This window comes from Helianthus annuus, chromosome 11 (genome assembly GCF_002127325.2).
Source record: "Helianthus annuus cultivar XRQ/B chromosome 11, HanXRQr2.0-SUNRISE, whole genome shotgun sequence".
Classification (NCBI taxonomy): Eukaryota; Viridiplantae; Streptophyta; class Magnoliopsida; order Asterales; family Asteraceae; genus Helianthus; species Helianthus annuus.
In genome coordinates this window covers 66,091,111-66,163,199 of record NC_035443.2, presented here as the reverse complement: position 1 = coordinate 66,163,199, position 72,089 = coordinate 66,091,111, and the positions used below count along the sequence as shown (strand labels likewise).

Genomic DNA, 72,089 nt, shown 5'->3' with positions numbered 1-72,089 from the left:
CGTATGCACACAATGGGCGTACGTAGCATGAAATGTATTGTAGAGTACAACGGTTCAAAATGTAGTGTAATGTGTTCATATGCTGGATGAGCATATGCAACAGTAATGTAATGTGAAACAATGTACTACGTATGCACACAATGGGCGTACGTAGCATGAAATGTATTGTAGAGTACAACGGTTCAAAATGTAGTGTAATATGTTCATATGCTGGATGAGCATATGCAACAGTAATGTAATGTGAAACAATGTACTAAGTACGCACACAATGGGCATACATAGCATAAACACAATCAAATCATGTACTATATATGTACTATCGAACATAGTAGTATATGATGTGAAAACCGGAAAGCATAAAAGTAGCAAGTAGGCACATGTGTTTCACCCCAAAACAGTTTGGAAAACAGTAAAAGAGGGGTTCAATGTACTCACATTGACTCCTCGAAAATATGTAAAAGATGGGGTTCAATTTACTCACCTGAGATTGCTTTGAGTTCCTTGTATAATAACCAGATAATGCTAAAGATCACGGAATATCAACGGCACCTAATAGGTAGCTTATGTTAATATACCGGACCAAATCGGAAGGATCGGATAGTACGCGGGTTTGAAAACCAAACGAGTATGGAGACTCGTGTAATATGGTTTAACAAAGCCTACATACTAAAATGAAACTTAACCTAAGTGCTTACGGTCCATCACGACCCGTTGAGGTAGCTTATGCCACCCTAACGCGTCATTCGCGTAGAACGCGTATGGAACGCCTAACATTGCGACCATAAGGTATAACCTCGGAAGGTTATAGCTATGGTCACCTAATATGTTTGGTCGGATCCTAAAGATCGACCAAATGGGTCGGGTTCGAAAGTATAAGCGATGGTTTAGATCGCTTACCTTACGACCCTATATAAGCACTATACTAAACGTGACGAGCTAAGCATGTTAGAACATGCTTAACTAAGTTTAGAAAACAGGTTGGGCATCAAAACAAACGGCTTTGATGCTCACGAGTAGTTTGGTTACAAAATACACAAGAATGCGCATTTTGGCCGAAACTACGGCTCGTCACTGAGCCTAGATAACGGGGTAATCAGTAGGTATGGTCACTACGGACCATAACCATCGTGATCACGCTCACGTTATGAAGTTCCATGAACTTCGCATCGACCATAAGCTGGTCAATGCATAAAGTCAACAAAACGTTGACTTTCGGACTCGAAAAGCGAATAAAAGAGCGAAAGAAGACTTACGGAGGGTCCCCGAGTGCTAATCTAGATCAAATAGCTCAGGTATGAAACAATGGTTCCAACTTAGAGCTTTAGATCTGATTCTTGTGGGTTTTTACACAAAAGGGGGGGGGTATTTATAGGAAAAGTGGAACCGTTAGGATCGTTTATCGAATATCGTGCCGCGATCTCGAGCGTACACTTGTCAAATTCTTGTGGTAAGTCAGAAATTGCCCCTTGGCTCTTGATTGGGTGAAAGGGCATTGCCTCTTGATCGAACGAAAGGCCAACTGCATTAAATAGATACATTGAATCTGTCTGACAGTCTCACGCGCCCCGCGTAAGGATTTGGTAAATCCTTACGCGCCCCGCCTAAGGTTCCCAGATCAGAATTTACAATTTTGGTCCCTGCACTTCAGAAAGACGTATTTTGGCCCATTTTTGGCACGTTTAAGCCCTGTTAACCTCATTTCAAGGATCTAAGATGAAGTTAAAGTGTAGGGGACATGAAATATGTTCAAAAATATTCCGGATGTCGGTTCGTTTGGCCGTACGATTGCGATGTTCGCTTAATTACGACGGAATGCGCATAAGCGCGAAAGACGATCCAAATGACGCGACGAATGGATTTTTCTCATGCCCAACACTAAGGCATAATATTATAATGCTTACATAAATTTTTGGATGTCCGGATGTATTCAGAACGTAAGTTATGCGCGAAAGTGCAAACTTGTGCACTTTTTGACACTTTTAGTCCCTGAATGATCCAAAAGTTTGTTTTAGCATACCAAACATCTCAAAGCCTATTTCTAAGCTATGTAAAGGATATTTAGGGTATGTTTAACTTATGGACATGTTTCGGAATGTTCGTTACAGTTCAAATTGGCATATTTTCGCAGTTTGTCAAGTTTAGTCCCTGTATGCGAATTAACTTGTTTTTGCTATACCAAAGCCTTCAAAACTTATTTCTAAGTTATGTAAAGGTTATTTAAGGTATGTTGAGTATATGTTGATGTTCCGGAGTATTTGTCGCATTAAACTAAGTACGTTTACGCACCAGTTTGCGTATAATGCTCTAGAAAGCAATGTAGAGTTTGAAATTGAACAATAATTGATATGTGCAAAACATACACATATTTATACAAGATCCCAAGTATGAACTACAATATTTCATCGGCTTGGTATTTGTTTGATGGTCGCGGTGACACAGGTGTCACATAACCCCCCCCCCCAACACATTGGTCCGATTTTCATAAGGGGGTGGGTTATTGTCCGAGTTTTGTGACTTGTTTCTCATGTGCTATCCGACTTTCAAACAGGGGAACCCCCCCCCCCCACACTTGTCTGAGTTTTAAGAAGGGCAAGGCCCTGTCTGTTTTTGTGTGTGTTAATATGAGGCCCTGAGATGTATGTTATATAGTGTTCAAGCTGTAAAGATGTGTATGTCACTTGTTTAAGCCGCAAACTCTATTAAACCTGTTAAGTTATTAACGATGATAACATGTTACGTTAGATTAAACTGTGTAATCAAAGACGCGACGCGTGAATTATGTGAATACGATTAACTGTTTACGTGATGTATGATTCTGTATATGATCGTATGATATTGAATGCAACTGTATGACCTTGCATGCATGAATCGGTCTATGTTATATCATCCTGTACACAATAAGCACACAAAACACAGTTGCTTGAATGTCAATGATTTGTAAACCCTGATTGGATGCAAACACTTACATCGTATCATGTGCAACATATCCTAGGTCGTGTTTAACGGACTTAGACAATTTGATAAACCCTAGAGCATAGCATACCGAGCAAACCAAGGTGAGTTCACACAGCCAAGGCATGGGGTTCCCAGGGTGGGAATGGGATTGATTTATTTATTTGTACTTCTCTAGATAATGGAACGTAGTGATATGATCCTCGGGTGAGGAAGGTGATTGGTTAAGATACTGCTAGACTAGTGATGCTTATAGAACTGATCTTCGCACACACGCCGGGATTGGCTGCGATAATATGACTGATCTTCGCACACATGCCAGGGTTGGCTGCGATAATATGACTAATCTTTGCACACATGCCTAGGAAGGCTGCGAACTATACACTAAAACTTCGCACAGGTGCCGGGTGGCCGCGATACGAACATACCTAGTCTAGAATACTTGAGAATTTTCCCTAATCTTCGCATACATGCCTAGAGGGCTGTGATACGAACTAATACGATACATGACTTAATGAACGAACACAAGGCTTACTATACCATTACAATTACTGAACTATAAACTGTGAACTCGCTCAACTAGTTGTTGATCCTCTGTTACATGCCTTGCAGGTCGTTAGATACATGGAGCTTGCACAGGGAGGATGCAGGTCGTTGTGGAGCATGGATCGTGGATGCCATGTTAAAACATTTAAACATTTGAACTTATGTTATACATTGGGTTTTCATACTTATGCTTCCGCTAAACTTTGAAACTATAATTATGTTTTGAACACCTATCGTATTGAATGATTGGTTTGCATTTATTTGACTTGATATTAATTATATGTTCAATATGATTGGTGGCTTGATACTGGTCAGTCACGCTCCCAAGCGGTGATCTTCCGCGTGTGGATTTTGGGGGTGTGACACGTAGGCAATAACCTTCTCGCGTTACATCAACAAGCAACCGAGCCCTTGAATAGATGCGTCGCAGTAGACGACAAGGTCATCGGTAACGAAAGAATAGGATCACTACAGAGGTTCTCCTTCAACTTTTGGAAAGCAGACTCTTGAGAATCATTCCATTTGTAAGGAATACCCTTCTGGGTAAGAGTCGTGAGGGGTTGTGCGATCATCGAAAATCCCTTGATGAATCTACGATAGTATCCTGCCAATCCCAAGAATTGGCGAATTTCGGTTGGAGTCTTCAGTGTAGGCCAATTCTTGATGGAGTCAATCTTAGCTGGGTCGACATGAATCCCATCCTGATTGACCACGTGCCTAAGGAAATGGACTTCTCGAAGCCAGAAGTCATATTTCGAGAACTTGGCGTACAGTTATTCATTGCGAAGAAGTTCGAGAATGAGACGCAGGTGTTGCTCATGTTCCTCTTGGCTCTTCGAGTAGATCAGGATGTCATCAATGAAAACGATCATGAACTTGTCGAGGTAGGGTTTGCACACTCGATTCATGAGATCCATGAAGACCGCAGGTGCGTTGGTCATCCCAAAAGGCATGATAAGGAATTCGTATTGACCATAACAAGTCTCGAACGTGGTTTTGGAGATGTCCTCGCTGCGGACTCTCAACTGATGGTAACGTGATCGCATGTCAATCTTGGAATAGTAACTCGATCCTTGCAGTTGGTCAAACAGATCGTCGACACGTGGGAGTGGGTAATGGTTCTTGATGGTAACCTTGTTCAGCTCACGATAGTCGATACATATACAGAAAGGGCCATCCTTCTTCTTGACAAAGAGTACCGGTGCTCCCCAAGTTTAACGAGCTAGGTCGGATAAAACTTTATCCAACAGTTCTTGCAGTTGCGTAGAGAGTTCCTTCAGTTCAGCTAGGGCTAGTCGATAAGGTGCACGAGCTATAGCTGCCGCTCTAGGAGTTAGCTCGATTTGGAATTCAACCTGAAGATAATTCCTCAGGGAATACCTCGGGATAGTCCCGTATGACCAGAAAATCCTCAATCATCTTTTCCCTTTCCTGAGTGTCGGTAACGAGGGCTAGAATAGCGGTATTGCCTTTTCGCAAACACTTCTGGGCCTTTAAGTTTGACAAGCTATCTTTCTAGACTTTTATGGTTTAGATCTGTTCGTTCTAATATGTTTAAATGAAGTTTTAAGTTTGACATGCTATTTTAGATTATCTAAAAGAAGACAAAAAACTCGTTTTTGGTGTACTCGAGTTGTTGTTTGATGCTGTGTGAAGAACAAGACTGGAACGGGAAGCAGCTTCTCGAAGATTTGATGAAGATTTGCAGATCCCACATGTATCAAGGGGGAGTCTGTAAATGCACCCAAGGATGATAAATGCTGAATGCTACTACTCAAAGATCTGTTGAAGATTTGCAGATGCTACATATATCAAGGGGGAGTCTGTAAATGCACTTCTGGATGATAAATGCTGGATCCGACAACTTGCTGTTACTTCAGGGACTTGTTTGTTATTGTTGAAAGTTATTATATAACTACAATTTCGGACAACTATGTGTGCATGGTGTCCGAATTTGTGGTTTAAAGTGTGTGGGCACTTATTATTTGGCTTGTCCGAGCTTATAAGTTCATCATGGTTTGTCCGAATTTGTAGTTTAGGAGTGTCAGTAGTTAAGTACTGACAAGTGTTTCTAGTTTGTTCTATCTGTATTAAACAGTTATCATGGTTTTTATTTCTTCTTCCCCTCCCATATTTTTAGAAAACCCCACCACCGCGATCTACCTAGGTTGCTATTGGATTTTATTTTCAATCACCACCACTCTTCTACTTTATTATTAAAAATAGGATACGGGAGACCACTTAGAAGGTCCAATTAGCTACAAAAAAAATGTATGTTAAGTACTACAATGAAAATGGAAATTTAGCCCGCACGAGGGTCAATGGCCCTCTTGTGGTTTTGCCATGTAATAATCCTTAGGTACCTTGTAGCGAAAGAATCAAAATCCCATATAAATTCATACCCTTGGTGGTGGTGGTTATTTCTGGAACATCTCTGATATATAAATAAGATAATCATTAAAATATTATTTAAGGGAGAATAAAGCATGGTGATTGATTGTGTATGCTGTTGAGGAATTGATAATGTTCGAGGCTTCATATGGTGAATCCTCCTATCTTAGTAGGTGTTGCAAAATCATCGGATTGGGTCTCATACTTGGTTATTTTAAAAATAGACATTAATCATTTGCTAGGGTGGCAAAGATTCCAAAGTTGTAGATCCCATTGAAAGGGTTGCCATGTTATTATGACCAAGTACGTTGAACTATGAATGAGTCTGCTTGGCATGGCATCGGTTTGGCCTATTCAGCTTGCCATGGCAGTGGATTAGAGAAAATATCAAAGTCTCTTGGGTGTCCAGCGGACCACCCATGAACAAATTTTATTTGCAAAAACCACTGGAAAGGATTTACAAATCAAGAAGTACACAATCTTTGGAAAACGATCAGCCCCTTAGAAACATGAATACGATGTGTTATATATACCAAAATACATTTACTATCTTTCTAGATTTTTCAATGCTACACATATTCAATGAATACAAGTAAGAAAACACCTGCAATTGCAATATAGATATGTTCTAATTTTTGGTTCAAAAGGTTTTGTTCTACTATATTCCAATCAAACTATTAGTGTTACTTTGTTTTTGATATTCATGGGTTTTTTTTTTTTTTTTTTTTTTTTTTTTTTTTTTTTGACATGCTGACTCTGTAAACCCAAATTGAAATAGTCAAATTTCAGTTATTGTTTTATTTTATTATTATTGAAACATTAAAAAAAATCCTATATTCATTTAAGTTCTCTATGAAAAAAAGATATTAAAATTCCATGGTTTGAACCAAAATTTAAGATTAGGGTTTTCCCCCTACGTTCTCACCTATATATAAGTTAACATCATTTGGAAAATCATTTCACGGCCGTTCTTCCATCATCTCAGATCTTACCGCTCCAATTCAGTATGCAGTTTTCTGACCTGATCGGAGGTCCAATAACTGACCAGATCGAGTGTCCATGTAAGAAGTTTTCATCTTTGCTCATTAATTCTATCTGATCTGAAGATTTTCGGACTTTTGTGATGTTTAACAATTCAATGTGTATTGTGTTTTGAGAATTTTGTGTTTTGATAGCTGCTGACAGCATACATTGATCTGTATCAGGTATGGGAATGGATCATAGCATGTTGACAGTTCATAGGAGCGCATCTATCTTTCTATCAGGTATGGTAAAATCAAGAAATCCATATTTTTGTTAAATGTTTATAAGATTCATATATTAATGCTCCCTTTTCATGGTATATCTGGATATCAAAACTACTTTGATATCTAGATATCTTTATCCTGGATGATGTTTAAGATTTAAGGAAAATAATGAATTATTTAGGCATGATTTATTGGAAAGTCACTGGTATTTTTACCAACGGGTAATTCTCGTCGTTCACTGTGTTTGTGTTTATTAAATGCTCACAGCAACTTGATAGAGGGCCGTCCCTCACAGTTGAAGTGTTATACCTGCTGGTGGTTCAGAACTGTTAAATGAACGCATATGGAATGCCTATTCTAGACCGCAGGTATATGTTCCCCTTGAAGGCGAGAATAGTAAGTCTTTTTAATGGAACAGGTGTGTACTGTCTTTTTAATGCAAGTATGCATTGAGTCTCCATATGTGGTACTTTTTAAAATGGGATACTTGCAGATAGCATAAAACCCATCTCTCAAAATTAATTCCAAGTCATCTTGTATTGTTTTATTATGCTGTTGTTGTGTTCCAATTTAAGGTGTTGTTGAAAACCAGATTGAGGCCCGCCCGTCGAAATAGTAGTGTCACTGGCTGGTGGAACTGTAGGATTGAACCAGAAATTGATTAAATTCTTCCCCTTTTACCATAATTATTTATTTTTTATTTTGATGTCATCCGTTTCTTACATCTGGTTTTGCCAGTACAACTAGTGGACCAACATGGAGACCGGTTCAGGTCCTCAAACGTTGGTTACAATCTTTAAGTGAGATTGACGAATAGTTCCTGATTTATATTGGCAGGTGAAACACATACAAATATAGCTCTCTTAACGCATCAACACCACGGTGTCTTTCAGCTATTAACGTCACCACATGACACATGACTTACCATCCGCCGCTTTTAACGCACGTTTTCTCAATAAACCAAATTTAAACATACTATTTTTCTAAAAACAATAAGATTCACTCACCAACCTTTGTTGACCCAAAAAACTATTTTTACACATGATACATGTGAACAGATTTAAAGAGAAGATTGGACATAGGATGGGCCTTAGTTAACAAGAAACGGATTAGCTTAGTTTATATGTTATAAACAACGTTTCATATGTTTTAGTGTTTGTTTGGATTAATTTATTATGAGACACATTCAGTTTAGATTAATGATAATTTAAAACACGGAATAGCAAGTCATAAGCTTTGGATGAACCCAATCATGCCCCGATCACCTATTCCGCTGCGGGTTGGGGTGTGACAGAACATTGATAACACTAAAATCAGCAACATTGTTTTTATGTGAACCGCAAAAGATTTGTAAATGTTTTTATTTACTTTGAAAGTTGTTATGGATAATTAACTTATCATATGATCCACCGCGTATTTCAGTCATGCTTTTTGGATGATGGTCGAGATTGAATACCATAAAAGCCAGCTTTTTCGGCGGCCTTTAAGATAGTTGGCGGATTGTAAGGGAAAGAATGAATTATTTAGGCATGATGTACCGGGGGCTTTCCCCGCCACCGGTTTTGTAAGTAGCCCATTGGGTAATGCTTTAGACTTGTATATATATTGCATACTTCTTACCATTCTGGTCATTAGCCGTGTTTGTGTTTGTTGAATACTAACAGCAACTTGATAGAGGGTGGTGGTTCAGTTTTCAATTTGTTTTCCTAATGGCAAATACTGCTCAATCTGGTAAAAGTATTGCTAGATCATTATTCACTGCACAGCTTGAGCCCAAGAAGAACAATCAGACAAGCCAAACGAAGGATCTATGAATGTATATATTTCATGAGCTTATAGTCTTTGGTAAAATGTGATTTGAATTTGGACGAAAAACACTCAGGCCCAATTGATAAAGCCCAAATCACACTTGGTCTTTCGTGAGATTGTAGAAGTGAGGTTTCACGAAGAATCTTGTTTAGTTGGAAAAGATGGGTTTTTTGTTGACTGGGTAGGTGTAAAGGTTTCCTGAAAAGGCAGAATCTTGTTTCTGATTTTAAGAATGTTTGTAGGTGAGTGACCAGAAATAGTATACAACAAACTTCGAGATTTCAAATTTTTTAAAAACTTTGAACCTTATCTTCTCAAAAATAAAACTCCGGTCACTTTTCCGGCCAAAAATTCACCGGAAAAATTACCCAGACAAAATTTTGCAAGAAAATTTTAAGAAAAACCCTATGCTAACATGTCTCCATGTATTTAAACAAGGTTTTTGCAAAAAAAATTCGCAACCAACAATTTTTCTAAAGCTTTTAACCCACTTTTTTGCCAACAACTTGAATATTTTTGCTTTAAAACACAATAAACTTTCAGAAAAAAAAAAACCTTCAAGAAAGTTGTTTGAAAACACGACACTCAGCTCGGTTTTAACAAGGAAGAGAGCCAAAGCTCTGATATCACTTGTATGTCCACTCGGAGGATCAAGTTTCCCACTTCCTTGTTGTCGGAAACACACTTACGAGTGCGAAATACTCGTAAGAATGCTGTCACACCCTCAAAATCCACATTCGGAGTACTACCGCGAAGCGTGTGACTGACAGCCATCAATCATACTAAAAATTAAGATAATAATAGTAAAGTTCACCAACCATAAAGATCAGTGACCACCATAGTTAAAGTGCAAATTTTTAAGTTCAAAACAACAGTTTAAGTGAGTAAAGACAGCTTAGTAGAATATTTCAAACAAACATTCATGTTTCAATATTATTTAAAGAACCCAACACACGGGTCTAGACGTCTACTACTGTAGGTCCCTCGCGGAGGATGAGGTTAAACCTTAACCTTGTTATATTAACACACTACCAAGTGCGGAATCCAAGCTAGAGTGCAACCGAGTTGAGACAAGTATAAACACAAGACACACAAGGTTCACCGACTAACACCACTTGTATTAATGCGAATGAAGGTTCGGTTACAAGCACAATGTTTACAAATCAGTTTTGTAAACTCTCTCTATGTGTGTGTGTGTTCTTGACAGAATACTCTCTCTATCTCTCGAGTCTATCTTTCTGTCTGTGTCTAAACTGAAATGAACACACTGCATGGGTTTATATACCCAACACAGATTGCATGCTTCGAAGGATAAGATAGTCAGGTCGAAGGATCATCTATCGACCAGAATCATACCGAAGGATCCATACATACCTCGAAGGATGATGTATCCTTCGAGGTCCATCTGTATCCATCGAAGGTTGTCTTTCGAGGTGATCGAAGATATAAACCATCCTTCGATCACATCCTTCGAAGCAAACAAACTTACATACTTATTGTTGACTGTTTGGCCAAGTCAAACCAGGAGGATGGTTGACTTGGTCAAACTTACAAGTTTAACAACTGACATCGTTTAATATCGACACGATACAGAATACAGACAAAGTACAGACACAAGTGCACCAACAAACTCCCCCTTGGCTGTAGCTTTGTCTCGATCTTGATCATCTTTGATCTTCGTGTCTTCAGGACTCTGATGTCCTTTCAAGTCTTCAATGTCGGAGGATCTTCAAAGTCTTCACGTCTTGAAAGCAGAAAGTGTATCAACAAACTACCCATATCATGTAGGAAGTGTGTTGACAAACTCCCCCTTAACATAAGCTCCCCCTTGAGTTATGCTCGTGAATGAATTGATCTTCAAAGCTTAAGATCCTAGTGGTGTTGATGATGGTCCGCGGCAACTCGATCATCTTCATCTTTTGAGTGCCTTCACGTCGTATCTTCATTCCGAAGCTTGTCATCGACCATGTTCTCCTAGCCTTTAGAATCTGCACATGCAAGAAATCTAAACGCGTAATGAGAACAACTGCTTGGAATAGTTAGTATAAACAAATGACACACGAATGACCATGTCACAATCAAACACCGTCCGACAGTTTGAAAGTTTAATAAATTTCTCAATTTCAGATATAACTTTCAAAACTTGCAAATTTCGACCGTTTATGAAGATTTAGTCAATTCGGTTTTCGTTCAGGTTTCAGGTAACGAAGACTCGAGCTCCAACATCTTACGATCGAAAATAAAGTAGAAATAAAATCTTTTTGGCTTTTATAAAGTTTATATTAAAACTCACCTAAAATCTTTTTGGTATTTTTGAATAAATTAAAAGACAACAATTTTAATATCCTTTGAGTGTTATCAAACGACATCACCGCTAATGTCGTGCTGATATGCACCAAACGACGAAACTGTTTAAAAAATAACAATAAAAGATAAGCAGTAAATAAATATATACAGACATTCTTTTTGCGAGTTTCGAGGGTAAGAGAATCATATCAGTGTACGGTCATGCCAAAACACTCTTATTGTTCAATTAGTTAACATTAAGATAAGCATCCTATAACAATTATCGGTATTGTTGTCCACTTAAGCTCAACTTATCAGATGTAATCATGGCGAGGGGATACGTTAAGGTATGATTTATACTTACCGACCGGTGTTCATCCACATCACGACACATTCCCGTATCAAGGTATGCACGAGAGTTCATCTTACCGGTGAGTATACCGATTATCATCTGTTTGACCGTATAAAAAGTGAGATACTCACTTATTTTGATTTGAAAAACAAGCCCTATGTGATATAATCACTTATTGATGAGGAACTTGATTTTCATATGCATGAGGGCACAGGAGCAAGTCCGTGAACAGGTCAGTACTTTCGTACAGCAGAGAGACGAACTTGACTCCCGGATAAATGTGAATTTTATCACTTATTTGTTTGGACATGTGATTGTTTATCACTTATTGAGGTCGAATGCAGTATGAGATATGTACACGTATGTATAGTATCATGGAAGATCTAGACTTGCGTCCCCGTTATTTTTCGGTAAAAGATATAACCATGATACCCAGATGATAAGCAGCATAAAGACCGAATATCTCAGAACCTCGGCAATCTATCAAACGAAATTTCGGTACTAAGACCATATGCCAATGAATGGTTCCCACCTGGTCTTCAGTCGATATAAGTTTATATCACCCTGCACACTTTAAAATGATTGTAAGCCTACCGATACATCTTATATAGAGCTGCTTATCGTTTTTCATTTAAGGTTTAAAGAGGTTTGGATAGACCACTGATGTACTATCATTTTCTCTTTTGCTCGCCAGGAAACTCATTTTTGTTTTTCTATTGTTTTTGTGTTTTTGAAATTTTTCGATGTTTTTGGATTTTCCGATTTTTGGATTTACTCCCCCTAAAATCAATAAACTAAGACAAATTTAAAACACAAAGGTATTTACAAAAATGATTTTCGGATGTTGGTTTACTCTTGCTTGACCTTATTGCCGTTTACCAATAATAAAAAGTCAAATCTTGATTTGTCAAATGCTTTGGTAAAAAGGTCGGCACGTTGGTCATCGGTGTGGACCTTAACAACATCGATTAGCCTTTTCTCAAAGCAATCACGTATGAAGTGATATTTGATTTCGATGTGTTTGGTCTTTGAATGCTGCACAGGATTTCTAGTGATCTGTAATGCAGCAGAATTATCAACGTAAATAGGAGTAGTTAGGAATTCAAAACCGTAGTCGCGTAATTGTTGTTGGATCCAAAGAACTTGGGAGCAACAACTTGAGGCAGCAATGTATTCAGCTTCGCATGTTGATGTAGCGACGCACGTCTGCTTCTTGCACTGCCATGTGACTAGGCGATTTCCTAAAAACTGACATCCAGCCGTTGTGGATTTGCCGTCGATTTTGCATCCGCCATGATCAGAATCACTGAATGCGATCAAGTCAAAGTTATTATCCCTAGGGTACCATAGACCGGTGTCAGGGTAACCCTTCAAATAACGAAAAATCCTTTTTACAGCTGCAAGATGTGAGGCCTTCGGGTTGACTTGATATCTGGCAAGCAGGCACGTTGGGTACATTATGTCTGGCCTTGATGCTGTGAGATACATAAGAGATCCGATCATTGCGCGATAGTATGAGGGGCTAACAGCTTCACCCTTCAAGTCTGGAGTAATTCCGTGATTTTGTGGCAGTGGGGTACCAATGGGCGTTGCATCAGACATCTGGAACCGGCTCAAGATGTCACCAACATATTTAGTCTGATGGATGAATATCCCAGACTCGGTTTGTTGTACTTGTAGGCCCAAGAAGAAGGTCATTTCCCCCATAGCACTCATCTCGAATTTATCCTGTACCAGAAGAAGATCTCCATCTTGTTCTTTGATGAAAAGAGTACAGTCGATAAGACCTCTTCGAAAACCGTTCTCCAGCAGATAGGTAGATAAGGTTGCATACCAAGCTCGCGGTGCTTGATGTAGACCATAGAGAGCTTTGTTGAGCAACCAAACCCGATCGGGATGGATAGGATCTTCAAAACCTGGAGGCTGTTCGACATATACCTCTTCTTTAACCACACCATGTAAGAATGCACTTTTGACATCCATCTGGTAAACCTTGAATCCTTTGAATGAGGCATAAGCCAGAAAGATCCGAATTGCTTCCAGACGTGCAACAGGTGCATAGACTTCGTTGTAGTCGATCCCTTCTATCTGTCGAAAACCTTGAACGACTAGACGTGCTTTGTTCCGAATAACCACTCCACGGTCGTCTTTCTTGCATTTGAAGACCCATCGAGTGCCAATTTTCTTGTAGTTCTCAGGTTTTTCAACAAGCTTCCAAACACCAAGCTTTTGAAATTGCTGCAATTCTTCCTGCATGGCTTCAACCCAAGCACTGTCTTTCAATGCTTCTTTCCACGATTTTGGTTCTTCTTGTGACACGTAACACGCGAAGGACCAGTCATTCTGAAGACCAGATTCTCTTATAGCTGAATACAAACCAGCATTCCGGTTGTTTCTCAGCTGATTACGCGTCTGCACACCGCGATGGACATCTCCTATAATATTCTGCTGGGGGTGGGTATCATGAATCCTCATTTCAGGATTTTCTGGCACACGTGCATTGATACCCAAATTATTAAGATTAAGATCAACAACCAACTCCACACCAAGAATGTGTGTAGAAGTGGATGCATTCCCTTCAGCAGTGTCTACATTCTGCAAATGAGGTGTATCAACAGAGGCACCTTGAACAGGAGCAACTGGAGCCGAAGATCCTTCAGCTGCATCATGATATTCATCATCTTCAGAAGATTCATTATAATCAGCAGCATCTTCATAAACCTCATTTTGAACCATATTGTTGACAGACGAAGAAGCTTGAGGGTCAACAACAATAGGTCTAACCAAAGGCGAGACAGCAGCGTTGTCACTTTCCAACAACATCCTAGCCGCTGCTGACTCTTCGTCAAAGGTTGGCAGATTGAAGGAGTCAAATAGCCCATCATAATCGAACATCCACGGATCACCCGGAGCCCTAACAGGACTCGTGTACCTTTGAACCCTCACTTCACTCCATAGCTCAATCTTTTTGGTAGCCAGATTCCAAACACGAAAATTCGGAGTAGCATATCCAAGGAAGAAACCCTCGATAGCTTTTGCTCCAAACTTTCCATCCGGCTCAATCATAGTACATGGAGCACAAAACGGTTCTAGGTAAGAAAGATCCGGTTTCCTTTTCTGAAGGAGTTCGAAGCAAGTTTTGCCATGTCTCTTTACTGTAAGAACTCTGTTTAACGTGTAGCATGCAGCCGATACAGCCTCCCCCCAGAATTGAATAGGGAGTTCCGACTCTACTAACATTGTTCTTGCAGTTTCTATAATCGTCCGATTCTTCCTCTCCGCGACACCATTTTGTTGTGGAGTATAACGAGAACTGTACTCATGAAGAATGCCTTTAGAAGTACATAACTCATCCATAACTTGATTCTTGAATCCGGTTCCATTGTCGCTTCGGATCCTCTTCACTTTCAACGAATAGAGATTCTCCAACATTGTAAGAAGATCCTTGAGGATGCCAGGAGTTTGACTCTTGTGTGCCATGAAGGATACCCAAGAAAATCTAGAATAATCATCAGTAACAACTAGACAATAAGCATCTCCAAATGTTGTCTTGTGCTTCATAGGTCCAAAAAGATCCATATGAAGACGTTCGAGAGGCATGCTGACAGTGTTGATTTTCTTCAAAGGGTGAGACTTCTTTGTTTGCTTCCCTTTTTGGCACGAGACACAGATATCTTGTAAATGAAAACTTCTCACAGGCACACCATTCTTCTGTGCCAAGATATAGACTCCTTTTCCGTGGCTTTTGAGACAAAGCAAGTGACTTGTGCAGATGTTGTAATCGCTTGGCTCATGTCGAGAATATAAAGATCATTAACTCTCGGAGCCAATAAGAGAATCCATTCTTGTGGAATTTTGAATCCAGGTTTCAGCACATAGCAGCCGGCATCATCAAAATGCACGGAGAATTGTTTATCGCGGATTTGCGACACACTGAGAAGATTATGATCAATTTGCTTAACATAATTGATCTTATCGAAGCACACAAAACCATTTGAGATACTTCCCTCTCCAGTGATGAATCCGCCTTTGTCACCCGCAAATGCAACATACCCTCCTCTAATGTTTCTCACGTCGTATAGGAGCCGTAAGTCGCCAGTCATGTGGATGCTCCACTATCAACAATCCAGTGACTATTAATAGTTCCTCCTAGAACACCCTGCACATGTCATTTAAAAACATCAGTTGAGAATGGGGACCCAAACCTTAGTGGTCTTGGGTCGTCCCTGAGCATCACGAAACGTGATATCAATCTCTTGATGGTTTTCAAGAACAACTGCTCCCCCTGAATTTTCACCCGCCTTAGGTAACCAAGTTCGTTTTTGCCTACCAGTTTTTGAAGATTCTGGTTTTACAGGTTGTGACACACTTGGTTCCCTTTGAACTGTTTTAACTTCAGATTTCAAAGCTTTTTCAACAGTTTTCATGTTCTTACGTTGTTGTTTAGTTTCTTGTTCTTTTACAGTTCGTTTATCATGTTTAGGTGAAACTGACCGACGTTGAGGATGAACTGTTTCAGGTGGAGCTTTCTCAACAAATTTATTCTTTGGAGCATTTGGGCAGTTTTTGATGATGTGCCCAATTTCTCCACATTTAAAACATGTTCTCCTTTCAACAAACTTAGGAGAACTTGATTGACCACAAGATGTCGAACTCGTGGAACCTGAGGTACTAGCCTTTTCATCACACCCATTTGTATGTTGAGTGTAATTGTTATCACTGTTACGTTTTAAGATTGTGACTTGTTTCACAAAATCAGTGTTAGATTTGTTCTCAAAAGTTTCAATCTTATCAGTACCCTTGGATGACACGAACTTGACATCTTTTGCTTTCTTTTGAAATGGAGCTCCTTTTGTTTCAGACTTCATCTGAGAGACTTTATGCTTTTGAGCTCGTTTGACTGGTTGTTTACCATTAGAAGCACTAGGTTGTTGAGTGGTTGAAGATTTTTGATTACCAAACTGTTTTCTAATCTCAGCCTTAGGAATTGGATCACATTGTGTTACAACAATTCCCGGAAGTGTTTTTCCCAAAAAATTGTTTGTGTTGTCTTCAAAGACTTTATCAATCAAAGAGTGATTTACATTTTTAATTGGAAAAACGTGATCTGAGTAGATTTTATTATCTCCAACCAATGTATACAACACATTACTGCTTTTAACAGTAGACACACATGTCTTATCAACTTTGATAGAATCAATCACTTGTTTCTTAACAGATGAGACATCAGGAGTATCAGGATCACATAGAATGTGATTCTCTCGTGAAATAACTACTCCTTTCATCTTGTTAAGTGATTTATTCTGATCACTTACATCCACTTCTGATTCATCATCCGATGTCTCATAGTCCTCGATAATTGGAGGACTTTGCTTCATGGATGATGAAGTTTCTTGTTCCTTAGAGGATGTGTTTGAAGAATTGTCCGGTTTGAACCCTAGGCCAGCAGCAAATTCCTCAACTTTAAGAGGCACACTGGGTTCATACCGAGGCATTTCCTCCTCATCAGGCATCTTGGTATAATTGTTCATCAAAGGAGGCGGACATTTCTTATACCCTATGCCTTTCTGATTTCCCTTCGGTTGTTGAACATCGATGATGTGGTCAAGCACAAATTGGGAGTTAGAATAACTCTCCAATTTTTGTTTGATCGCATCATGCTCGCATTGGGCAATGGCTAATTGCTTCTTAGTTTCTTCCACAATGTTAATGTATTCATTTATACTTACTTGCTTGTGGTAAACTACTTTGTTCACTTCGGACACATTTTTCTTTAATGTTTCAATTACTGATTTAAAATCATTTTTGTTCCGAGTTAAAGCCATATTTGCCTCTTTGCATTTGGAAAGTTCAATAACCAAATTTTGATTATGACTATGAAGCTTTTCTAGTTCAAGCTTCATTTCAGCACATGATTCACAAACACTAGGAGCCGGAGGTTCGGAATTTACCTGACTCAAAGAGGCTGACACATTTGTCATAAAAGCAGTTTGAAAAGAAAAAGATCCGTCTTCAGAAAAGAACTTTTCCATTTCCCTGGATGTAGTAGCAGCCTTCTTGATCAGAATTGATTTCTGATATATGAGATCATCAGCTTCATTCAATAAATCCTCACCACCAGAACCTGCTTCCTCCTTCACATCAGACTCTGATTGATTATCCCCAGAAACAGAGCCTTCTTCATGAGAACTTCCAGAATAACCAGAACTGTCATCACTTTCAGAGACCTCTTCTTTATGAACATGCTCGATGAACTTTGCATAACAAGTTGTTCCACTTCCCTGATCACCTTCACCAAACTGCACAGACCAGTCACATCCCTCATCAGCTTGAACAGCCAAAGCCCGATTGGGATTTGAAGTTCCAGGCTGGCCCTGATTGTTATTAACTGCCACAATCCTCCTTTCACGGTTTTCTTGCTGGGCATTCACATTTGTAGTACTCGTCTGGTTTCTGAAAGGGTTGTGATTGCCTTGTTTTGTTGGTCGAGTGCACTCACGTTTGAAGTGCCCTTTATTACCACAATTGAAGCATGTAACGGCGTTGATATCAAACCCATACTTCGTATCTTTCTTTCCTTCTAACGAAGTTCTTCCAGTTCGAGCCATGAAATCTTTTGCCCTTCTAACTGCACTAGCAAAAGCCCATTTGATATCCATCAACTCCATTTCTTCCTTGTCGATCTGTTGATAATCTTCATTGGTCATGTTGATGTTTCCAAGCTGACCTGCTACCAAACCACAGTAAGCACTGACCATTGTATTGATAATTTCCATATACTCCTTAGCAACTTCAATGCTGAGGTGTGAAAGGTTTGAATTATCGACTCGGATTGTGTTAGGGTTTTGAGGTTGAGGATTGTTTGTATAGTGAGCCTGCTGTTGTTGTTGTGGTGGTTGGACTTGTGGCCGTGTTGGGACGGGAATGTAAGACCTTGGATCAAAAGCCGGAGCAGCAGTTGATTGAGGAAACGGAAGAGAACTTGTGTTGGACACAAATGCAGTTTGCAGTTTAGGTTGCTGAGCTGCAGCGGATCTTGCCAAAACATCGAAGCCTGGAAGGTACATTTCTGTATTCTGAGGAGCGGTAGCTCGCTTTGCCTTCCTGATTTCTTCATCATTTTTATGTTCCAGCTCTGAATGAACTCATAGATGTTAACCGTGTCTAGATTTCCAGTATGCTTCAACAACTCAATAAAAGAACTCCACTTTGGAGGTAAGGCGTCAGCAAACCTATTCACCATGTCTTGTTGAGTAGAGACAACCCCATAAGCACACATTTCACTAATCAGATGATAGAAACGTGTTGTCATATCATTTAGAGTTTCATTTTCCAAAAATTGAAACGATTCAAACTCTTTCTTCAACAAATCATGACGAGACTTTCGAGTAGCTGCATTGCCTTCTCCTCTAGCAACTAAGGCATCCCACAACGTTTTCGTGGTCTTGCAGTAGGAGAACTGATGATAGATATCTTTGTTGAGTGCTTGTGTAAGTGTAGCAAAGGCCTTTTTCTCCAATTCATAAGCCTTCTTGTCATTTTCGAGCATGTTAGCATAACCTTCTGAAGTGGACGCTGCAACCTCAAGATTAGCATTGAATGCATTGATGAAACATGTCCAAAGATCGGTGCTTTGTCCTTGAACATACGTGTGAAAGCGGTTTTTCCATGATGGAAAGTCGTTCATATGGTTCAATTTTGGTGGACGGTTGTTGCTGCCCGTTTCGCTTTCACTAATCAAAAGATTTTGAATGCTTTGACTTTGATTGGATACCAAAGCCCATTGACTTGGACTGATTGATGGCGGTGGAAACATACTTTTCGCCCAAGCTGCAGCAGAGGTTAGCTCTTGACTAGATTGTGAGTCAATACTCCAGTCCCAAGGACTTGTACAACTCATTTTGATGAAATACAAATAGAAGACCTACACAAACACAAACTATTAAAGTTCAAACATACATGAATTGAAAGATACTGACTTGTTCGAGATATCAAGACTTGTTCGAAGGATCAACAGTGTTCGAAAGATCACTGTTGAGTTTCGAACAAAGACTTCGAAAGATTCACAATTTGACAGATCCTTATCTTTCGAGCAATTGTTTCGAAAGATTCACAATTTGAAAGATCCTTATCTTTCGAATAACTATCCTTCGAATAGATTCCCTGGATCGAAGGATAAGTCTCTGACTTTGAAGGATGAGTCGAAAGATGATTATCTATCGAGCCTTCCTTGATCGAAAGATGATCGTTCGATATCGAAAGATATCCTTCGATCGCTTCTGACACAACTGACAAAAAGGTGACAGATTGGTGAGAAAGGTGATTGGTTGGTGAACCAACTTTCGGCAGAAAGGATGTTCTGACCTCAACTTTTCACCAACTTTGATTTTCAAACAAAATATGCCCAAAATGGCAAACCTTATCCAAAAAGTCCGGTCACCGGAACACACCGGAATTTGGCCGGAAATCACCAAATTTCGTAAAAACAAGTTGTAAGTTACCCAACCCGCTTTTTAACACACCCGGTTGGTTTAGAACACGTTTTTATGCCAAGAAATCCAAGAAAATCACTAAAAACGGGAGCTAAACCAAGTGTCCAAACACACCAAGACTTGAACAAACCCGGTTTTTAACAAGGTAAAGAGCCACGGCTCTGATACCACTTGTAGGTCCCTCGCGGAGGATGAGGTTAAACCTTAACCTTGTTATATTAACACACTAGCAAGTGCGGAATCCAAGCTAGAGTGCAACCGAGTTGAGACAAGTATAAACACAAGACACACAAGGTTCACCGATTAACACCACTTGTATTAATGCGAATGAAGGTTCGGTTACAAGCACAATGTTTACAAATCAGTTTTGTAAACTCTCTCTATGTGTGTGTGTGTTCTTGACAGAATACTCTCTCTATCTCTCGAGTCTATCTTTCTGTCTGTGTCTAAACTGAAATGAACACACTGCATGGGTTTATATACCCAACACAGATTGCATGCTTCGAAGGATAAGATAGTCAGGTCGAAGGATCATCTATCGACCAGAATCATACCGAAGGATCCATACATACCTCGAAGGATGATGTATCCTTCGAGGTCCATCTGTATCCATCGAAGGTTGTCTTTCGAGGTGATCGAAGGATATAAACCATCCTTCGATCACATCCTTCGAAGCAAACAAACTTACATACTTATTGTTGACTGTTTGGCCAAGTCAAACCAGGAGGATGGTTGACTTGGTCAAACTTACAAGTTTAACAACTGACATCGTTTAATATCTAATATCGACACGATACAGAATAGAGACAAAGTACAGACACAAGTGCACCAACAACTACAAATCTCTAAGCTGCAAGCTCTTGAGTCAATGAGTACCTGCAAAGCATGCAGTAGAGTGTCAACACAAAGTTGGCGAGTTCACGAGTTTGTCCAATTTTAATTCCAAAAACTTGTTTCATTAGTTAATTTACTCATTTATATCATGCGATGGGGAGCTACCCCATATGTAAGCTACTAAACTATTATACCGAATCCTTACGACCGTACGTTTCCGTAGAGTGCCCCGTTTGTCAATGTCTATCATAATTGACGGTTGCCAAAGTCTATTAGTTCACACCCGTCCTCCTCCAGAGGCACGGTGTGAGGCTGGTGAGACCTAAATAGTGCTATCAACTAATAACCCGTTTGCCAGGCCCCGACGACTAATCGGTATCATGAGTAGGGACTTGAGTGGGAGAGTTTTGTTTAGTCTCGCGTTGCATCTAATATAAATAGGAATTAATTGTATGTCCCATACAAGGGGAGAAAAGTAAGTTTGTACACCACACAAGAAGGTAGCGTTGTTTGTATCCTGCATAAGGAGATAGCATTGTTTGTTCCGTTTCCCAACCACCGTGAACGCATGCTTTTAGTAAAAGTTTTGATCTCACCTCGGTTTGCTCGGCAGACAGTTTACTTAGTCAAGTGAGCTAGTCAACCACGTTTTAATAGGGTTACCAGTATAGGTCAGGTTTGGGTAAAAATAAGTCACGTATATCCTACACGTATCTAATACATACCATACATGTCATACTAACGTTATTGGGCCTATCCTATCATAGAAACAGTTTACACAGTAGCACACAGTCCAGTTTAAACAGTAGTAGGAATACACAGCCCAAACATGTCATTACTTAATGCAGCCTAATAACTCAGTCAAGCAGCCCAGTCGAGACCAGGTGGTCTCGACTCGAGAGCATGTGGTCTCGACTCGAGAACATGTGGTCTCGAGTCGCAAACGGAAGTCTGGAGTAGTGCATATTGGAGTCGCAACCTTGGAGGTCTCGAGTCCAGTCTGGAGTCGAGATCAGTAGATTTCGAGTCGCAACCATGCGGTCTCGACTCCTTGAGGTGTGTTGGTTAATCTCGAGTTGTCAACCTGATGGTCTCGAGTCGCAACCAGGATGGACTCGACTCACACACCTGATGATGGAATCCTTCTAGAACACTTGCCAGCTTTTTGTACTATCCAATCAAATTGCATAAACATGTTCCCTATCGTACACTATCAGAACGGATCAAAACAACACTTTTCAAATGTTCAACACACATTCATACAATTCATCTTTCGGGCTTTCCAGATTCATAAAACTAATTTATTTAAAACACCCTCTTTCTAGCATTTCACATCTATTTGGTGAACAATTTATGACTCATTATCAGCCCCTAATGGCTATTCTACTAGCATGCATTCAAAACAAGAATCATGTAAACATACAATCTAGATAGACATCCCTGCAAACCATCACCAAAACAACATTTGTCTTACATTTTTCTAGCATGAATCAGTCGGTCAAAACACACTAAGCTATCCATATCATTCAATACTCAAAGCATTCATTCAGTTTACATTTTTATTATTCAAGAAGCACATTGTTCAACATATAAAGTCATTTTTAACTAAGCAAGTTTAGCACAAACAATCATAAAACCATAGGGACACTAACCGAATCTTAAGTGATACCAAAGCTTAGCTTGAATGATCGATGATCAAGCTCCCAAATCCACCCCCTTCTAGCTGCCGCTAGCTGCCGCTAGCTGCCGCTAGCTGCCGCTAGCTGCCGCTGGTTGATCTGAGAGAGGAGGAGGTGATATTGTTAGGGTTTTCTAGAGAGAGAGAGAGAGGGGGGGGATGAGAGGAGATAGAGAATGGATAGGGGAATGTTTGGGATTTGTGTGATGCGGCTGATATCATGGGTTTTATAACCCCCATTCGCCGCATGCCCTATGTCTCGAGTGGGCTTGTTGGTTGGGCCATGTCGCATAATTAGGTGCAGCCCATTTTTTTCGGGTCAAGGGATCCCGAGTCGAGACCGAGCGGTCTCGAGTCGAGACCTTGCAGTCTTGGTTCACACATAAATGCACACATAGTATATCTATACTACTTTAATAAACATATGTGAAGGACAAGATGGTAATTGAACAAGGTGTTGAAAAAACACTTAATGCACAATGTACAAGATTTAAAGCACAAGAAAACACAAACTTTTTACCCTTCAACTAATTCATCATCAACCGTCCATTTCTTTCAATTTTTCACACGGATCACAATCTGGACGGCTGATATTCACTTCACACGGATCGCCCTTTCCATTCCCTCCTCTCTCACATCTCACATAACTTTATCAGACTTTATCCTCTCTTTCTCTCTCTTTCTCTCTCTTTCTCTCAGATCTAGATTAGAAGTGTTTGAACCAACGGTGGAGGAGACTAGGGTTTCGTGGTCCATGATGAAAGATGTCTGGAGTGCTGATGCTTTGAGATGAAATAAGATGATGAACAACCGGAGATGAAGAACAAACATCAATGAAATTGAAAACACACAGGGTTGAACACCGATTTGAAGAAACCCTAACTGAAGGTTTCGTTCGGTCATCTCTGTTGTGGTTTCTTTCGGCTTTCTTCCACATCAACGATTAGCAAACACAAAGGTAATCAAACCCTAAAATGTCTAAATGTTACTAGAAAAATGGTTTATCATTGTGTTCCACAGCCTTGTCAAGATGCTTGAGTAGTCAAACATATAAGCTATATTCCTCGGTGGTTTCTGAGCCATAATTTAGGTTTTAATTTGAAGTCTATTAATTACGGATTTGAAGTTTAGTGATTCCTAATTTGGGTTTTAATCTTTAGTCTTTCATATTAGTCTATTTGCTTGTTTTTCTCAAATTCATCATGAATGAAACGGAAACCCTAAGTGATTGTAACAGTGGACGTTTGTTGTTTTAATTTGATGGGTTGGCGTTAAATTTACTGTATTGTACAATGAATAGCCCCTCAATATGCTAAAGGAAATACAATTGACAAATATGGAAGAAATAAAGGCTATTGTAGATTTGATTGAAGAGGCGGTGGACGCTGAGGTATGATCAAGAAATTATTTTTTATGGGGGCTGTTATCCAGTGATTAGATTTAAGACACTAATTGCTTTTGCTTATCTTTTTTGTATATTTGTGACCAGATGGAACTTCATTAAGTACATAGAAGGGAAACATGGCCAACCCAATGGAAGGAAATCCTGCAACTCTGTTGGACTTTTGTAGCTAAGCAAATGGACCTACATTTGAATTTGAGGTCTTGAAACAAAAGCATGCTTCAGTATCATACAAAAGCTTAGTTTATCTTTATTTAGTACAACACACTATCATATGTTATTAGTATAGTGATGCTAATTTTGCAACTAATATATCTTATTTGGCGAACCTTACATTTGAAATTGCACCATTGTTCAACAGGTCAACTGAATGAAGTTTTAATAAACATAACCAAAGATTTGTATTTAAATGCTTGCGACAATCCTAATATCATTTCCCTATATGGACATGCCAGGTGGTTTGGGTAACATGTCAGGTGGTTTGGCCTATAAACAATATTTTGTTCATTTTAAAATTGTATAAATGATTACAGTTCAAAATTATTTATGAAAACTAGATCATTACAAATTTAAAATAATAACATGAACTTTTGTCTTATAACAATTTAGAAGGTTTTATGCGTTTGGGCATGTGTCGGGTAGCTTTTGCATGCTTTGACCGGTTAAATTTTAAACTAAGTTTTTAGTCTAGCCCATTTTATCTATCAGATTTAGAACATAATTCAGTACCCATTTATTTTAGTGGCTTGAAATTGCTAAACTCTGTTGACTGGACATTATCTTCAACGATGCATGTGATAGCACCATCCAAATGGAAAATATACAGATGTCACAACGGTATGAACTGGAACTGCCATCTCAATTCAGAAATATATGGCTGGTAATATATTTGTTTTCGTTTTTGTAGGATTTCGCTTATTAAAGGAGCAAAAGATAATAATTCAAGTGATAGGGTAAGTTTCCCTACTGTTTACAAATGTTAAAAATGACTCGAAAACGTATTTTTTTTGAAAAGTTTCTATTATTGTTTTTCACCAGCAGGCTAGCAGGCTGGTCAACCAGCTATAATGGCTGTTGGTGCGGTTAAGGGAACTTAGAGGGCGTATTTAACATTTCTAATTGTCTAGGCTACAAAAGCTATTGTCAATTATTACTCTATTTTTAAGCAACAATTCTTTCATTCATTCAAGACTTTTTTAAATCATTTTCTTGAAGTTGACAAGTCTATAAGTTTATATCAAACACAAGCTGAAGAGTTAAATAATCTTTCTGAAGCATTAAGAATCTCGAGACTACCATATTACATATGACTATTCACCAGGTAATAGTGTTTAAATCAATGGGCGGGTTGGGTAATGGGTCAAAAAGTTGTTTTACTAACCGATGAAACTTGAAAGGGGCTGGTCAGGTTGGCTCTTTTGGCTCTTTTTCTCTGTTAAAAGGGTGTTTTTACGTCAATGGCCAAAACGGCTTATAAGTCGGTTCAAAGACGAGTTCTAAAGATTTTTGACGCTTTAAAACATGCTTGAAGATTTACTGTGTGTTTTTTTTTTAAATTTATGTGGGACAGTTTGTTGCAGCTTGAAACTTATAGAAAAGTAAAAGATTTAACTTTACAAGCGGACCATTCGGCCCTTTGATGTCGCTTCAAATTCCTGCTCATAGGCATAATATTTATCTCACTGTATTAACTTGTGTCTTCAATCAACTGTATATCTTCTTTATAATAGTTAATAATATAAAAATCTGAACAGAGCTATGTAATGGCAAACGTTGGTATTAGGGAGTATAATCATCATATTATGAGATATAGATTACCAAACCAGTTCCCATTTCAGCGTTCTTAAACTTATGAAAGTCCTTGACGTCGACTATTTAAAGTATATAAAGGCGACAGTCTGGTGCATCTGGGCGAGTCCTAATAATGGGGTGTTCGATCGGAAGAGGAGCTCGCTAGATAGTGGTGGAGGTAAAAGTGTTTAGCTTCTTATAGGTAAAACATCGGGAAAGTGTTATACTTCATGATTTGGTACCTTATTAAACTCACATCAAACTGCAGCCGCAGCGAGCGCAACCGTAGCGAGTATAATCCTTTACTGATGGTTTGGGAATGAGAGAACGAGAATAGGAATGCTAGAACGTGTTTGTTTGGGTGGATGACGGCGTCATTATGATCTTTTTTTTGGCTTTTTGCACTGGTTGTGGATGTGTGAGAGTGTAACTCTTCATGGTTCAATTGTTATTAATGTTTGAAGTTCATATGTTCACATGAATGTTTCATATATTATCAAAATATTTTTTCTTTTACTATCAAAGTTACATACTTGTATTGAAATAAATGTTATTTACATAGTTGATTTCGCCGCATCGCGCTCTTTTTAAATTAGCAGGTCAAGGTAGAGGTGGAAATATCATTTCAACCCACTAAAATTAAAACAAGATTGGATCAAGGTATATGGATGTTTACACATTCTTCTTGTGTAAAAACCAATACATTTAGCATTTAATATCATTATTGTTAATAAGGTTGTAGATAAACCTACTTTTGATATTTTTGAGAAATATTTATGGTTTAAATACGTTTCCGTATAGAAATTTTGGGTATAATACGTTTTCGACCCCCGCCCCCCAATCGAAAACGTCAAGCTTCGCCACTACCGAAGGCCTCATTGTAACTGATGATACGATTCATCCTTTAAAACCGTTGATTTACCCACATCTTTAAAACCCCTCATAACATAACTAGAATCACACAATTTTCTTTATTTTCTGAAGAAGCGATAACTGGCCGTCGTATAATAACCACCAAACGCCATCACGAAACCACCAATCGCCGCACACCGCTGATTCTCAGCCGCTGAAGAAGGCCGCAACCGACCCTCACGTTCTGCTACACTGCCACCATCGTCGTCGCACGCCACATCAGAACCTACATCCCCGTACATAGCCCTAAACTCACTAATCTAAGTGATATGTTTCCCGCCGCATCGCGCGGGTAAACGACTAGTATATATATATATATATATATATATATATATATATATATATATACTATATTAATAAGCATATCCAAAGGACTTCTTAAAGTCATTGAAATTTCCTTAAAACACCCCTAAAGCATAATGTACAAATCTTTTAAGCATTAGAAAACATCACTTTCCACTTATACCCTTCTACTAAAAAAAAAAAAAAAAAAAGGGATACACATTAGACCGATTAGGGTTTCAGAAACGATTTCAAAACATTTCAAAACGCCCGCTTCCCTGCTCCTCTCTCTCTCTCTCTCTGGCGATTCAGGAACGATTTCACCGGATCTGCTCCTCTCTCACCAGATCTATGAAGTTTCAACAGATCGATGAAGATTCTGACCTCCTGGTTCTGTTTTCCGGCTTTTATTGGCATTTTGCAACATTCGTCAAGGGTAAGTGACACCGTTCTTTTGATTCTGAACACTATAATAATATATGTTTAGGTAGAAAAAATGAGATCTGGGTTTTATGTAAGGAGCAGGATGTGGATGTGGATGCTGGTGATTGTGACATTGTTCAAGTCATTGAAAACAGTGGAGATATTTTAAAGCTTTTGCGCCTCACACATGTAGGTGGAGGCTACAAATCAGTTTTTAAAGGTGGTGATAGGGTTGTGGAGATTCCAATTGATGAGTCACACAGGTTCATTTATCAGCTCCCAGCTGTTCGTTTAACAGATGAACAAGATGGTCGATTGAGAGGGTTTTGGTGAGTCACACAGGTTCATTTTAAAGCTTTTGCCCCTCACACATGTAGGAAAGAGAAGTAAAACGATTCATAGAAGATCCACATTTGTTTGTACATTCACAGAAGGTAAAGAAATTATATTTAGTATGTAATAAAGCATTTTTTGTATGTTGCTGTATTTTTTATTATTATTCTGGTTTGTGACTTGTTTTGATACCAGGTGTGGGTTCTCAATCAAGTGATCTCAAGGTAACACTTTTTTTACTGATTAATGTTAAAAGTTTGATTTTTTTTCTTAATATGAAAGAATTTATGGCTTATATGAATCTATAAATTGGGTGTTACAACTGAAAGCATTTTGAGTAAAAATCCGGTGTTCATAGTGTATACATATGTATTACTGTTCATCAATCTTACAAATTCTTTTTTTGAACACTTTCAGGTAAAAGAGATATTCAGTTACACTCGGGACGAGTTAACTACCGAAGACATGTTAATACTCGACTGTTACGCTGAAGTTTACGTGTGGGTAAGCCATAATTCAGTTGTCAAGTCAAAGCAACAGGCCCTTTCTATTGGCTTGGTATAATTTCTTTAACATCTTCATTTTTTTTTTTATATTTGTTTTTTCTTTATAAATCTTTTTTACGTATATTTATAACAGGCGCTCCTTGAAAAAGATGTTTTGGGAGAATGTTTATCCGTAGATACTCCTATATACGTTGTTACAGAAGGGCATGAACCTCCGTTTTTCACTCGCTTTTTTGGTTGGGATGCTTCAAAGGCAAATGTAAGTGAAGTTTGTTATGTTCTCCTACTCAATTTTGTATTATTTTTTACGTTCTTGTAAATTGCAGTAAATCTTTTAAAGGTTGATACGCATTTGGACTTTTTTTGGTAGATGCTAGGCAACTCATTCGAGCGAAAGCTGGCTATGTTAAAAGGGCAGACACACAAACTTGAAGTAAGCAACTCTTCAACATTATTAAAAAGTTAATTATTCTATTTATGCTAAAAGGTTCCATTTTAGGCACCTTCAAGAAATTCACCGAGTGTAACGCCAAACGGGATGACAAGACCGTCGCCAACTCCAAACGGGTTGAGAAGACCGTGTCCTATTCCTAACGATTTGTAGATCTGCATATGTTTGATTATTATAAGTTGCATATGTTTGTTTACCGTATGCTATTACGAGCCCTAACTTTTCTTTTTTTTGTTTCTCTGATGGAAACCAGAAATGAGAAAGCGTTTCGCAACAACTAACCCGAGAAACGCCCTCGCATCGTCTGGACGCCGCAGTTGCAAAAGCGGTTTGTGGATGTCGTTGCACATCTCGGTGTGAAAAACACGGTTCCCAAAACAATAATGCAGTTAATGAATGTCGAAGGATTGACTCGCTAGAACGTCGCGAGTCATCTTCAAAAGTACCGGCTTTATTTAAAGCGGATGCAGGGGTTGTCGAACGAAGGACCTTCGTCTTCAGATCACTTGTTCGCCTTGACCCCTGTTCCGCAAAGCTTGCACGAGTCCAGTGGCGGGGTGAACGAAAACAGTCATGATCTGGTTCCATTCCCAATGCCTCACCCACCCAAATGATGCCTTATCATCCGGGTGGGGGTTTTTATAATAATGGGTTTGAAACACATTCTCATTCTCATCCTTATAATATGATGATGCAGCAAAGAGACTCGTCTGGGAATAAATTTGTGCAGTATCAGCACCATATGAACGATAAATAGACGCGAATTCAATGTTTATCCACGCGAAAACAGAGGTAAACTACTTGTCTATACTGTTATAATGATACTATAATTGTTTCTGTTTAAACCATGATGTTAAATTTCTTATTTTAAATTTCTGAAAAGACAAGCGCACTACAACAGATGACACTTTTTACTAGGGTTGAACCATCCCACAAAAAGATGTTGGTTGAAGCACTACAACACCAAAATGAAGTGGTTGCGATGACTGGAGATGTGGTGAATAATGCACTTGCATTAAAGAAATTTCATGTTGTGTTGGCAGGTAACAAGTGTTAGTCGTCATTGAAAAGATTAACTGTATGATAATCTCACCAGTGGATGGATCAGTACACATTTGGAAAGCCTGAGCATTAAAAACCTGCAATTGCAAAGCTTGAGATGTATTAGCTTTTGGAAAGCTTGAGATGTATTCCACTATTCCTTTTTCTTAAACCTATACAGTCAAGACAAGTAAGGAACTCTTGTTTTATTGTTTATACCCTTTTCTTAAACCTATATCAAGTGATCATCTTTTATTAATTAAAGTTTAATCTTAAATATACAAAAATGGTTCTTTTAAATCTACATCCGTGACTGAAATTCCATGGTTTATAGCTATGTGGTTTGATGATTCATGTACTGCGCCAAATAGAACAGAGTTGCTTGCTGATACATATAAAATGTGCATTTTATGTTTTTCGTATTTAGTAAGTTATTCGCACCAAGAATACATACAAATGACACATTTAAGCTTGGTTTAAACTACAACATATTTCATATCATCTGCTGTTATAATTTAGAACCCTGTATTTGTTTATTTGGAGCAAAAATTTTACGTATTTTTATTTTGTCTAAGTTGTAACATGATTTCAGATATTGAAGACAGTTTCAAGTTTGGCTTTATTGCTGATGATAAAAGAAAAATAACTGCTACAACTTGTGTACCCATACTGGCAATTAGAATTTACGTCGTGGTCACATACGAAAGGTTAAAAGGATAGGTAAAATGGTAAGAATGGTCGACTTTGATTAGTGAAACTGAGCCATTTCAACTCACTAGACCTTGAAGTTGAACCCAACTATATTATTAATCTTGTTTTTTGAGGTAAATATCGAAATAACAAATACTTAAAGTTTTCTATTCTTTTTTATTTTTGAAGTAAATATCGAAATAACAAATATTTAAACTTTTCTATTTTTTTATATTTTCTAGATTAAATATGTTGGAGAGGAACAAGAGAGGAAGCTTGGAGAGGCTGGTTTGAATCTAATGGGCAAAATAACTATTTTTGGCATACAATGGAGGATTCTGATGTTCTTATGATTTGGCTTCGTGTGAGCAATGGTGGTTGCTTCAGAATCATCAAAAGGCAGCAAGCCTGCATCAAGTGGATGCATGCTTCTCTTCAAGTGAAGTAAAGACTTGCAGCCGTTACTGAATACTGCAAGTCCTTTTCTTGTGATCTCAGGCAACGGCTGGCATCTTAGTAGTGGTTTTATGTGCTTCAATACTATTTGGTCAGTGATGCCAGTGATTGGCATTCGCAGCACTTTTAGGAAATTTTCAATGAAAAAGACATTCAACAAGAGAGTTTCGAAATATTAATTGAACATGGTTTTTATAATCCTGATTAATACACTATAGATGTTCTGTATAAAATTATAAAAAGAGGTGTCGGACAAGTCATTCTAACCTGGCCTGACCCGTTATAAGTCGCTCTAACCTGGCCCGACCCGTTTTAACTTTTCAAGGTATAATTAAACCTCAGATTACTTTCATCTTTTGTTTTTAATAAACACAGAAGACCTGCCCTTTTGTGAGTTTTAGAAAGTCAAACCTGGTAATTCTCGTAAACTTGATACGCATAGAGTAGTTTTGTAATCTTAATTATTTCTATCCTAATATAGTGGTTCGTAATTACCGTATATATGTATGATAGATGAGTTGTTTAGTTTCAATTTTGATTAAAAAGCAACTGCTCTTAAAAGTCAAAATTTGACCCATTTTTCATGAGGTTGCTATTGATGATTGAATTTGTTTAACTGTGATTGCAATTTGTATGATCAAACACTTAAAAAATCAAATACCCTTTCCTATTTTTTTATCTCTAACTAACAAGTGTTGCGTTTTCAGTTGCATTGCGAATTTGGTTTTGGTTATGGCTAAAAACCGAACCGCCTCGTACATAGCCCTAAACTCACTAACCTAAATGATATGTTTCCCGCCGCATCGCGCGGGTGAACGACTAGTATATATATATATATATATATATATATATATATATATATATATATATATATATATATAGGGAGCCGCTAGAATGAAAACCACCTCGAGTTGTAAGAACCGCGAGATCTACACCACACGGAGCGCCGTTTGCCATGATTTTTTTTACAAGTATATGTGTATATTATAAACACAGCCGTAAAAAATCACGGCGAACGGCGCTCCGTGGGGTGTAGTTTTTTACACCACAAGTTTGGTGAAAAAAAAAAAGAAAAAAGAAAAAAAAAATTAGAAAACACCAAACTTGTGGTGTAAAAAACTACACCCCACGGAGCGCGGTTCGCCATGATTTTTTACGGCTGGGTTTATAATACACACATCTACTTGTAAAAAAATCATGGCGAACGGCGCTCCGTGGGGTGTAGTTCTCGCGGTTCTTACAACTCGGGGTGGTTCTCATTCTAGCAGCCCCCTATATATATATATATATATATATATATATATATATATATATATATATATATATATATAGGGAGAAGATCATGCGAGAACCACCTCTTATTGTGAGAACCGCGAGAACCAATGTGAACACACCAAAAATGCCTAAAAATAGCTAAAAATCACCTAAAAAATTTTTTTTTGATTTTTTTTAAAAAAAAAAATTTTTTTTTTTGCTTCGAAAAGTAGCGATTTTAACCTAAAAAATATTAAAAAAATCAAAAAAAAATTTTTAGATTTTTTTTTGATTTTTTTAGATTTTTTTAGGTTTTTTGGGGGTTTAGTTTTTAGCATTTTAGCTTGGGTGGGGGGGGGGGGTTAGGTTTTTGGGGGGTGGGGGAGGGGGGTTTAGGTTTTTTGGGGGGGGGGGGGTGGGGGTTAGGTTTTTTTTAGTTTTTTTTAGGTTTTTTTTAGCTTGGGGGGGGGGGGTTAGGTTTTTTTTAGGTTTTTTTAGGTTTTTTTTAGGTTTTTTTAGCTTGGGGGGGGGGGGTTAGGTTTTGGGGGGGGGGGGGTTAGGTTTTTTTTGGGTGGGGGGGGGGGTGGGGGGTTTAGGTTTTTGGGGGGGGGGGGGGGCTTTGGGGGTTAGGTTTTTTTTAGGTTTTTTAGCTATTTTAGGTTGTGTTCACATTGGTTCTCAAGGTTCTCACAATAAGGGTGGTTCTCGCATGAGCTCCTCCCTATATATATATATATATATATATATATATATATATATATATATATATATATATATATATATAGTGACATGCTACACATAACACATCGAGGAATCACATAGTGCACAGAAGTAAATAACTGGTTTTTTATTTAATATCATATATATATATATATATATATATATATATATATATATGTATAGGGGAATGTTCAAATGAAAACCACTAGATAACGCAAAAACTATAAAACTAACTAAAAAAGCCAAAAAAAACATAACAATTTTTTTTTTTTTTTGCATACCAATTTTCGCCACTTTTAGTATATAAAAAAATTGAAAAAAAAAATTTATATAAAAAATTGAAAAAAAATTGGTGTGTTTTTTAGGCTTTTTTTAGTTAGTTTTCGAGTTTTCGCGATAAAAGTGGTTTTCATTTGAACCATTCCCTATGTGTGTGTGTGTGTGTATATATATATATATATATATATATATTAAGGCAATACACAGAGAGGTTTCTCGGGAAAACCCGAAGTGTCACATTATCCCCAAGTGTTAAGAACTTTCGTCCCGAAAGTTAAAGCGTAGCCTCTGACAAGCTAGTGTGTACAAGAATGTTTCTGCGGGGTGTCACATCATTCCCCCGTTAGTTTGTAATTCGGTCTCGAAATTCTATTGTAGCTTCAGTGCTGGGAGTTTCGTTTGCAAACAATTGGGGATACTTACACTTCTTCTGGTCTTCCCGTTCCCAGGTAAACTCTGGGCCACGGCCCGAGTTCCAACGAACTCGTACCATAGGTTTCTTGCTATGCTTGAGGGTCTTGGTCTCTCTATCCATAATCTCAACCTGTTCCTCAACGACGTGTAACTAATTGTCAATATTGAGCTCCTTAAAAGGAACAACGAGTGTTTCATCTGATAGACAGTTGTTTAGATTAGACACATGAAAGACGTTGTTCGCCGCACTCAGTTCTTCAGGCAGACTCAATCTGTAAGCAACCTTACCTTTCCTTTCGGTAATTTCGAATGGTGCGACGTATCGCGGATTAAGTTTCCCCCGTTTACCAAAACGAACCACACCATTCCAGGGTGAGACTTTAAGTAGAACCCGGTCCCCGACCTGGAATTCTAGAGGTTTCCTACGTTTATCAGTGTAGCTTTTCTGGCGGTCATGAGCTGCCGCCATGCGTTTTCTGATCTGGGCAATCTTATCCGTTGTGTCAAGTACAAGTTCTGGGCCGGTAATTTGGCTTTCGCCCGCAAAGTAGTGAATACCGTCGTCCTTGAGTTCAAGTCGTTTCTCCATGCCCCATAGGGATTCAGCTAGGAGATTTTCCACCTTCACTACTTCAGCTTGAGCGTTGCGGATCTGACTAGGGATATTCGAATGGATAGTAAGCTGTAAGCCACGAACTTGCTTAGGTTTGGTTTCCTTTCGGCTAAGGGCATCGGCTACAACATTAGCCTTGCTTGGATGATACTTGATCGCGCATTCGTAGTCATTAAGGAGTTTGACCCATCTACGCTGCAACATCTTCAACTCCTTCTGGTCAAGGATATGGATGCTAGAGACTCTTGTGACCGGTGTAAATTGTGCACTTGGTACCGTACAAGTAATGTCTCCAAATCTTCAGTGCAAATATGACTGCTCCGAGTTCCAAGTCGTGCGTCATGTAGTTCCATTCGTGAATCTTGAGTTGTCAAGAAGTGTAGGCAATAACCTTCTCGCGTTGCATCAACACGCAACCGAGCCCTTGAATAGACGCGTCGCAGTAGACGACAAAGTCATCGGTACCTTCCGTTAACCAAAGAATAGGATCACTATAGAGGTTCTCCTTCAACTTCTGGAAAGGAGACTCTTGAGCATCATTCCATTTGAAAGGAATACCCTTCTGGATAAGAGTCGTGAGGGGTTGTGCGATCATCAAAAATCCCTTGATGAATCTACGATAATACCCTGCAAATCCCAAGAATTGGCGAATTTCGGTCGGAGTCTTCAGTGTAGGCCAATTCTTGATGGAGTCAATCTTAGCTGGGTCGACATGAATCCCATCCTGATTGACCACGTGCCCAAGGAAATGGACTTCTCGAAGCTAGAAGTCACATTTCGAGAACTTGGCGTACAGTTATTCATTGCGAAGAAGTTCGAGAATGAGACACAGGTGTTACTCATGTTCCTCTTGGATCTTAGAGTAGATCAGGATGTGATCAATGAAAACAATCACGGACTTGTCGAGATAGGGTTTGCACACTCGATTCGTGAGATCGATGAAGACCGTAGGTGCGTTGGTCATCCCAAAAGGCATGACAAGGAATTCGTAGTGACATTAACGAGTCCTGAACGTGGTTTTGGTGATATCCTCGTTGCGGACACTCAACTGATGGTAACCTGATCGCATGTCAATCTTGGAGTAGTAACTCGATCCTTTCCGCGGGTGGAACAGATCGTCGATACGTGGGAGTGGGTAACGGTTCTTGATGGTAACCTTGTTTAGCTCACAATAGTCGATACACATACAGAAAGTGCCATCCTTCTTCTTGACAAAGAGTACCGGTGCTCCCCAAGGTGACGAGCTAGGTCGGATAAAATGTTTATCCAACAGTTCTTGCAGTTGCATAGAGAGTTCCTTCAGTTCAGCTGGGGCTAGTCGATAAGGTGCACGAGCTATAGCTGCCACTCCAGGAGTTAGCTCGATTTGGAATTCGACCTGACGGTGGGGAGGGAGTCTAGGTAATTCCTCAGGGAATAACTTGGGATAGTCGTGTGTGACAGGAAAATGCTCAATCATCTTTTCCCTTTCCTGAGTGTCGGTAACGAGGGCTAGAATAACGGTATGCCCTTTTCGCAAACACTTCTAGGCCTTTAAGTTTGACAAGCTATCTTTCTAGAATTTTATGGTTTAGATCTGTTCGTTCTAATATGTTTAAATGAAGTTTTAAGTTTGACAAGCTATTTTAGATTATCTAAAAGAAGACAGAAAAACTCGTTTTTCGGTGTACTCGAGTTGTTTGATGCTGTGTGAAGAACAAGGCTGGAACAGGAAGCAGCTTCTCGAAGATTTGATGAAGATTTGCAGACCCCACATGTATCAAGGGGGAGTCTGTAAATGCATCCCAGGATGATAAATGCTGAATGCTGCTACTCATAGATCTGTTGAAGATTTGCAGATCCCGCATATATCAAGGGGGATTCTGTAAATGCACTTTTGGATTTGTTTGTTATTGTTGAAAGTTATTATATAACTACAAATTCGGACAAGTATGTGTGCATGGTGTCCGAATTTGTGGCTTAAAGTTTGTCAGCATTTATTATTTGGCTTGTCCGAAATTACAAGGTCTTGGGGATGTCCGAACTTATAAGTTCTTGGGGATGTCCGAACTTATAAGTTTATCATGGTTTGTCCGAATTTGTAGTTTAGGAATGTAGTAGTTAAGTACCGACAAGTGTTTCTAATTTGTTCTATCCATATTAATCAGTTATCATGGTTTTTATTTCTTCTTCCCCTCCCATATTTTTAGAAAACCCCACCACCGCGATCTACCTACGTTGCTGTTGGATTTTATTTTCAATCACCAGGGACGGCTCTTGGGCTGGTCAACCCGTGCCGTCGCTCGAGGCCCAAATTTTTAAAGGGCCCAAAAGGTTTCTATGAGCTTTTTTATATATACTTAATTATATATTTAATATATGCATCTATTTATTATATAGAAAAGTGTTGGTGGTGGAGGGGAAAAATCATCTCAAGATAATGTAAAGATCTCAAGTACAAGTCTTGACTCCACCACCAAGGGTTTGTTTTTTTAATTCATTTCCTCAACCAAAATTTTGGGCCCAATTTTTTTTTGTCGCCCAAGGCCTAAATGTTTTTGAGAGTTCTCGAGGATGGCTATGTTAAGTACTACAATGAAAATGGAAATTTAGCCCGCACGAGGGTCAATGGCCCTCTTGTGGTTTTGCCATGTAATAATCCTTGGGTACCTAATAGCGAAAGAATCCAAACCCATATAAATTCATAACCTTGGTGGTGGTGGTTATTTCTGGAAGATCTCTGATATATAAATAAGATAATCATTAAAATATTATTTAAGGGAGAATAAAACATGGTGATTGATTGTGTATGCTGTTGAGGAATTGATAATGTTCGAGGCTTCATATGGTGAATACCCCTATCTTAGTAGGTGTTGCAAAATCACCGGATTGCGACTCATACTTGGTTATTTTAAAAATAGACAATAATCATTTGCTAGGGTGGCAAAGATTCGAAAGTTGTAGATCCCATTGAAAGGGTTGCCATGTTATTATGACCATGCAGCGGCGAAACTAGAAGAAATATTCAGGGGTATCCCAATTTTTTTACCTACATTAAGGGGCAGTGCTGATCCTGGATATTTAAGTGCCCTGAGCGAGCCAAAAAAAAGGCCCTTAGGCCTTACTGAATTAAATTTTATAAACTAGTTTTTTTAAGTTATTAGTAGGCTCTCACTATCTGCACACCGAGTTTGCTATTTGCACACTTCGTGTTTACATACGCTGCGTATTGACCAATACGCAGCGTATAGGGTTACCTCCATACGCTGCGTATTGACCTCTACGTAGCGTATGTAAGTGGTAGGTACACAACCAGACAGTCAAACCTAGTACCATGTCAAATCAGTCTGACATACGCGACGTAGAGACCTATACGCTGCGTATACTGCTAACCCTATACGCTGCGTAGAGGTCTCTACGCAGCGTATGTCAGACTGATTTGACAATGATACGATGTTGTCCAGGCACGTGAATAAAGCAATACGGGGAGTAGAGATCAATACGCTGCCTATTTGAGTAAATTTAAAAGTCTATTTAGCTCTGCTTTCTTTTCATCATTCGAACAAGCACTTCTTCTTCTTCTATTCTTCTGTGTTTCATAGTCTTCTTCAGTAGAGAATTTACACCCCAAACCAAAATCATTTGTTCTGTTTTTTGTTCAATCTTGTTAAAATGTCATCATTTTGGAACGATAATTATTTTGGTAATCGTTATTCTAACGACACATGGGGAGCAAATGCTGCCAATGAGGAGGAGGAGGTTGTGTCTGGAGTCCCTGTTGATCAAAAAACACAGTTGCCAGACTTGAACAAGACTCCCACTCCACCTGTTGATGAACCAAATTACCCGGCGCATCAAGTGTGTGCAGATTACGGATACGGGTATGAATCTCCGTACGTGCAACAAAGTGGATACGGTGCTGAGAATGCACCTGTTGATGAACCATATTACCCGACGCAGCAATCGTATCCGGGTTATGGGGTATACGGGGATGAAGGTGGATACGGAAGTTACAGTGGATACGGTGGTGAAGGTGGATACGGGGGTGAAGATGGTTACAGTGGAATGGATATGGGGGCTACGGTGGATACGATAGATATGGGGGTGACGGTGGTTACAGTGGATACGGGGGCTACAGTGGATACGATAGATCTGGGGGTGAAGGTGGATACGGAGGCTACGGTGGATACGAAGAACATGGTGGATATGGTTATGAGCCCCGTAACACATCACTTTATGAACCATCTACCCCGGGCAATCCATTTCAAGTAAATGAAGTATCACATTAAAATAATTATTATTATTATTGTTAAAAATATTGTAATTATAATTATAATTATTATTATTATTGTTAAAAATAATATAATTATAATAATTATTATTATTGTTATTATTGTTAAAATACTATAATTATTATTATTATTATTATTATTATTATTATTATTATTATTATTATTATTATTATTATTATTATTATTGTTGTTGTTGTTGTTAAAATACTATTATTATTATTATTATTATTATTATTATTATTATTATTATTATTAATATTGTTAAAAATAATATACTTATAATAATTATTATTATTGTTATTATTGTTAAAATACTATAAATATAATTATAATTATAATTGTTATTATTTTATTATTGTTATTATTATTATTATTATTGTTATTATTATTATAATTATAATTGTTATTATTATTATTATAAACTATTTATTTTTAAATAATTAAATTAATAAATTTTTTTTAAATAAATTAGTATTGTAAATAAATAAAAGAATCATGAAATTGATTTTTAGTTAAAATGGTTAGTTAAAACCTAACTTAGTTAGTTAAATCATAGTTATATGCTAACTAGGTTAGCATTTAATACAAGGGACCACTAACTGAGTGCCAAAAACGGAAAAAAGGGGGTTCCTCTTTAAGGAACCGGCCCCTAACCGGTTTCGAACTCACGACCTCTCGCACACAAAGCAACGCACTAACCACTCGGCCGGGAATGCCACATCCGTTTATTTATGGAAACAAATACAATTTATGCTCGATTTCGCATCCTTCCATTTATTGACACATCATATTTACACTTTGGTCCCTGAAGTTTCAAATTTTACAAAAATAGTCACTGAAGTTTTAAAAATTGACACAAATGGTCCCTGAAGTTTCGAAAATTGACACAAATGGTCCCTGAAGTTTTGAAAATTGACACAAATGGTCCCTGAAGTTTCAAAAATTGACACAAATGGTCCCTGAAGTTTCAAAAATTGACACAAATGGTCCCTGAAGTTTCAAAAATTGACACAAATGGTTCCTGTACTGTTCAGTTAAGTATGCTAACTGAGTTAGTGTTTAAAGAAAAAATCTTTATATGAAAGTTAACCTTGTTAAACCATTCAGTTAAAATAGTTTCAATAATTACCATATTAGTCCCTGAAGTTTGAGTTTCAATTATATTTTACTTATTATTATTATTATTATTATTCTTATTTGTTGGTGCACTTGTGTCTGTACTTTGTCTGTATTCGGTCTGTATGTAAACGATGTCCTAAGTTAGTCTGTAAGTTGACCAAGTCAACTATCCTCCTAGTTTGACTTGGCCAATAAGTTGTAATATGTTTGTCTGCATCGAAGGATAGCCTCGAAGGATACTGTTGATCCTTCGAGGTGCTCGAAAGATATGCTTCGAATGATTAGACCTCGAAAGGTGATCTTTCGAGGTCCTTGCTGATCCTTCGAAAACACTATATCCGAAAGATGATCCTTCGGACCATCTATCGGATCCTTCGACCAGACATCATGGGCTGGGTATATATATACCCATGCAGTGTATGTGTTAGTTCAGTTCTGATAGATGCACACAGACAGAAAGTTAGAGAGTTGAGAGCATTCTGTCCGAAACTCACACACACACACTTTGAGAGTTTGCAAACTGATTGTAAACATTGTGCTTGTAACTGGAACCTTCATACGTATTAATACAGTGGTGTTAATCGGTGAATTCTTGTGTGTTTGTTTCTATACTTGCTTCATCCCGGTTTGCTCGCTAGCTTGGATTCCGCACTCGCTAGTGGGTTTGTATAACAAGGTTTAGGTTTGTTCTCGATCCTCCGCGAAAAGGGACCTACAAGTGGTATCAGAGCTTTGGCTCTTTACCTTGTTTAAAACCGGTTTGTTCGAGTTCTTGGTGTGTTTGGACACTAGGTTTAGCACCCGTTTTGGTGGTTTTTCTTGCTTTTCTAAACTGAAAAACAGCTTCTAAACCTTCGGGAGTGTTCAAGGTTGGGTTGGGTAACTTGAAAACTTGTTTTTAAGTGACTTTGATTTTTCCGGTCATATTCCGATTATCATTCCGGTGAACTGGTTGAGGATAAGGTTGCCTATTTTTAGTAAACTTTTTGAAAGTCAAAAAGTTTGGTGAAAAGTTGTTGGCAGACCATATCCTTTCTGCCGAAAGTTGGTACACCAACCTGTCACTTTTCTCACCAACCCATCAGTACCTTTGTCAGTGTGTCAGACCGTCGAAAGATAACTTTCGAGCTCGAAGGATCATCCTTCGATCAAGGAGATTCGAAAGATAACCATCCTTCAAACATCTTTCGAAGTCAGTGTGTTATTCTTCGAGTCAAGGAATCTTTTCGATAGATACATCCTTCGAGTTACTGTTCATTACGAAAGATAAGGATCCTTCGTGTTGGGTGAATCTTTCAAGGTTATCTTTCGAAGTTATTGTTCGAGCCATCAACAGTGATCCTTCGAACACTGTTGATTCTTCGAACAAGTGTCATCTTTCGAGACCTCTGTTCGAAAGATTAGAATCTTTCAATCTTTGAAAGATAAGGAGAATCTTTCGAAATCATCCTTCGAAAGATAAGGATCCTTCGTATAGTCTATCTTTCGAAGTGATTGTTTGAAACTCAACAGTGATCTTACGAACATTGTTGATCCTTCAAACAGGTCGTGATCTTTCAGACAGTTTGCATCTTTCGATTCATATCTGTTTTTGCACTTAACAGTTTGTGGTGTGTAGGTTTGGTATTTATATTTGATCAAAATGAGTTGTACTAGTCCGTGGGATTGGAGTTTGGACTCACGATCCAATCAAGAGCTAGTCACTGCTGCAGATTGGGCAAAGAGTATGTTACCGCCTACAACAATCAGTCCAAGTCAATGGGCTTTGGTATCCAATCAAAGTCAAAGTCTTCAGAACCTTCTGATTAGTGAGAGTGAAACTGGCAGCAACAATCGTCCACCTAAGTTGAACCATATGAACGATTTTCCATCATGGAAAAACCGTTTTCACACATATGTTCAAGGGCAAAGCACTGATCTTTGGACGTGTTTCATCAATGCGTTCAATACTAATCTTGAAACTGCTGCGTCAACTTCAGAGGGTTATGCCAATATGCTTGAAAATGACAAGAAGGCTTATGAATTGGAGAAAAAGGCCTTTGCCACACTTACTCAAGCACTCAACAAAGACATCTACCATCAGTTCTCATATTGCAAGACCACGAAAGCATTGTGGGATGCCTTAGTTGCTAGAGGAGAAGGCAATGCAGCTGCTCGAAAATCTCGGCATGATTTGTTGAAGAAAGAGTTTGAATCCTTTCAGTTTTTGGAAAACGAGACTCTGAATGATATGATCACACGTTTCTATCATTTGATTAGTGAGATGTGTGCTTATGGAGTTGTCTCTACTCAACAAGACATGGTGAGTAGATTTGCTGATGCCTTACCTCCAAAGTGGAGTTCTTTCATTGAACTGTTGAAGCATACTGGAACTCTAGATCAAGTCAATATCTATGAGTTCATTCAAAAGCTGGAACATAAAAATGATGAAGAAATTAGGAAAGCAAGGCGTGCTCCAGCTCCTCAGAATACAGAAATGTATCTTCCAGGATTCGATGCTTTGGCAAGATCCGCTGCAGCTCAGCAACAGCAACCTAAGCTGCAGACTGCATTTGTGTCCAATACAAGTTCAAGTTCCTTTCCGTTTCCTCAGTCAACAGCTGCTCCACCACAACCTCAATTCGATCCGAGGTCTTACATTCCTGTTCCAACACAGCCACAACCACAACCTCAACAACAACAACAGCAAGCTCACTATACAAGCAATCCTCAACCTCAGCCCCAAAGTCATCACACAATCCGAGTCGACAACTCAAATCTTTCACACCTTAGCATTGAAGTTGCTAAGGAACATATGGAGATTATCAACACCATGGTCAGTGCATACTGTGGTTTGGTAGCAGGTCAGCTTGGAAACATCAACATGACCAATGAAGATTATGATCAGATCGACAAGGAAGAAATGGAGTTGATGGATATTAAATGGGCTTTTGCTAGTGCGGTTAGAAGGGCAAAAGATTTCATGGCACGAACTGGAAGAACTTCGTTGGAAGGAAAGAAAAACACGAAGTATGGGTTTGATATTAATGCCGTCACGTGCTTTAATTGTGGTGAGAAAGGGCACTTTAAACGTGAGTGCACTCGACCAACAAAACACGGCAATCACAACCCTTTCAGAAACCAGACGAATGTGAATGCCCAACAAGAAAACCGTGAACGGAGGATGGTGGCAGTGAATAACAATCAGGGACAGCCTGGAACTACCAATCACAATCGGGCTTTGGCTGTTCAAGCTGATGAGGGATGCGACTGGTCAGTGCAGTTTGGTGAAGGAGATCAGGGAAGTGGAACTGCATTGTATGCTAAGGTCATCGAGCAGGTTCATAAAGAAGAATCTTCTGGGAGTGATGACAGCTCTGGTTATTCTGGAAGTTCGGATGAAGAAGGCTCTGTTTCTGGGGATAATCACTCAGAGCCTGATGAGAAGGAGGAAGGAGATGATGATATTCAGGAGCTACTGAATGAAGCTGATGAGCTTAAATGTCAGAAATCAATTCTGATTAGGAAGGCTGCTGCTACATCAACGGAAATGGAAAAGCTATTTTCTGAAGATGGAGCTTTTTCTTTTCAAACTGCCTTTATGGCAAATGGTTCAGCCTCTACTAGTCAGGTAAATTCTGAACCCCCTGCCCCTAGTATTTGTAACTCGTGTGCTGAAATGAAGCTTGAATCAGAAAAGCTTCATAGTCATAATCAAAATTTGGTTATTGAACTGTCGAAATGCAAAGAGGCAAACATGGCTTTAACCCGGAATGAAAAGGAATTTAAATCTGTAATAGAGACATTAAAGAAAAATGTGTCCGAGGTTAACAAAGTAGTTTACCACAAACAAGTAAGTATAAACGAATACATTAACCTTGTGGAAGAAACTAAAAAGCAATTAGCCATTGCCCAATGTGAACATGATGCGATCAAACAGAAATTGGATAGTTATTCTAACTCCCAATTTGTGCTTGATCACATCATCGATGTTCAACAACTAAAGGGAAATCAGAAAGGCATAGGGTATAATAAATGTCCGGCCCCCTTGATGAACAACTATACCAAGATGCCTGATGAGGAAGAAATGCCTCGGTATGAACCCAGTGTGCCTCTTGATGTTGAGGAGTTTACTACTGGCCTTGGGTTCAAACCGGACAATTCTTCAAACACAGCCTCTAAGGAACAAGAAACTTCACCATCCATGAAGCAAAGTCCTCCAATTATCGAGGACTATGAGACATCGGATGATGAATCAGAAGTGGCTGTAAGAGATCAGGATAAATCACTTAGCAAGATGAAAGGAGTAGATATTCCACGAGAGAATCACATCCTTTGTGATCCTGATACTCCTGAGGTTCCATCTGTCAAGAGGCAAGTGATTGATCCTGTCAAAGTTGATAAGACAGGTGTGTCTACTGTTAAAAGCAGTAATGTGTTGTACACTTTGGTTGGAGATAATAAAATCTACTCAGACCATGTTTTTCCAATTAAAAATGTAAATAAATCTTTAATTGACAAAGTCTTTGAAGACAATACAAACAAATTTTTGGGAAAAACACTTCCGGGAATTGTGGTAACACAATGTGATCCAATTCCTAAGGCTGAGATTAGAAAACAGTTTGGTAATCAAAAATCTCCAACCACTCAACAACCTACTGCTTCTAAGGGTAAACAACAACAACGAGCTCCAAAGCCAAAGGCTAAGGTTGAATCAAAAGGAGCTCGTTACATGAAGAAAGGAAAAGATGTTAAATTTGTAGCATCAAAAGGTACAGATAAAATTGAGACTTTTGAAAACAAATCAAACACTGATTTTGTACAACAAGTCAAGATTTTAAAACGTAACAGTGATAACAATTACACCCAACACACAAACGGGTGTGATGAAAGAGCAAGTACCTCAGGTTCTACAGGTTCAACATCTGGTAGTCGATCAAGTTCTCCTAAGTCTGTTGAAAGGAGAACTTGTTTCAAATGTGGAGAAATTGGGCACATTATCAGAAACTGCCCAAATGCTCCAAAGAAGAAATTTGTTGAAAAAGCTCCACCTGAAACAGTTCACCCTCAACGTCGATCAGTTTCACCTAAACATGATAAACGAACTGTAAAAGAACAAGAAACTAAACAACGACGTAAGAACATGAAAACTGTTGAAAAAGCTTTAAAATCTGAAGTTAAAACAGTGCAAAAGGAACCAAGTGTGTCACAACCTGTAAAACCAGAATCTTCAAAAACTGGTAGGCACAGACAAACTTGGTTACCTAAGTCGGGTGACAATTCAGGGGGGAGCAGTTGTTCTTGAAAATCATCAAGAGATCGAGCTCACGTTTCGTGATGCTAAGGGACGACCCAAGACCACTAAGGCTTGGGTCCCCATTCTCAACTGATGTTTTTATGACATGTGCAGGATGTTCTAGGAGGAACTATTAATAGTCATTGGATTGTTGATAGTGGGGCATCCAGGCACATGACTGGCGACTTACGACTCCTATACGACGTGAGAAATATTAGAGGAGGGTATGTTGCTTTTGCGGGTGATAAAGGTGGGTACATCACTGGAGAAGGAAGTATCTCCAATGGTATCGTGTGCTTTGATAAGATCAATTATGTGAAGCAAATTGATCACAATCTTCTGAGTGTGTCGCAAATCTGCGATAAAAAGTTCTCAGTGATTTTTGATGACGCTGGCTGCTATGTGCTGAAACCTGGATTCAAAATTCCACAAGAATGGATTCTCTTATCGGCTCCGAGAGTTAATGATCTTTATATTCTCGACATGAGCCAAGCGATTACTACATCTGCACAAGTCACTTGTTTTGTCTCAAAAGCCACGGAAAAGGAGTCTATATCTTGGCACAGAAGAATGGGACATATTCACTTGAGAAAAATGAACCATTTGGTGAAAAATAATCTTGTGAATGGTGTGCCTGTAAGAAGTTTTCATCTACAAGATATCTGTGTCTCGTGCCAAAAGGGGAAGCAAACAAAGAAGTCTCACCCTTTGAAGAAAATCAACACTGTCAGCATGCCTCTTGAACGTCTTCATATGGACCTTTTTGGACCTATGAAGCACAAGACAACGTTTGGTGATGCTTATTGTTTAGTAGTTACTGATGACTACTCTAGATTTTCTTGGGTATCTTTTATGGCACACAAGAGTGAGACTCCTGGCATCCTCAAGGATCTTCTTACAATGTTAGAGAATCTCTATTCGTTGAAAGTAAAAAGGATCCGAAGCGACAATGGAACAGAATTCAAGAATCAAGTTATGGATGAGTTTTGTACTTCTAAAGGCATTCTTCATGAGTACAGTTCTCGTTATACTCCACAACAAAATGGTGTCGCTGAGAGGAAGAATCGGACGATTATAGAAACTGCAAGAACAATGTTAGTAGAGTCGGAACTCCCTATTCAATTCTGGGGAGAGGCTGTATCGGCTGCTTGCTACACGTTGAACAGAGTTCTTACAGTTAAGAGACATGGCAAGACTTGCTTCGAACTCCTTCAGAAAAGGAAACCGGATCTTTCTTACCTTGAACCGTTTGGTGCTCCTTGTACTATGATTGAGCCAGATGGAAAGTTTGGTGCAAGAGCTATCGAGGGTTTCTTCCTTGGATATGCTACTCCGAATTTTCGTGTTTGGAATTTAGCTACCGAAAAGATTGAGCTATGGAGTGAAGTTAGGGTTCAAAGGTACACGAGTCCTGTTAGGGCTCCGGGTGATCCGTGGATGTTCGATTATGATGGGCTATTTGACTCCTTCAATCTGCCAACCTTTGATGAAGAATCAGCAGCGGCTAGGATGTTGTTGGAAAGTGACAACGCTGCTGTCTCGCCATTGGTTAGACCTATTGTTGTTGACCCTCAAGCTTCTTCGTCAGTCAACAATATGGTTCAAAATGAGGTTTATGAAGATGCTGCTGATTATAATGACTCTTCTGAAGATGATGAATATCATGATGCAGCCGAAGGATCTTCAGCTCCAGCTGCTCCTGTTCAAGGTGCTTCTGTAGATACACCTCATACGCAGAATATAGACACTGCTGAAGGGAATGCATCCACCTCTACCCACATTCCTGGTGTGGAGTTGGTTGTTGATCTTAATCTTACCAACTTGGGTATCAACGCTCGTGTGCCAGATAATCCTGAAATGAGGATTCACGATACCCATCCCCAGCAGAACATAATAGGAGATGTCCATCGCGGTGTGCAGACGCGTAATCAGCTGAGAAACAACCGGAATGCTGGTTTGTATTCAGCTATAAGAGAATCTGGTCAACAAAATGACTGGTCCTTCGCGTGTTACGTGTCACAAGAAGAACCAAAGTCGTGGAAAGAAGCATTGAAAGATAGTGCTTGGGTTGAAGCCATGCAGGAAGAATTGCAGCAATTTCACAAGCTTGGTGTTTGGAAGCTTGTTGAAAAGCCTGAGAACTACAAGAAGATTGGCACTCGATGGGTCTTCAAATGCAAGAAAGACGACCGTGGAGTGGTTATTCGAAACAAAGCTCGTTTAGTCGTTCAAGGTTTTCGTCAGATAGAAGGGATCGACTACAACGAAGTCTATGCACCAGTTGCACGTCTGGAAGCTATTCGGATCTTTCTGGCTTATGCCTCATTCAAAGGATTCAAGGTTTACCAGATGGACGTCAAAAGTGCATTTCTACATGGTGTGGTTGAAGAAGAGGTATATGTCGAACAGCCTCCAGGTTTTGAAGATCCTGTTCATCCCGATCGGGTTTGGTTGCTCAACAAAGCTCTCTATGGTCTTCATCAAGCGCCACGAGCTTGGTATGCAACCTTATCTACATATCTGCTGGAGAACGGTTTTCGAAGAGGTCTTATCGATTGTACTCTCTTCATCAAAGAACAAGATGGAGATCTTCTTCTGGTTCAGGTATATGTTGATGATATTATTTTTGGTTCTACTAATGATGTTTTGTGTAGGAATTTCGAGCGCATCATGCAGGATAAGTTTGAGATGAGTGCTATGGGGGAAATGAATTTCTTTTTGGGCCTACAAGTGCAACAAACGGAGTCTGGGATATTCATCCATCAGACTAAATATGTTGGAGACATCTTGAGCCGGTTCCAGATGTCCGATGCAACGCCCATTGGTACCCCATTGCCAACTAATCACGGAATAACTCCTGACTTGAAGGGTGAACCTGTTAGCCCTTCATACTATCGCGCGATGATCGGATCCCTTATGTACCTCACAGCATCAAGGCCAGATATAATGTACCCAACGTGCCTGCTTGCCAGATATCAAGTTAACCCGAAGGCCTCACATCTTGCAGCTGTCAAAAGGATTTTTCGTTATTTGAAGGCTTACCCCGACACCGGTCTGTGGTATCCTAGGGATAATAACTTTGACTTGGTCGCATTCAGTGATTCTGATTTTGGCGGATGTAAAATCGACGGCAAATCCACAACGGCTGGATGTCAGTTTTTAGGAAATCGCCTAGTCACATGGCAGTGCAAGAAGCAGACGTGTGTCGCTACATCAACATGCGAAGCTGAATACATTGCTGCCTCAAGTTGTTGCTCACAAGTTCTTTGGATCCAACAACAATTGCGGGACTACGGTTTTGAATTCCTAACTACTCCTATATACGTTGATAATTCTGCTGCTTTAGATATCACTAAAAATCCTGTGCAGCATTCAAAGACCAAACACATCGAAATCAAATATCACTTCATACGTGATTGCTTTGAGAAAAGGCTAATCGATGTTGTTAAGGTCCACACCGATGACCAACGTGCCGACTTATTTACCAAAGCATTTGACAAATCAAGATTTGACTTTTTATTATTGGTAAATGGCATTAAGGTCAAGCAAGAGTAAACCAACATCGGAAAATCATTTTTGTAAATACCTTTGTGTGTTTTTAAATTTGTCTTAGTTTATTGATTTTAGGGGGAGTAAATCCAAAAATCTGAAAATCCAAAAACATCGAAAAACTTCAAAAACACAAAAACAATAGAAAATCAAAAATGAGTTTCCTGGCGAGCAAAAGAGAAAATGATAGTACATCAGTGGTCTATCCAAACCTCTTTAAACCTTAAATGAAAAACGATAAGCAGCTCTATATAAGATGTATCGGTAGGCTCACAATCATTTTAAAGTGTGAAGGGTGATATAAATCTTAATCGACTGAAGACCAGGTGGGAACCATTCATTGGCATATGGTCTTAGTACCGAAATTTCGTTTGATAGATTGCCGAGGTTCTGAGATATTCGGTCTTTATGCTGCTTATCATCTGGGTATCATGGTTGTATCTTTTACCGAAAAATAACGGGGACGCAAGTCTAGATCTTCCATGATACTATACATACGTGTACATATTACATACTGCATTCGACCTCAATAAGTGATAAACAATCACATGTCCAAATCAAATAAGTGATAATATATCACATTTATCCGGGTGTCAAGTTCGTCTCTCTGCTGTACGGAAGTACTGACCTGTTCACGGACTTGCATCTGTGCCCTCATGCATATGAAAATCAAGTTCCTCATCAATAAGTGATTATATCACAAAGGGCTTGTCTTCAAATCAAAATAAGTGAGTATCTCACATTTTATACGTTCAAACAGATAATAATCGGTATACTCACCGGTAAGATGAACTCTCGTGCATACCTTGATACGGGAATGTGTCGTGATGTGGATGAACACCGGTCGGTAAGTATAAATCATACCTTAACGTATCCCCTCGCCATGATTACATCTGATAAGTTGAGCTTAAGTGGACAACAATACCGATAATTGTTATAGGATGCTTATTTTAATGTTAACTAACTGAACAACAAGAGTGTTTTGGCATGACCGTACACTGATATGATTCTCTTACCCTCGAAACTCACAAAAGAATGTTTGTATATATTTATTTACTGCTTAACTTTTATTGTTTTTTTTTAAAAAACAGTTTCGTCGTTTGGTGCATATCAGCACGACATTAGCGGTGATGTCGTTTGATAACACTCAAAGGATTTTAAATTGTTGTCTTTTAATTTCAAAAATACCAAAAAGATTTTAGGCGTGTTTTAATATAAACTTTATAAAAGCCAAAAAGATTTTATTTCTACTTTATTTTCGATCGTACGATGTTGGAGCTCGAGTCTTCGTTACCTGAAACCTGAACGAAAACCGAACTGACTAAATCTTCATAAACGGTCGAAATTTGCATGTTTTGAAAGTTAAAGACTAAAATTGACAAATTTATTAAACTTTCAAACTGTCGGACGGTGTTTGATTATGACATGGTCATTCGTGTGTCATTTGGTTATACTAACTATTCCAAGCAGTTGTTCTCATTACGCGTTTAGATTTCTTGCATGTGCAGATTCTAAAGGCTAGGAGAACATGGTCGATGACAAGCTTCGGGATGAAGACACAACGTGAAGGCACTCAACTGATGAAGATGATCGAGTTGCCGCTGGCCATCATCAACACCACAAGGATCTCACTTCATAAAGTTAAAGTATTTCACGAGCATAACTCAAGGGGAAGCTTATGTTAAGGGGGAGTTTGTCAACACACTTCCTACATGATACGGGTAGTTTGTTGATACACTCTCTGCGTTCAAGACGTGAAGACTTTGAAGATCCTCCGACATTGAAGACTTGAAAGGACATCAGAGTTTTGGGAACTCGAAGACCAAAGACCGTCGAAGTTCGAGACGAGTCTACAACTATAGAAGATAAAGACAAAGCTACAGCCAAGGGGGAGTTTGTTGGTGCACTTGTGTCTGTACTTTGTCTGTATTCGGTCTGTATGTAAACGATGTCCTAAGTTAGTCTGTAAGTTGACCAAGTCAACTATCCTCCTAGTTTGACTTGGCCAATAAGTTGTAATATGTTTGTCTGCATCGAAGGATAGCCTCGAAGGATACTGTTGATCCTTGGAGGTGCTCGAAAGATATGCTTCGAATGATTAGACCTCCAAAAGGTGATCTTTCGAGGTCCTTGCTGATCCTTCGAAAACACTATATCCGAAAGATGATCCTTCGGACCATCTATCGGATCCTTCGACCAGACATCATGGGCTGGGTATATATATACCCATGCAGTGTATGTGTTAGTTCAGTTCTGATAGATGCACACAGACAGAAAGTTAGAGAGTTGAGAGCATTCTGTCCGAAACTCACACACACACACTTTGAGAGTTTGCAAACTGATTGTAAACATTGTGCTTGTAACTGGAACCTTCATACGTATTAATACAGTGGTGTTAATCGGTGAATTCTTGTGTGTTTGTTTCTATACTTGCTTCATCCCGGTTTGCTCGCTAGCTTGGATTCCACACTCGCTAGTGGGTTTGTATAACAAGGTTTAGGTTTGTTCTCGATCCTCCGCGAAAAGGGACCTACATTATTATTCTTTATGGTATCCTTGTTGTTCAGCGACTTCAGTGTTCAGCCCACTCGGTTCAGCAATTAGCTTCAGCAATTAGCACAACAACAGCAGTTCAGCACTCCAGTCTTAGCGACAATGCAACATACATCCCTCCTGCTAGGGCTGTAAACGAACCGAACGAACACAAACAAGGCCTTGTTCGTGTTCGTTCGTTAAGGAAATAAATGTGTTCACGAACGGTTCATGAACACTTACCGAACAAGATTTTATGTTCGTGTCCGTTCATTAAGGAAATGAGTGTGTTGGTGAACGGTTCACGAACACAAATAAATTTGGCGAATGTGACGAAGGATAAAGGTGGATGGCCTAGAGCGTAGCACTAGAACTTGAATTCCTTATTATGGAATGGATTTCGATCATATTCGTCGATGTGTCGTCCATTCAAACTTCAAAGGCTTGGACTCTTATTTAGTTTGTAAACAATTTGGGCTTATTATTTAGTTTGTAAAGAATCTTATTTGGGCTTATTATTTAGTTTGTAAACAATTTGGGCTTATGATTGGTTTGTAAACATTTTTTAGGGGTGTCCTTGTAGTTGTTTAGGGGTGTCATTTGTATAAAAATCGAAAAAAAAAAAAAATTTCACTACCGGTAAAAAGTTGAGCCGTAGCCCGTGCTTTGGCTGGTTCTAAGCCAGGTTCGCCCCTGTGACCAAGTATGTTGAACTATGAATGAGTCTGCTTGGCATGGCATCGGTTTGGCCTATTCAGCTTGCCATGGCAGTGGATTAGAGAAAATATCAAAGTCTCTTGGGTGTCCAGCGGACCACCCATGAACAAATTTTATTTGCAAACACCACTCGAAAGGATTTACAGATCAAGAAGTACACAATCTTTGGAAAACGATCAGCCCCTTAGAAACATGAATACGATGTGTTATATATACCAAAATACATGTACTATCTTTCTAGATTTTTCAATGCTACACATATTCAATGAATACAAGTACAAAAACACCTGCAATTGCAATATAGATATGTTATAATTTTTGGCTCGAAAGGTTTTGTTCTACTATATTCCAATCGAACTATTAGTGTTACTTTGTTTTTGATATTCATGGTTTTTTTTTGTTTGACATGCTCACTGTGTAAACCCAAATTGAAATAGTCAAATTTCAGTTATTGTTTTATTTTATTATTGAAACATTAAAAAAATCCTATATTCATTTAAGTTCTCTATGAAAAAAAGATATTAAAATTCCGTAGTTTGAACCAAAATATAAGATTAGGGTTTTCCCCTACGTTCTCACCTTTATATAGTTAACATCATATGGAAAATCATTTCACGGCCGCTCTTCCATCATCTGAGATCTTACCGCTCCAATTCAGTATGCAGTTTTCTGACCTGATCGGAGGTCCAATAATTGACCAGATCGAGTGTCCATGTAAGAAGTTTTCGCCTTTGCTCATTAATTCTATCTGATCTGAAGATTTTAGGACTTTGGTGATGTTTAACAATTCAATGTGTATTGTTTCTCTGCTCTGTATTTGCCAAGCTTGATTCATGTTTTGAGAATTTTGTGTTTTGATAGCTGCTGACAGCATACATTGATCTATATCAGGTATGGGAATGGATCATAGCATGTTGACAGTTCATAGGAGCGCATCTATCTTTCTATCAGGTATGGTAAAATCAAGAAATCCATATTTTTGTTAAATGTTTTTATTTACTTTGAAAGTTGTTATGGATAATTAACTTATATGATCCACCGCGTATTTCAGTCATGCTTTTTGGATGATGGTCGAGATTGAATACCATAAAAGCCAGCTTTTTCGGCGGCCTTTAAGATAGTTGGCGGATTGTAAGGGAAAGAATGAATTATTTAGGCATGATGATCCGGGGGCTTTCCCCGCCACCGGTTTTGTAAGTAGCCCATTGGGTAATGCTTTAGACTTGTATATATATTGCATACTTCTTACCATTCTGGTCATTCGCCGTGTTTGTGTTTGTTGAATACAAACAGCAACTTGATAGAGGGTGGTGGTTCAGTTTTCAATTTGTTTTCCTAATGGCAAATACTGCTCAATCAGGTAAAAGTATTGCTAGATCATTATTCACTGCACAGCTTTCACTTCCAGAAGAACCTGTTATCCATAATTATGTACTAGATCTATGGAGTTTTCATTTATTCTCCAATAATGCTATGCTCATCATAATGTTCTTGTTTTTCAGAACTCCTAAATGACCGCTTATGGAATGCCTATGCTAGACCGCAGGCATATGTTCCCCTTGAAGGGGAGCGCATTTACTACTTCCCCCAAGGACATATTGAACAGGTTTGTATTAGATTCTCTTTTTAATGCAAGCATACATTGAGTCTCCATATGTGGTGCTTTCTAAAATGGAATACTTGCAGATAGGATAAAGCGTATCTCTCAAAATTAATTCCTACACTTGTATCAGTTTCATTATTTTGTGATTTAAGCATTTAATTGTATCTAAAATGAAAGCAAGTTGTCGTTACTGTAACAGCTGGAGGGCTCCATGCATTATGGATTTGACCAGCAGCTTTCAACATTTTGTTTACCAGAAAAAATACTGTGCAAAGTGATGAATGTTGAGTTACGGGTAAGTCTGTAGTTATAATTCTTGTCATAAGTCTTGTGCATCATGATTTACTTGAGAAATGAATGTTTAAACTCTGTTACACCCGTTGTTTTGAAAATCATATCAGACCCGCCGGTTGGTCAACCGGGGGTTGGTCGTGCCGGTTAATGGTATCAGTACTTTTTGAGTGTGACTGGTTGGTTGGTCGAACCAGAGAACCAGGGATTGAACCGGAAATTGATTAAATTATTCACATTTAAGTTTTTTTATTTGATCCGGTTTTACCAGTAAGGAGACCTGTTCGATGTCCAGTCTCGCTCTAAAAACTTTGATTACACCCTTTAAGTGAGATCACTAATAATTCAGGATTGATTTTACAGGATGAACCGAGCACTGGTGAAATGCATGCAAATATAACTCTTCACAGCAACTCGATAGAGGGCCGTCCTTCACAGTTGAAGTTGTGTTATACCTGGTGGTGGTTCAGAACTCTTAAATGAACGCATATGGAATGCCTATGCTAGACCACAGGTATATGTTCCCCTTGAAGGCGAGAATAGTAAGTCTTTTTAATGGAACAGGTGTCTACTGTCTTTTCAATGCAAGTATGCATTGAGTCTCCATATGTGGTACTTTTTAAAATGGAATACTTGCAGATAGCATAAAACCCATCTCTCAAAATTAATTCCAAGTCATCTTGTATTGTTTTATTATGCTGTTGTTGTGTTCCAATTTAAGCTGTTGTTGAAAACCAGATTGAGGCCTGCCCGTCGAAATAGTAGTGTCACTGGTTGGTGGAACTGTAGGATTGAACCAGAAATTGATTAAATTCTTCCCATTTTACCATAATTATTTATTTTTTATTTTGATGTCATACGTTTCTTACATCTGGTTTGGCCATTACAACCAGTGGACCAACATGGAGACCGGTTCAGGTCCTCAAACGTTGGTTACAACCTTTAAGTGAGATTGACTAATAGTTCCTGATTTATATTGTCAGGTGAAACACATACAAATATAACTCTTCTGCCAGACAATGATGTGAGCTTTTTGACTTCTATATTTTAATTAGTCTGAATATATTTTTTTTCTTATTGTCTCATATGGTTATTTTCATTCTTATAAATTAGCAAGGTGAGATGTTTGTTGAAGCAAGAAAACACACAAGTCTTTCAAAGAATATACTCGGTGTATCTGTGACATTACCGATCAACTTGTGGTTCTTTCTGTTGCCCCTCACGCACTTACAACAAGGTCCGGTTTTTCAGTTATATACAAACCTAAGTATAAACCATAATTAATGTGGCTTATTTATTCAAACTCCATAGAAAACATGTTTTCTAATTTGGGCATTAGTTGTAATCAGATGCTTTCTATCCTAGTTCATTACTGGCATGAACAAGTACCTGGAAGCTCAAAGTCGTAAAATATATGTAGGAATAAGGTTCATGATGACCTTTGAGGATGAACACTTTGCTGAAAGTAGGTACATATGACTCTCATTATGAACATAGAGGTTTGGTGGGACCGTCGTTGCTGTTGGGGAGTCTGAATGGAAATATATAGAGGTAGTGAATCCGTTCCTTTAAAACTCAGTTATTACTTCTAGTATCACCCAACGTATGATATTCAAACAAACTTCTACTTTCCAAAAACATTTAACTTAAACAACGTTTTACCTTCCGAAAACATTCAACTTACATAAATGTTTTACATTCCCAAAACATTCCCTAATTTGGGTTTGAGTGCTCCTTTGGTGACCTCATTCTTGGTTATCTATATTGTGATAAGTGATAAAGCATACTTGTTAAATAACCACTTGACCTTTGATTTCCCAAAGGAGCACTCAAACCCAAATTAGTATATACATATGCTTATACATATAACTCCAAATAATTGTCAAACATACGATTTAGCACAAATTTACACATGACCGAGACTTGATGCAGATTGTTGAAGAAGGAACCTTTATCAAATGTCGGTTAGAGTAGTGAGGACATTGCACAAGACTCGACGCATATATGCGTACTTTGAGCGGGAAATCTGATACGAGAAGCGTTACGGATTTGGTTTTGCTTTGAAGTCTCAACTCAATATTTTGCGTACCTATATCATCGGTTAAGGGGGGATCTGTTTAAAGATAAAATCTTGAAGCATGCATCCAGAGTCTCTTCAACTGTGGCATGAAAAAAAGGTTAACAAGCCCAGAAATTCCACTAGACCATCAACATCCATTCCACCTAGCAGGCACATTTTCGAACATATAGGAAATGGCAACGAAGATGTTGGTTCAGATGTTCTAGAATGTTCTAGAACATTCGAACCCCGTCTTTCATTTAAAGAAGTCAAATCTTTTGATGATTTTTGTATTCTGGCATTGATGTCAGCATTGAACTTGACTTCTCCCATGATGTCCGAATGGATTACTACAAACTATGTTTATACAAGAAACAATTTCTTCATCCGGAAAGTGTATATGACAGGTTACTGGGGAAAATATGATTGGTGAAACCGTAGAGATTTGTAATGGGATTATGAAGTGCAAGCTCACCACAGCTATAAAGAGTTTGAAAAATGGGATTAGTACCTGAAATCTTTCAAGGGTTTTGGCGTGAATGTTGGGCTTTTACGCCATAAGATACACACACTTGCAAGACGTGTGTTTGAATTAGAATTTCATTGCACATAAACAGTATACGGAGGCAGCAAACGAACATAAACATGTAAATGATGAGTCAAAGAAATTAACACCCATATGTGAGGAGTTGAAGAAGAGTACTAAAAAATGTGAGGATATTTTAGGCTCTTTCGGAAAGTTATTAGCTTGTTTTCCTTTTATGATAAACTGTGAAACATCTGAGTAATGAACTACATTCAGTGAATCAGTAACTTTTTTGGGTTTTTCATTATCAGTTGTAGTTCGGATGCAGTGATTGTGGTTTTGTGTTGTCTTCATCAGTGGATATGGAGGCTTGTTCAATTACTCGTATCCTATACCGATGTTCCAACGAACGGACCAATAGTTGCTTAATTGAGGCATTCAACACTTGAGGCATTTTAGTATTTTCGAGTAAGCTGGTGATTGGTGAGTATTGGCCGGGTTGGTTATGATACAACATTGGATGTTTTGGTTTTTATATCTTTATATTAATAACTCATATTTTTTACTGAGACAGAAACTTATTGATAATTTATAAAGAAACGATTTCGATAATTATGGGTATCTTTTGTGTGTAAAGATATGTATCTATATTCCGTTCTAGAAATTACAATTTTTTTGGATTTCTCATAACATTGGAAGTTGGAGGAATCAAGTGCAATACATTTGCAAGTATGATGACAATCTTTTTTTTTTTTTTTGAACGGCCGAAAGAAAATTTTATTAATAATAGCAAGATGCTACACACCAAATGTACACCGAATTACATTAATTCAACCAAACCAATACTCTATTGCACCATTACATCACATACCACCTAGATTAAACCGACTCCAATCTTCCCATGTTAATGTTTGTAGGTCCCTTTTCGCGGAGGATTACGAACCTAAACCTTGTTATACTAACCCACTAGCAAGTGCGGAATCCAAGCTAGTAGGCAAACCGGGATGAAGCAAGTAGAGAAAACAAACACACAAGAATTCACCGATTAACACCACTGTATTAATACGTATGAAGGTTCCGGTTACAAGCACAATGTTTACAAATCTAACTTGCAAACTCTCACTATGTGTGTGTGTGTTTCGGACAGAATGCTCTCTGCTCTCTATCTCTTGTCTGTGTGCATCTCAATGAAACACAACACACTGCATGGGTATTTATACCCAGCCCAAGATGTCTGGTCCGAAGGATCCGATAGATGGTCCGAAGGATCATCTATCGAGTACACTTCATTCGAAAGATAAGCATTGACCTCGAAGGATGATCCTTCGAGATCTAACATTCGAAGCATATCTTTCGAGCACCTCGAAGGATCAACAGTATCCTTCGAGGCTATCCTTCGATACAGACAAACATCTTTCAATATTTACCAACTGTTTGGCCAAGTCAAACTAGGAGGATAGTTGACTTGGTCAAACTTACAAGTCTAACTTGGACATCGTTTACATATAGACCGAATACAGACAAAGTACAGACACAAGTGCACCAACAAACTCCCCCTTGGCTGTAGCTTTGTCTTTATCTTCTATAGTTGTAGACTCGTCTCGAACTTCTATGGTCTTTGGTCTTCGAGTTACCAAAACTCTGATGTCCTTACAAGTCTTCAATGTCGGAGGATCTTCAAAGTCTTCACGTCTTGAGAGGAGAGAGTGTATCAACAAACTACCCGTATCATGTAGGAAGAGTGTTGACAAACTCCCCCTTAATATAAGCTCCCCCTTGGGTCATGCTCGTGAAATACTTTAACTTTATGAAGTGAGATCCTGGTGGTGTTGATGATGGCCAGCGGCAACTCGATCATCTTCATCAGTTGAGTGCCTTCACGTTGTGTCTTCATCCCGAAGCTTGTCATCGACCATGTTCTCCTAGCCTTTAGAATCTGCACATGCAAGAAATCTAAACGCATAATGAGAACAACTGCTTGGAATATAGTTAATCATAAACAAGTGACACACGAATGACCATGTCACAATCAAACATCGTCCGACAGTTTGAAAGTTTAATAAATTTGTCAATTTTAGCCTTTAGCTTTCAAAACTTGCAAATTTCGACCGTTTATGAAGATTTAGTCAGTTCGGTTTTCGTTCAGGTTTCAGGTAACGAAGACTCGAGCTCCAACATCGTACGATCGAAAATAAAGTAGAAAGAAAATCTTTTTGGCTTTTATAAAGTTTATATTAAAACACGCCTAAAATCTTTTTGGTATTTTTGAAATTAAAAGACAACAATTTAAAATCCTTTGAGTGTTATCAAACGACATCACCGCTAATGTCGTGCTGATATGCACCAAACGACGAAACTGTTTTAAAAGAAAACAATAAAAGTTAAGCAGTAAATAAATATATACAGACATTCTTTTTGTGAGTTTCGAGGGTAAGAGAATCATATCAGTGTACGGTCATGCCAAAACACTCTTGTTGTTCAGTTAGTTAACATTAAGATAAGCATCCTATAACAATTATCGGTATTGTTGTCCACTTAAGCTCAACTTATCAGATGTAATCATGGCGAGGGGATACGTTAAGGTATGATTTATACTTACCGACCGGTGTTCATCCACATCACGACACATTCCCGTATCAAGGTATGCACGAGAGTTCATCTTACCGGTGAGTATACCGATTATCATCTGTTTGACCGTATAAGTTGTGAGATACTCACTTATTTTGATTTGAAAACAAGCCCTATGTGATATAATCACTTATTGATGAGGAACTTGATTTTCGTATGCATGAGGGCACAGGTGCAAGTCCGTGAACAGGTCAGTACTTCCGTACAGCAGAGAGACGAACTTGACACCCGGATAAAATGTGATATTTTATCACTTATTTGTATGGACATGTGATTGTTTATCACTTATTGAGGTCGAATGCAGAATGTAATATGTACACGTATGTATAGTATCATGGAAGACCTAGACTTGCGTCCCCGTTATTTTTTCGGTAAAAGATACAACCATGATACCCAGATGATAAGCAGCATAAAGACCGAATATCTCAGAACCTCGGCAATCTATCAAACGAAATTTCGGTACTAAGACCATATGCCAATGAATGGTTCCCACCTGGTCTTCAGTCGATTAAGATTTATATCACCCTGCACACTTTAAAATGATTGTGAGCCTACCGATACATCTTATATAGAGCTGCTTATCGTTTTTCATTTAAGGTTTAAAGAGGTTTGGATAGACCACTGATGTACTATCATTTTCTCTTTTGCACTCCAGGAAACTCATTTTTGTTTTTCTATTGTTTTTGTGTTTTTGAAATTTTTCGATGTTTTTGGATTTTCAGATTTTTGGATTTACTCCCCCTAAATTCAATAAACTAAGATAAATTTAAAAACACAAAGATATTTACAAAAATGATTTTCCGATGTTGGTTTTACTCTTGCTTGACCTTAATGCCGTTTACCAAAATTAAGTTTTATCAGAAAAGACTTAACAAATTTTGGAAAAGTGAGTTGGCATATCGGTAAGCGGTGAGGACCATGACAACATTGATGAGTTTCATATTGAAACAATCACGTGTGAGGTGATATCCGAGATCAACGTGTCAGGTCAAAGAGTGCTGTTCAAGATAATAATAATTCACAAAGTAACTTAAATATCGACAAGTATAGGAGAGACTAAGAATATAAAGGCGTATCCTGCAACTGTTCCGTGCATTGCAAGGAATCTAAGCACTCCCCCAACTTAATATTCACCCGGTGTGAACTTCAAGGTCGAATGTGCAGTTACTGAGAAATCTCTTGACAGCAACAAGATCATAAACCTCCGGGTCCAGCTGGTCTTTCACATTGCACCAGCGAAGGTCTTTGTCTTTCTCTTTCAGAAATGGTGCGCGGATGTTCAATCCAAGCCAAAGCATCGGCACACATTTCACTTCATCCTTTCCTGAGGACCCGATCAAAAACCATAATGACCAAATTTTGGCACGTTCTTCATTTGGTCGAAGTTTGCAACTTCATTCAAACACATTCTTTCATCAGACTTTTTGTGTTCTTTTCTTCTTCCCTCTCTCCACCAAAGGCAACAATTTCTTCTGTCGCCTATCTTGTGCAAGAACATTCCACTATCAACAATCCTAAGACTATCAATAGTTCCTCCTGGAACTTCCTGCACACTCACTCAGAGATTAGTTGGAGAGGGGGACCCAAGCCTTCATAGACTTGGGTTGCCCCTGAGAATCAAGAAATGTAATTTCAATTTCCTGATAATTTTCAAGCACAACACCTCCTCCTGAACTTTCACCTGATTTAGGTTTCCAAGTTTGTTTTTGTTTACCAGATTTTTGTTTTTGTTTACCAGATTGTGTATTATGTACAATTTCTGGTTTTAATGGTTGTGACAAACTCGGTTTCCGTTTAACCGCCGTTTCCGGTTTTAAAGCCTTTTCGATCACCTTTACATTTTTACGTCGTTGTTTTGTTTCTTGTTCTTTAATTGTGCGTTTATCACGTTTTGGAGAAACAAGACGACGTTGTGAGTGACCTTGTTCAGAGGGGGTTCTTTCAACAAAATTTGGTTTGGGCGAATTTGTGCAGTCTTTAATGATGTGCCCAAACTTCCCACATTTGAAACAAGTTCTCCTTTCACCAAACTTAGGAGAATTTGTTCGACTGGCAGATGTTGAACCTGTAGAACCTGAGGTACTTGCTCGTTCATCACACCCTTTTGTGTGTTGGGTGTAATTGTTATCGCTGTTACGCTTCAAAAACTTGACTTTTTGTACAAAATCGGTGTTTGATTTGTTTTCAAAAGTCTCAATTTTATCCGTACCCTTTGATGCTACAAATTTAACATCTTTGCTCTTCTTTTGATAACGAGCTCCTTTTGTTTCAACCTTAGCCTTTGGCTTTGGAGCTCGTTGTTGTTGTTTACCCTTAAAAGCAATTGGTTGTTGCTTTGTCGGTGATTTCTGATTTCCAAATTGTTTTCTGATTTCAGCCTTTGGAATTGGATCACATTGAGTTACAGTAACTCCAGGGATCGTCTTTCCCAAAAACTTGCTCGTGTTATCTTCAAAAACTTTATCAATCAAGGATGGATTGACATTTTTAATTGGAAAATCATTGTTCGAATAGATTTTAACATCTCCGACCAAAGTGTACAACAAATTATTGCTTTTAACAGCAAACACACTTTCTTTGTCATTCTTGACATCTTTGACAGGATTTATCACTTTCTTGGCAACAGATTGCACGACAGGAGTAGGAGGATCACAAAGAATATGATTCTCAATTGGAATTTCTACTCCTTTCGCCTCATCAAGTGATTCATCCTGGTCATTCACATCTGATTCATCATCTGAAGAATCACATTCCTCAATAGTTGGAGGACTTTGATTTGAAGCACATGATGACTTTTCTTTGTTATCAGATGAGCCCTCCGATGAATTGTCCGGTTTGAACCCTAGGCCAGTAGCAAATTCCTCAACATCAAGAGGCACACTGGGTTCATACCGGGGCATTTCCTCTTCATCGGGCATTTTGGTATAGTTGTTCATCAAAGGGGGCGGACATTTCTTATATCCTATCCCCTTCTGATTTCCTTTCGGTTGTTGAACCTCGATGATGTGATCAAGCACAAATTGGGAGTTAGAATAACTATCCAATTTTTGTTTGATCGCATCATGCTCGCATTGGGCAATGGCTAATTGCTTTTTGGTTTCCTCAACAAGGTTGATATAGTCGTTAATACTAACTTGTTTATGATACACAACTTTGTTCAATTCGGAAACACTTTTCTTTAGAGTTTCAATCACAATTTTAAACTCCTTTTCGTTTTGAGTTAACGCCATGTTTGCCTCTTTGCACTTGGCCAGTTCAATTACCAAACTTTGATTGTGACTATGAACCGTTTCAGATTCACGTCTCAATTCAACACATTCATGCTTCATTTTAGCACATTCACTACATATGCTAGGAGTTTCAACCTTTACCTGACTTGAAGAAGCTGTGACATTAGTCATAGAGACAGTTTGAGAAGAGAAAGATCCATCTTCAGTGAGAATCTTCTCCATTTCTTTCGATGTAGCATCAGCTTTCTCGATCAAGCCAGATTTCTTGTCAGCCTCATTCGACAAATCATTAGCTTCAGAATCAATTCTTTCATTCAGATTGGATTCTTCATCTGAACTGCCACTGTATCCTGAACTGTTATCATCTTCCGAAGATTGACCATCATTGACATTCTTGACAATCTCAACGTAAAATGCAGTTCTTGTTTGGTCACCGTTTCCCAACTGTATATCCGTACCACAATCGACGCTTTGGTCAAATTGAGGTTTTGTTGTGGAAACTTGAGGTTGTGGTTGTGGCTGTGTTGGGACAGGAATGCACGACCTCGGATCGAATTGAGGTTGTGAAACAGCTGTTGACTGAGGAAATGGAAAGGAACTCGTATTGGACACAAAAGCAGTTTGAAGCTTCGGTTGCTGAACAGAACCAGAACTAGAACTAGCTGAAGGACCAAAACTAGGCAAATACATTTCTGTGTTTTGAGGAACAAGAGCTCGCTGAGCTTTCCGGATTTCTTGGTCATTCTTGTGTTCCAGCTTCTCAATGAATTCATAGATGTTGACTGTATTCAGAGTACCCGTATGCTTCAGCTGCTCAATGAATGAACCCCACTTTGGAGGTAGAGCATCAGCAAACCGTGCCACCATTTCCTGTTGAGATGTAGGAACACCAAAAGCACGCATTTCACACATTAAATGATAATAACGATTCGTTATATCATTCAGTGTTTCATTCTCTAAGAAACGAAATGATTCGAATTTCTTCTTCAACAGATCCTGGCGTATCTTAGTAGTAGCTGCATATCCTTCTCCTCTTTCCGCCACAAAATTCTGCATGTCTTGATTTTGCTTTGACACCAAAGCCCATTGACTTGCACTGATTGATGGCTGTGGAATCATACTCTTTGCCCAATCAGCAACAGAGGTTGGTTCTTGAGTATGTTGTGAGTTCAAACTCCAATCCCAAGGACTTGTACAGCTCATTTTTGTAAAATGCAAATAGAAAATCTACACAAACACAACTGTTAAGTGCAAACAAATAAGAATCGAAAGACACAATCTGATCGAAAGATCACAACCTGTTTGAAGGATCAACAGTGTTCGTAAGATCACTGTTGAGTTTCAAACAATTACTTCGAAGGATCCTTATCTTTCGAAAGATGATTTCGAAAGATTCCCCTTATCGAAAGATTCAACAATGAAAGATCCTTATCTTTCGTACACAGATCTCGAAAGATGACACTTGTTCGAAAGAGCAACAGTGTTCGAAGGATCACTGTTGATGGCTCGAACACTAACCTCGAAAGATAACCTTGAAAGATTCACCTAACACGAAGGATCCTTATCTTTCGAAATAAACAGTGACTCGAAGGATGTATCTATCGAAAGATTCCTTGACTCGAAGGATAACACACTGACTTCGAAAGATGTTCGAAGGATGGTTATCTTTCGAATCTCCTTGATCGAAGGATGATCCTTCGAGCTCGAAAGTTATCTTTCGACGGTCTGACACAAGTACAAAAGTACTGATGGGTTGGTGAGAAAAGTGACAGGTTGGTGTACCAACTTTCGGCAGAAAGGTATGTGCAGACACGACTTTTCACCAACTTTCAAAAGGTTACCCAAAATGGACACCCTTATCCAGAAAATCCGGTCACCTGAACACACCGGAAATATTGCCGGAAAAATCAAAGTTACTTAAAAACAAGTTTTCAAGTTACCCAACCCAACCTTGAACACTCCCGAAGGTTTAGAACGCGTTTTTATGCAGAAAACTACCAAAAACGGGTGCTAAACCAAGTGTCCAAACACACCAAAGAACTTGAACAAACCGGTTTTAAACAAGGTAAAGAGCCAAGCTCTGATACCACTTGTAGGTCCCTTTTCGCGGAGGATTACGAACCTAAACCTTGTTATACTAACCCACTAGCAAGTGCGGAATCCAAGCTAGTAGGCAAACCGGGATGAAGCAAGTAGAGAAAACAAACACACAAGAATTCACCGATTAACACCACTGTATTAATACGTATGAAGGTTCCGGTTACAAGCACAATGTTTACAAATCTAACTTGCAAACTCTCACTATGTGTGTGTGTGTTTCGGACAGAATGCTCTCTGCTCTCTATCTCTTGTCTGTGTGCATCTCAATGAAACACAACACACTGCATGGGTATTTATACCCAGCCCAAGATGTCTGGTCCGAAGGATCCGATAGATGGTCCGAAGGATCATCTATCGAGTACACTTCATTCGAAAGATAAGCATTGACCTCGAAGGATGATCCTTCGAGATCTAACATTCGAAGCATATCTTTCGAGCACCTCGAAGGATCAACAGTATCCTTCGAGGCTATCCTTCGATACAGACAAACATCTTTCAATATTTACCAACTGTTTGGCCAAGTCAAACTAGGAGGATAGTTGACTTGGTCAAACTTACAAGTCTAACTTGGACATCGTTTACATATAGACCGAATACAGACAAAGTACAGACACAAGTGCACCAACAATGTTGCCGCTTTTGATCGATTCTTAATCCATAAATATGCCACCGACTTTATTTCATCAAGAGCTCTCGTGAGATTTGGGACCGCTTGCCTGAATACTATATCATTCCTCAACTTCCATATACACCAAAAGGCCACCAGGACTATAGCATGAATAACTTTCCTTCTCCGCAAGCCCGAGCTGGATCCATGTAGTGTGAGAAGGTCCTTAATACCAAACGCAATAATCGGTTGTAATCTACACCAACCCGCCAAGTTCTGCCACACCATTTGTGCAAAGTGGCACCATACAAAAATGTGATCACACGACTCACCATACTCGCCACAAAAAACACACATTTGATTCGGAACTGGGACATTTCTCCTTGCCAACGCACACTTAGTAGGGAGCCTTTCGATTTCTGCACGCTAAGCTACTATGCTAACCTTCTTTGGGACCCGGTTGTTCCATTCAAAGGCACTTCCGGGGCTGCCACGTCCGGCCGAACATAACAACTTTCTAATGCAAGCAACAGAAAAAGAACCATCTGCTTCGTATCGCCATCTCCAGCTATCAGCGGCTGCAGACAAGGAGTAGTTGCTCAACAGTGACGTCAATTGCTGTAGTTGATCGGCTGCATCTGGGCCGAGATCTGGCCGAGACCAGGCCGAGACCAGGCCCAGCACCAAACTGGGCTGCCTACGCTACTGGACCAACGATCAGAGACCAGACAGTCTTTAAACCTCTCCTCTTTGAATAGGGCCGGGAACTTGAGAAAAAGAGGTTCCGGGTCAATCCAACTATCTAACCAAAATTCCGTATTTTTTCCATTACCCACCACTGCTGAAAATGCATTTTTTAGATCAATGTCGACTTCTAATAGGGGCTGCCAAGTGTAATAAATTTATATTTTTAACAATACTTGTAGGTCCACTAGCGGAGGATCTAGTAACCTTATCTTTTTTATCGAACAAACTCGGTTATGCGGAATCCAACCAGTAAGTTAAACCGAGCAAAGAACATGAATACACACAAAATTCAACATTTTAAAGCTCAATGTATTACTTTCCATAAGTTTGATACAAGAAGATAAAGCTACAAAATGCTCTCAAACTCTCTGTGTTCTCGCTGGTGTGCTCTGTCTGTGTGTTCTCCATTCTGTGTCCTGCAAGCTACCTTTTATAACCAACCTTATCCACAGGTCTGACGAAGAATGGAAACGGACTCACAAACATTCAACAGGCCACGAAGAGTGGAGTCTTCGTGGCTTGATTCTTCGTAGCACATAAATGGACGAACCCTTAGTCTTCGACATCATATTCGACGAACGGTGGAGTCTTCGTCCAACATTATTAAGTCTTCGTCGCTACATAAGCACATCGAATCTTCGTCGCTTGGTCAGTCTTCGTCCAAGTGTAGTGTCCGTCGCATGTATGGACGAACCTTGAGGGTTCGTCATTTGGAATGTTCGTCGCAAAGAGTTGGACGAAAACTTGAGTCTTCACCATGCAAGGGTGTTCATTGATATGTAGTCTTCGTGACACACCTTGGAGTGTTCGTCCATGGAGAACCTTCAGCCTTCGTCATCTGCCATAAGTCTTCGTCAAAGGAGTAGTGATAGAGAAACAATTAAGATCTTCAAAAAAAGAACCATGCATTCACGTATCTATGCATTCAAATGTCATCACATGACATCATCATGACACCATCATGGTGATGTGGCATCCTATGACGGTTCGCGGCTCTTCGTGCTTCGTGTGTCGATCTCTGGGGCGCACGACAGAGGAATGTCGCAACATTGGTCTTGAGCCGAACCGAACCGAGTCGAACCCAACCGATCCCAACCGAACCGAGTCGCGTCCACATAATATGCATCAACAAACTCCCCCTTGGACGCTGCTCGTGAGGTTGATTCTTCACGTTGTCGGATATTCAAATGTTGCTCGTGAATCTTTTGATCTTCAATACTTCAGATCCTTTTGGTGTTGGTGAGTGGTCAGCAGCATCTCGATCATCTTGATCCTTTGATTGCATTCATGTCGTGTCTTCATTCCAAGCTTGTCATTGAACACGTTCTCTTCGCCTTTAGCTGATTTGAGTGTCGCATCTGCACATACAAGAAAGCTAAATGCGTAATGAGAACAACTGCTTGGAATATAATCAGCATATACAAATGACACACATATGACCAACTCTCAATCAAACACCTACCAACAACAGTTTGAAAGTTATAAAAATTTGAACAATTTTAGATTTTAACTTTCACTTTTTAATTTTGACCGTTTATGAAGATGCAGTTGTTTTAGGTTTCAATCAGGTTTCAGGTGGAAAAGACTCGAGATCCAACATCGGGCAATCAAAAATAAGATAGAAATAAAATCTTTTTGGCTTTTATAAAGTTTATATTAAAACACGCCTAAAATCCTTTTGGTATTTTTGAATATTTCAAATTTAAAGACGGAAAGCAGTAAATAAATATATACAAAGATGCAGAAACTGAAAGCATTAAATGAATATTTACAGACATCCTTTTTGCGAGTTTCGAGGGTAAGAGAATCATATCAGTGTACGGTCACATCAAAACACTCTTGTTGTTCAATTAGTTAACATTAAGAAAGCATCTTATAACGATTATAGGTATTGTTGTCCACCTAAACTCAACTTATCAGATTTAATCGTGATTAGGGAATACGCTAAGGTATGATTTAAACTTACCGACCGGTGTTCATCCACACACGACACATTCCCGTATCATGGTATGCACGAGGATTCATCTTACTTGGGAGTATACCATTTATCATCTGTTTTCAACGTATATGATGTGAGATACTCACTTATTTTGGATGAATACAAGCCCTATGTGATGAAATCACTTATTAATGAGGAACTTGATATTCGATGCATGTAGGGAACAAGAGCAAGTCCGTGAACTGGTTAGTACCATCGTACCGGCAAAGAGATGAACTTGACTCCCAGATAAACTGTGATATTTTATCACTTACTGATTGGGACATGTGATTGTTTATCACTTATTGAGGTCGTATGCATCATGTATTATATACATGTTTGAATGATATTTTACACGTATGTATGGTATAATGGAAGATCTAGACTTGCGTCTCCGTTGTTTTCGGTAAAAGAAACAACCATGATACCCAAATGATAAACAGCATAAAGACCACGTATCTCAGAACCTCGGCAAACTATCAAACAGAATTTTGGTACCAAGACTATATGCCATTGAGCTGTTCCCACACAGTCTTCAGTCGATTTAGGTTTATAACACCCTGCACACTTTAAAATGATTGTGAACCTACCGATACATCTTATATAGAGCTGCTTATCATTTTTCATTTTAGGTTTAAAAGAGGTTTCGACAGACCACTGATGTACTATCATTTTCTCTTTTTCTCGCCAGGAAACTGATTTTTGTTTTTCTATTGTTTTTGTGTTATTGAAATTTTTCGATGTTTTTGTATTTTTAAAATTTTTCAATGTTTTTGTATTTTTCGTTTTTACTCCCCCTAAAATGCAAAAAGTACGAGAAATTAAGAAAACACAAATTAATATTTACAAAAATGATTTTCCGATGTTGGTTTTACTCTGGCTTGACCTTAATGCCGTTTACCATTAGTAAATAGTCAAATCGTGATTTGTCAAATGCTTTGGTAAAAAGGTTGGCACGTTAGTCATTGGTGGGGACCTTAACAACATCGATAAGTCTTTTATCAAAACAATCATGTATGAAGTGATATTTGATTTCGATGTGTTTGGTCTTTGAATGCTGCACAGGATTTCTAGTGATCTGTAAGGCAGCAGAATTATCAACGAAAATAGGAGTAAATAGGAATTCAAAACCGTAGTGGCACATTTTTTTGTTGAATCCACAGGAATTGGGATCAACAACTTGAGGCAGCAATGTATTTAGCTTCACAGGTTGATGTAGCAACACAAGTCTGCTTCTTGCACTGCCATGTGACTAGGCGATTTCCTAAAAACTGACATCCAGCCGTTGTGGATTTGCCGTCGATTTTGCAGCCACCAAAATCGGAATCAATGAACGTGATCAAGTCGAAGCTATCATCCCTAGGGTACCAGAGACCGGTGTCTGGGCAACCCTTCAAATAGCGGAAAATCCTTTTTACAACTGCTAGATGTGAGGCCTTCGGGTTCGCTTGATATCGGACGAGCAGACACGTAGGATACCTTATGTCGGGCCTCGAGGCTGTGAGATACATAAGAGATCCGATCATTGCACGATAAAATGAAGAGTTAACGCTTTCACCCTTCAAGTCCGGAGTAATCCAGTGATTCTGCTGAAGTGGGGTACCAATGGGCGTCGCTTCGGACATCTGGAACCGGCTCAAGATGTCACCGACATATTTAGTCTGATATATGAATATCCCAGACTCCATTTGTTGAACTTGTAGGCCCAAAAAGAAGTTCATTTCCCCATGGCGCTCATCTTCGATTTCTCTTGCATAACACGCTCGAAGTCCCTACACAAAACATCGTTAGTTAGTTGAACCAAGAATAATATCATCTACGTATAACTGAACCAACAGAAGATCTCCATCTTTTTCTTTGATGAAGAGAGTGCAATCGATAAGACCCCGGCGAAAACCATTCTCCAGCAGATAGTTAGATAAGGTTGCATACCAAGCTCTCGGTGGTTGATGTAATCCGTAGAGAGCTTTGTTGAGCAACCAAACCCGATCGGGATGAATAGGATCTTCAAAATCCTGAGGCTGTTCGACATACACCTCTTCTTCAACCACACCATGTAAGAATGCACTTTTCACGTCCATCTTGTACACCTTGAATCCTTTGTAGGAAACATAGGCTAGAAAAATCCGAATAGCTTCAAGACATGCAACTTGTGACAACTCTGCTCTGGAAACGATGTACAATGTAAAACAATATCAATTATCAATAAAACGATGTGTTTTGGTGTTATTATATGTGTATTTGTGTTTGATGATTTTACGATTTGTTTCTAGTTCGATTTCAAGCTTTAAATCGCTTTCTGGAAAGTTATACGCAAACTGATGCGTGAAGGTAATCAGTATAACGCGACAAACACTCCGGAATAGTGACATAAGCTTAACGAACTCAACGGGACCTTCTCCCTCAAATCAGACAAACAAAGAAGGGAATCCGTTGAGTTCTTACGCTTTCATGTATACAACTCAATTCATCCGATTACTACAGGGATGAACCCAATCCGGAATATGAACCATAAAAGAAAACGCCTACTAAACCGATCACAAGAATACCAGCTACAGTACCTATTATCCAAAGAGGAATTCTTCCAGTAGTATCGGCCATTTACGCCACTTCCCTCCACATTTCATCAAGTGGTCATGCTAGAGACATAAACAGTCATGGATAATTATGAGATGAGATCCTTCCGAATGGGCTAAGAGAGATAATACCTAGAATGATTAGTCTATTATTTTAGTTCTCTCTCGTTTTCTTAATTGAAGAAATAATTGGAAAATAAAACGGCAAGTACAAAAATGAGTAATAACCCCCAGTAGAGGCTGGTACGATTCAATTCAACATTTTGTTCGTTTGGGTTTGATTGTGTCGTAGCTCTATAATTCGGATTTGGTTTATCGTTGTATGAACTGCATTGCTGATATTGACCCCAAAAAAGAAACGGTAGGTACAGCTAGGCCGTGAACAGCCAACCATCGCACTGTAAAAATTGGATAGGTTCGATCTATGGTCATTGAGGCCTCCTAAAAAGATCTACTAAATTCATCGAGTTGTTCCAAAGAATCAAAACGGCCGGTGATTAATGGAATTCCTTGTCGGTTCTCTGTGAAATACTCGTTTGGCCGAGGGCTTCCAAACACATCGTAAGCTAACATACCTTAAATAACCTTTAAATAACTTAGAAATAAGTTTTGGAGGGTTTGGTGTGTCGAAAACAAGTCTATTCGATCGCAGGGACTATTTGTGTCAAACTGCGAAAGTATGCCGATTCGTACTATAACAAACATTCCGGAACTTGATCATAAGTTAAACCTACCCTAAATATCCTTTACATAGCTTAGAAATAGTCTTTGAGGGGTTTGGTATGCGAAAATAAACTTATTGTTCAATAGGGACTAAAAGGGTCAAAAAGTGCATAAGTTTGCATTTAGGCGCATATCTTATGTTCTGAACCCAGATATCCAAAAATTTTTGTAATCATTAAAATATTTTATCTTAAGTGATTGGAATGCAAAAATGCCATTCGTCGCGTAATTGGGATCGTTTTCGCGTCCGTTCGAGTTTTTGTCGTAATTAACCGAATAACGAGACCGTACGACCAAACGAACCGACATCCGAGATGTTTTCATGCATATTTCATGTTCTCTATGTTTTAACATCCTTATGGAGCTTGAATATAGGTTTGACGGGTGTTAGAAGTGCCAAAACGCGTCGAAAATCAAGTTTGGGGTCACAAGGGCCTGTTCTGCCACTTTATGAAACTTACTGCCAGCAAGCCAGGTCCTTACGGACCGTATGGAGTTGCTTATGGTCCGTAAGCTAAGAACATATCAGCAGAATTGTAGAAACATTGAATCTGGGCTTTACCACCTGTTCTAATGGTTTTTAACCCCTGATTTTTGATGCTATGGACTTGTTTTGAGTACCCCTTGTATTGTAAAACCATGTCCACATACGTAGGGCCAAGATTGATCCTTCTAAACAGATGGAATGATCTCATTCATCCTAACTTCCAATAAATAGCAATGGATTCTCATTTGGTTCTTCACACTTGATCTCAAATCTGCTCTAAGTTGGAGTATTCATACTTCATACCTGAGTAATTTGAATCAAATCTTCATTACTTGGACCTTTTGTAAGCTTCTTTCATGCTTTTTATGTATTTCAAGCATGAAAGTCAAAGAGTGTTTGACTTTCTGCTTTGACCAGGTTATGGTCAACACAAAGTTCGTTTGAACTTTGCAACGTGAGTGTAATCATGATGGTTATGGTCCTTTGTGACTATACCTACTGATTACCACGTTGATTAGTCGAAGTGACAACGAGTCAAAGTTTCGGTCAAAATGCCATCTATGCGCATTTTGAGATGAAACTATCTTCGGGTATCAAAACACTTTGTTTTGATATCAAAACCTGTTTTCAAACTTAGTTAAACATGTTAACATGTTTAGCTCGTCACTTTTAGTCTAGTGCTTGTGTAGGGTCGTAAGATAAGCGGTCTTAACAACCGTTTGGTCGTTCATTATGATCCAACCAAGCATGTATTGTGACCATAGTTGTATAGGGAATAACCTTCCGAGGTTATACCTTATGGTCACTTAGTTTAATTAGTTGTATGATAGGTAGTTTACATGCCTTAGGAAATGACCAAAATGCCCTTTTTACACATAATTTGACTTTAAGCATATGTAACTTAATTTTTGTCACTT

General features: G+C 38.8%; 1 protein-coding gene and 4 long non-coding RNA genes across 26 annotated transcripts; all 5 read left to right on the top strand.

Moving 5' to 3' along the window:
• The first annotated feature begins 6,803 nt into the window (after positions 1-6,803).
• On the top strand, positions 6,804-9,127 carry LOC110890554. Of its 2 annotated transcripts, XR_002564564.2 has the most exons (4): positions 6,804-6,950; positions 7,095-7,154; positions 8,559-8,700; positions 8,801-9,127. It is a non-coding gene; the product is annotated as an uncharacterized LOC110890554 (long non-coding RNA). The 2 variants fall into 2 exon arrangements; XR_002564563.2 differs by lacking the exon at positions 8,801-9,127 and having other exon boundaries at positions 6,821-6,950; positions 8,559-8,767.
• Positions 9,128-23,918: 14,791 nt separating this feature from the next.
• Positions 23,919-24,968, top strand: LOC110892152. Of its 2 annotated transcripts, XR_004873106.1 has the most exons (3): positions 23,919-23,977; positions 24,077-24,189; positions 24,897-24,968. It is a non-coding gene; the product is annotated as an uncharacterized LOC110892152 (long non-coding RNA). The 2 variants fall into 2 exon arrangements; XR_002565871.2 differs by lacking the exon at positions 24,897-24,968 and having other exon boundaries at positions 24,077-24,194.
• A 447-nt stretch (positions 24,969-25,415) lies between these two features.
• On the top strand, positions 25,416-26,264 carry LOC110892153. Its single transcript, XR_002565872.1, has 2 exons — positions 25,416-25,958; positions 26,049-26,264. It is a non-coding gene; the product is annotated as an uncharacterized LOC110892153 (long non-coding RNA).
• A 934-nt stretch (positions 26,265-27,198) lies between these two features.
• On the top strand, positions 27,199-31,082 carry LOC110890555 (villin-1-like). Of its 14 annotated transcripts, none has more exons than XR_004873101.1 (11): positions 27,199-27,410; positions 27,500-27,831; positions 27,926-27,954; positions 28,148-28,288; positions 28,370-28,495; positions 28,607-28,669; positions 28,736-28,803; positions 28,941-29,479; positions 29,731-29,918; positions 30,321-30,552; positions 30,661-31,082. XR_004873101.1 is itself a non-coding variant. In XM_035980269.1 (8 exons), exons 4-8 carry the CDS (start codon positions 28,196-28,198, stop codon positions 28,966-28,968), a joined length of 411 nt encoding a protein of 136 aa, XP_035836162.1. In that variant the 5' UTR covers positions 27,199-27,410; positions 27,500-27,831; positions 27,926-27,954; positions 28,148-28,195; the 3' UTR covers positions 28,969-29,338. The 14 variants fall into 14 exon arrangements, 1 of the variants encoding a protein (XP_035836162.1); XR_004873100.1 differs by having other exon boundaries at positions 29,571-29,918; XR_004873104.1 differs by having other exon boundaries at positions 28,736-28,885; positions 29,385-29,479.
• Positions 31,083-52,157: 21,075 nt separating this feature from the next.
• On the top strand, positions 52,158-56,400 carry LOC110890556. 7 transcript variants are annotated; one of them, XR_002564578.2, is made up of 11 exons: positions 52,160-52,331; positions 52,509-52,568; positions 52,669-52,810; positions 52,911-52,977; positions 53,120-53,223; positions 53,420-53,515; positions 53,875-54,025; positions 54,495-54,535; positions 54,625-54,748; positions 54,861-55,062; positions 55,444-56,400. It is a non-coding gene; the product is annotated as an uncharacterized LOC110890556 (long non-coding RNA). The 7 variants fall into 7 exon arrangements; XR_004873093.1 differs by having other exon boundaries at positions 52,158-52,331; positions 52,911-53,223; XR_002564577.2 differs by having other exon boundaries at positions 52,159-52,331; positions 52,669-52,977.
• Positions 56,401-72,089: the final 15,689 nt, after the last annotated feature.

What these genes read in the sequence shown, in the direction of transcription:
- LOC110890555 (XM_035980269.1), top strand. Translation starts at nt 28,196, where the DNA reads ATGTTAATACTCGACTGTTACGCTGAAGTTTACGTGTGGGTAAGCCAT. An exon ending in AGGCCCTTTCTATTGGCTTG is followed by an intron (nt 28,289 to 28,369) that starts GTATAATTTCTT and finishes TATTTATAACAG; the next exon opens with GCGCTCCTTGAAAAAGATGT. An exon ending in GGCAGACACACAAACTTGAA is followed by an intron (nt 28,670 to 28,735) that starts GTAAGCAACTCT and finishes GTTCCATTTTAG; the next exon opens with GCACCTTCAAGAAATTCACC.